Source organism: Molossus molossus, unplaced genomic scaffold, assembly GCF_014108415.1.
Source record: "Molossus molossus isolate mMolMol1 unplaced genomic scaffold, mMolMol1.p scaffold_m16_p_13, whole genome shotgun sequence".
NCBI lineage: Eukaryota > Metazoa > Chordata > Mammalia > Chiroptera > Molossidae > Molossus > Molossus molossus.
In genome coordinates this window covers 85,804,260-85,876,348 of record NW_023425348.1, presented here as the reverse complement: position 1 = coordinate 85,876,348, position 72,089 = coordinate 85,804,260, and the positions used below count along the sequence as shown (strand labels likewise).

General features: G+C 38.8%; 4 protein-coding genes across 4 annotated transcripts; 2 read left to right on the top strand and 2 right to left on the bottom strand.

Moving 5' to 3' along the window:
* Positions 1 to 32,089: 32,089 nt before the first annotated feature.
* Positions 32,090 to 33,049, top strand: LOC118628702 (olfactory receptor 10Q1-like). The gene has a single exon (XM_036259634.1). It carries the CDS (start codon positions 32,090 to 32,092, stop codon positions 33,047 to 33,049), a length of 960 nt encoding a protein of 319 aa, XP_036115527.1.
* A 7,299-nt stretch (positions 33,050 to 40,348) lies between these two features.
* Positions 40,349 to 41,331, top strand: LOC118628701 (olfactory receptor 1S1-like). The gene has a single exon (XM_036259633.1). The coding sequence runs from the start codon at positions 40,378 to 40,380 to the stop codon at positions 41,329 to 41,331; it is 954 nt and encodes a 317-aa protein (XP_036115526.1). The 5' UTR covers positions 40,349 to 40,377.
* A 17,490-nt stretch (positions 41,332 to 58,821) lies between these two features.
* On the bottom strand, positions 58,822 to 59,766 carry LOC118628835 (olfactory receptor 9Q2-like). The gene has a single exon (XM_036259812.1). The coding sequence runs from the start codon at positions 59,764 to 59,766 to the stop codon at positions 58,822 to 58,824; it is 945 nt and encodes a 314-aa protein (XP_036115705.1).
* A 9,051-nt stretch (positions 59,767 to 68,817) lies between these two features.
* Positions 68,818 to 69,753, bottom strand: LOC118628803 (olfactory receptor 9Q1-like). The gene has a single exon (XM_036259767.1). It carries the CDS (start codon positions 69,751 to 69,753, stop codon positions 68,818 to 68,820), a length of 936 nt encoding a protein of 311 aa, XP_036115660.1.
* Between the last annotated feature and the right edge of the window lie 2,336 nt (positions 69,754 to 72,089).

The window sequence follows — 72,089 nt, the reverse complement described above, 5'->3', positions numbered from 1 at the left end:
CAATGTATGTACTTCCACTTTTTTATATCTTCCTTTATTTCTTTTTTCAATGACCTGTAGTTTTCTGTAAATAGGTTCTTTATTTCTTGGTTAAGTTTATTCCAAGGTATCTTAATTTTTTTGCCACAGTGGTAAATGGAATTGTTTTCTTAGTTTCTCTTTCTGTGAGTTTATCAATGGTGTATAAGAATGCCATCAATTTCTTGATGTTAATTTTGTATCCTACTACTTTGCCAAATTCATATATTAAGTCTAGTGAATTTTTGATAAAGTCTTTGGGGTTTTCTAGATACAGTATCATGTCATCTGTGAATAATGACAATTTCACTTCCTCCTTTCCAATTTGGATCCCTTTTATTTTTTCTTCCTGTCTACTTGCTGTGGCTAAGACTTCCAGTACTATATTAAATAAGAGTGACAAAAGTGGGCATCCTTATCTTGTTCCTGTTCTTAATGAAAATGCTTTTAATTTTTGCCCATTGAGTATGATGTTGACTGTAGGTCTTTCATATATGGCCTTTATTATGTTGAGATATGATCCTTTATTCTCACATTGCTGAGCATTTTTATCAGAAATGGAGGTTGGATTTTGTCAAAGGCTTTTTCAGCATCTATTGATATAATCATGTGGTTTTTATTCTTCGTTTTGTTTATGTGGTGTATCACATTTATTGATTTGCGAATATTGTACCAGCCTTACATCCCTGGGATGAATCCCACTTGGTGATGGTGAATAATTTTTTTGGATGTGTTGCTGGATCTGATATGCTAGTATTTTGTTCAGGATTTTGACGTCTATGTTCATCACAGATATTGGCCTGTAGTTTTCGTTCTTTGTAGTGTCTTTTTCTTGTTTTGGAATTAGAAATATGCTGGCCTCATAAAACAAGTTTGGAAGTCATTTTCTTCTTGAATTTTTTGAAATAGTTTGAGGAGAATGGGTTTTAGTTCATTGTTGAATGTTCGGTAAAACTCCCTTGTGAAGCCATCCAGGCCTGGGCTTTTGTTTGCTGGAAGATTCTTGATTACATCTTCAATTTCTTTTGTTGTTATTGGTCTGGTCTTGTTTTCTTTGTCTTCCTGGTCCAGTTTTGGGAGACTATGTGTTTCTAGAAATGTGTCCATTTTCCTTAAATTGTCAAATTTGTTGCCATATAATTGTTCACAATATCTGTTAACAATCCTTTGTATTTCTGTGGTGTCAGTTGTTACTTCTCTTTCATTTCTGATTTTGTATATTTGGGTTCTCTTGGTGAGTCTTTGTATCTTGGTGAGTCTCGCTAAGGGTCCATCAATCTTGTTTATCTTTTCGAAAAACCAGCTCTTTGTTTCATTGATTCTTTGAATTGTTTTTTTTTTTTTGGTCTCTCTGTCATTTATTTCTGCTCTGATCTTTACTATTTCCTTCCTTCTACTAGCTCTGGGGTCTTCTTTTTGTTTGCTTTCTAGTTCTTTAAGTTGTGAGGTTGATAGTCTATTAGAGATTTTTCTTGCTTCTTCAGGTAGGCCTGTAGTGCTATGAACTTCCCTCTCAGAACTGCTTTCACTGTATCCCATAGATTTTGTTTTGTTGTGTGTTCATTTCATTGGATTCCAGGAAGTTTTCAATTTCTTCTTTGATCTCTTCAGTGACCAATTCATTATTTAATAACATGCTATTTAGCCTCCAAGTGTTCAAATGTCTTTGCATGTACTTGTTGCAATTGATTTCTAGTTTCATGCCATTGTGATGTGAGAAGATGCTTGATATGATTTCAATCTTCTTGAACTTGTAGAGACATAGTTTGTGTCCTAACATGTGGTCTAGCTTTGAGAATGTTCCATGTGCACTTGAGAAGAATGTGAATTCTGTAGTTTTGGGATGTAATTCTCTGTAAATATCTATTAAATCCATTTGGTCTAGTGTTTCATTTAGAGTCTCTGTTTCCTTGCTAATTTTTTGTCTAGAGGATCTATCCAATGATGTCAGCAGGATGTTGAAGTCCCCTGCTATGATTGTATTGCTATTACTTTCTCCTTTGAAGTCTTTCAGAAGATTTTTAATATATTTGGGTGCTCCTATATTGGGTGCATATATGTTTATCAAGGTTTATCAAGGATCTTCCTGTTGGATAGATCCTTTCAATATTATGTAGTGGCCTTCTTTGTCTCTAGTTATGGACTTTATTTTGAAATCTATTTTATCAGATATGAGTATTGCTACCCCAGCTTTTTTTTTCCTTTCCATTTGCTTGGAATATTTTTTCCATCCTCTTACTTCAAACTATGTAAGACTTTTGTTGTGAGGTGGGTCTCTTATAAACAATATATAGATGAGTTATGCTTTCTTAGCCAATCAGCTACTCTGTGTCTTTTTATCAGAGCATTCAATCCATTTACCTTTAAGGTGATTATTGATATGTACTTATTTATTGCCATTTTTTGTTTAGTGTGGTTCTATTTTTCTTCCTATTTCTTCTACTAATTACAGCAGTCCTTTGAACCTTTCTTGCAGTGCTGGTTTGGTGCTAATGTATTCCCTTACCCTTTTTTTTGTCTAGGAAGCTCTTTATTTGACCTTCTATTTTGAATGATAGCCTTGCTGGGTAGAGTAGTCTTGGATTCAGATCTTTGTTTTTCATGACCTTGATTACTTCATGCCACTCTCTTCTGGCCTGTAGTGTTTCTGTTGAGAAGTCAGTTGAGAGCCTTATGGGATTTCCTTTGTAGGTAACCTGTTGCTTGTCTCTTGCTGCTTTTAGGATTCTCTCTTTGTCTTTAATTCTTGGCATTTTGATTACTATGTGTCTTGATGTGGACCTGTTTGTGTCTTTCTTACTTGGGACTCTCTGTGCTTCCTGAACTTGAATGCCTTCTTCCTTCACCAAATTAGGAAAGTTTTTTGTCACCATTTCTTCAAATATATTCTCTAACCCTTACTCATTTTTTTCTTCTTTGGGGACTCCTTTATTATGCAAATATTATTACATTTCCAGTTGTCCCACAGTTCTCTTAAGCTGTCTTCCTGTTTTTTAATTGTTTTTGTTTGTTTGTTTTGGTTTTCTGATTGGTTGATTATTTTTCTACCCTGTACTCTAATTCACTGATCTGGTCCTCCACTTTCTCTACTCTGCTGTTTAGACCTTCCAATGTGTTCATATTTTCTGATATGTCATTCTTCATTTCTTCTTGGTGGTTTTTAATTTCTAACTGGTTGATTTTCAACATTTCTATGTCTTTACTCATGGTGCTCATGTCCTTACACATGCTGTTCGGCTTCCTCAAGATCATGGCTCTGAATTCTAGTTCTGTTAACTTCCTTAACTGTACCTCATTGATCTCATCTTTGGTAGAGGTCTCTTGTTCTTTCATTTGGCATTTGTTTCTCTGTTTCACCATTTTGGCTATATCAGTGGGCTTTGGAGGCTGCCAAATTTTTCCTGTGGATGTTGGTGTTCTGCTGTTTGTGGCACCCTCTACGGGGTTATAATGAGTGTGGGAGGACCCACGTTAAACACCACTGTCAAGTCTTACCTTTTTGGTTAGAGTTGCTAGCCCAGGAATAGTTCAGTTATTCTCTAGCTTTTTGCCTGGAGGCTATTAGTCACAGTTACTTGAAGAGCCTTGGCTTCTCAGTCAAATGAAAAACTCCTTCAGGTGTTCAGAGTAAGGGAATTTCCCAAGGGTGGGGCAGATGCTGGTTGTTAATGAACCTCAATTTGCATTTTGATGGCCACTGAGGCAAGGGGTTTGAATCTCCAAGTGAGGGGCCACTGCCTCTCCCTAGAGCCCTGGGAAGGAGTAAAATGACCACTCTCTTTTGTGGCCGCAACTCAGAAAGCTCTGAGCACCCTCCAAATCCCGAGTGTCCCCACACAGTTCCAGTCCAGTCTGCCCTCCTTCTGCTGGAGCCCAAGGTGAGTGGTTGTGGCTATTTTAGTGTCTGTTTGGCTCTGTGCTGTGGAGCCACTTGGGAGTTTAACCCCAAGGGCGCTGCTCAAAGCTAAGGCTGCTGCTGTCTGTGGGCTCCCAGCCCCCCTCTTGCACCTCTGCAATCCTACCAGGATTGAGTCTGTTTCCCTAGTTATATGATCCTACAAGCTGCTTTTCTGTTGCTTTTTCCTGACAATTTGTCTTTATTTTGTTGTAATTCCAGTTTTGTCCTGGGAGATGGTCTGTGTAGCTTCCATTCACTCTGCTGCCATTTTGGAATCCCCACAACATTTTTTTTTTATTGCTGGTACTATCATTGGTCTAGAAATCTGCTTTGTCTGATCTTAATTTACCCTCATTGTCTTTTGTATGATTAGCATTTGAATGATATATAGTGTTCTTTCTTTTTATTGCTACCGACATTTTCTCATATGTAAAGTGTGCCTCTTGTAAAGAGCATATAGTTCATACTTTTTCTTTTAAATTAAATCTGATTAGAATACACACACACACACACACACACACACACACACACACAATCTTCCTATGCATTTTTCATTTATCCCTTCTCTTCTCTGTTCCTTGGTTTCTTCTTCCCAGCCTCTTTTTGGATTTATAGAGATTTTTAATCTCTATTGACTTCTTAGCTATATCTTTTGTATTATATTTTGTACTTACATTCTTATCACAGCCTACCATGCATTATTATAATGTTGTTACAGTAAATCCATAAAAAAACTTTTTAAAAGTGTAATTCCAGCCCTGGATGACTTTGCTCAGTGGTTAGAGCATCAGTCTGAACACCAGAGAGTCCCAGGTTTGGTTCCTGCTAAAGGCACATACCTTGGTTGCAGTTCATCCCAGCTCTGGTTGGGGTTGTGCGGGTGGCAACCAATTGATGTGTCTCTTTCACGTCAATGTTTCTCTCTCTCTCTCTTCCTCCCTCTCTTTCTCCTGCTCTATCTAAAGATAAATGCAAAAATATCCTCAGGTGAGGATAATAAATAAACAAGTAAATAAAAATAAAAGTGTAATTCCATTTACTGTTCCCCCCATATTTGTGCTCTTGTAACATTTTACTTATAAATTTTATAGATTATTATTGTTTTAAACAGTCATTAGTTTTTAAAGAAAGTCTAAAAATAGTCTTTTTACATTTTTATCTTAATTTTAAGAATATTTTCATTTGAAATAGAATTCTAATTTTTTTTTCTTTTATCTCTTTAAAGGTACTATTCCATTGTCTTCCAGTTCTCTTTTTTTTTTTCATGAGATATCATCTGTATTCTTGTGGAGTTTTTATTCCCACATGAATATAAATTTTTTTCTTTCTTTTTGAATTTCAGTCATCTAGCTATGATGAACCTAAAAGGTGGCAAGGGAGAGGGCTGGCAGTCTATCGTCGTAAAATAAATTAAATAGCAACCAGGCTTAAAAATCCCCTAAACAGACAAAACCAGTTAGCCATGTAAGCAATACTTAATCTAGCTATTTCATGAATGTAAGTGAAACTTAACTTATGCAATTCCTTGTAAACGCTTCTGATAATTATAAATAAAATTTAAGTTATCTTCCCAAAATGATATGAATAGATCACCTTCAACTACTCTCCTACCATCCAGAGACTTCCACTGTAATAACCAATTACTGAAAAAGTTAAACAGTTTCCACATTCTCATTTTATAAGCCATCCTGTAATGAGAGGCCTCTGAGCTGCTGATCTCTTCCAGTTTGAGGTCTCCCTGCTCACATTTTGTTTCACTAAAATATTCATATCAAGTAAATCTCTCTGAATTTCCTTCTGACAATTGGATTTAATAACACATTCCAAATGCAAAATATATTTATCCTATCCCAACATCCTCAAAAGCCTCAACCCATTACAACATCAACTCAAGTTCAAAATCTCATCTAAATATCATTACCTCAAAATCCCCAAATCTCATCATCTAAATCAAGGTCTAGATGAGACTCTTGGTATAAACAATGCTCGGGCAAAATTCCTCTCCATCTACAGACCTGCAAAATTAGAAAACAAGTTGTCTGCTCCCAAAGTACCATGGTGGGACTGGCATAAGATAGCAGTTACAGACATTCCCTTTCAAAAGGGAAATGAGAGCAAGAAAGGAGTTATTGGTCCCAACAAATTTTGAAATCAAACAGCAAACTTCTGGGAATAATTCTCTATACTTCATGGCTCCACCTTCTGGGCTCAGAGTTTCACCCTCTGTGGCCCAAGGCACACTCACTAAGCTCATGGTTCTACCCCCCAAGTTATCCTTCCTTTATCATGAAGAGTAGCACCTACTTGCAGCTGAGCAGTTTTATCAGCCTGTTTCCTGCTTCTAGAATTTATAGAGTCTAACAGTCTTTTATTTTCTTTTATAGTATGTTTAATATAATTTTACTTGGCTTTTTTGTTTGTTTGTTTGTTTGTTTGTTTGTTTAATTAAAAGTGTTTATTATCATGCTTTCTGTGGTTTCCAAGAGTGTTGGAATGGTTGAAAAAGTATATTAAGTTTTCAGGAACAATTTCTAGCCATAGCATTTCACTTTCTGCTTCTGCCAGAATCAGAAAGTCACCAAACCAAGAAGTTACTTACTACAAAAATCTTAACCCCTAAACTATAATCCTTGCCAGCAAAATAGGTGCCGTGTGTCTTTCCTTGCTCCTCCCCTCTTTAAAATTTTTTATTATCCCTGGCTGGTTTGACTCAGTGGTTAGAGCATTGGCCCATGGACCAATGAGTCTCAGGTTCGATTCCAGCCAAGGGCACGAACCTAGATTGTGGTTCATCCCCGGCCTTGGTTGGGGTCGTGCAGAAGGCAACCTGTTGATGTGTCCCTCTCACATCGATGTTTGTCTCTCTCTCCCTTTCTCTCCCTCTCTCTCCCTCCCTCTCACTCTATCTGAAGATAAATAGAAAAAAGAATAACAAATTTTATTGAGGTATAATTAACATACAACATTGTTTAGTTTCAGGTGTACACATAATGATTAAATATTAGTATATATTGTAAAATGATTATGACAATAAGTCTAGTTAACATCTGTCAGCATACACAGTTATCAGATTTTTTTCTTGTGATGAGAGTTTTTAAGATTTACTCTCTTAGCAACCTTCCCATATTCAATACAGTATTATTAACTATCGTTGCCATGTTGTACATTACATCCTTATGACTTATTTATTTGATAACTGGAAGTTTGTTCCTTTGACTCCCTTTTTGTTTATTTTAATTGTGGTAAGAACACTTAACACAAAATCTACCCTCTTAAACTTTAAAGTGCAAAGTACAGTATTGTTAACTGTAGACACAATGTTATACAGCAGATCTTTAGAACTTATTCATTTCATATAACTAAAACTTTATACGCATTGAATAGCAACTTTTCATTTCTTCCTGCCCCCAAAGACTGACAACCAAAAATTTCATTCTATGAGTTGGACTATTTTATAAACCTCATATAAGTGGAATCATGCAGTATTTGCCCTTCTGCAAATGGCTTATTTCACTTAGCATAATATTTTTCAGGTTCATTTATATTATCACATATGAGATTTCCATCTTTTTAAAGGCTGTATAATATTCCATAAGATGTATCAAATACACTTCTTTTATTCATTTGTCCATCGATGGGCATCTTGATTATTTCTATACCTTGGCTATTGTGAATAATGCTGGAATGAACATGGAAGTTTAGATCTCTCTGGGCTGCTATAACAGATTTCCATAGACAGAGTGGCTCAAATAATAAAATTTATTTCTCACAGTTCTGGAGACTGGGAAGCCCAACATCAAGTTTCTAGTAGGTCCATTGTCTGGTGAGGACGCTTTTCATGGTTTTCAGACAGCCATCTTCTTACTGTATCCTCATATAGTGGAGAGGAAGAGAATTCAAGTTGCTTTCTCTTCTTATAGGTACACTAATTACATTTATGAGAGCTCCACCCTCATGACCAAAGACCCCACCTTCAAATACTACCATATTAGGAATTAGGTTTCAACATTTGAATTTGGGTGTGGGACACAAATATTCAATCCAAAGCAACATACAATAAAACACCCTATTTATAATTTTAAAATATATTTTAAAACAATGTTAAGGTCTTTGTAGACATAACACGGTGAAAACTCATAATTGTTAGTGGAGATTGAATCTATGAGCACTACTGGCAAACTGGGATTTTCATGCCAATGACCTAAAGTGCATCAGTTAATTATTGCTGAAAAACAAACTACTCCAAAATTTAGTTATTAATAAATAACAACTATTTATTAATATTAATGATTATGTGTTTTGTCTGTGCTCAACTGGATGCGTGTTTCTTTTGTTCTGTGTTTTCCAGAGTCACACACAGTTGCATTGAGCTGGAACTGAAATATCTAAATTGGCTTCATTCACATCATCGGCGTCTTGGATGCTGACTGGGCTCTTCTGTCTCTCCACGTGGTATTTCAACAGTTCAGCACAAGCTTCTTTTTATGACATATGGATCCAGAGATTGACAGTGGAAGCTATATAATTCTTATAGCATATGGTAGCAAGTCCAAGACCTTCACTCCTGCTTTATTTCATTAGTGAAAGCAAGTCACATGCCATCTCAGATTCAAGATGTGTGTTTGGGGTGGGGGGAAGCAAATAAACCCTATCTTTTGGTGGGAAGAAGAGCATGGTGATGGAATAAATAATCGGTGTCTATAATGGGGAAATAATTCTTTAAACAAGTAAAAAGATTATAATTTTATAAATAGATAAGGAGGAAATAGAATCTATATAACAATAACAGGAGTCTATGAAACAAAAACTGTAATTATGATGAGAAATAGACCAATATGGAAAAGGAGATGAAAAAAACATGACGATAATAAAAATAGTCAATTTCATTTTATAGAATTCCTAATAGATGGCATAAATATTTGACAAAACAAGTTGAAATGAGAATCAATAAATTGATACTGAGATTGAGGAATCACACAGAATACAGCCGGAGACATAGAGATATTGAAATATGAGCGGGTTTTCGAGACAAGGGGGATTCATGAATTATTCAAATAAACATTGAATGCCTTGTAGGCATTGTCTGAGACTGTGAATACAGCAGTAGAATAAACAAAGTCTCAGATACAGAAGGCAAGATAGGCAATAATGATAAAGTATATCAATCATTATTATATAATATAAAGAAAAATGAGGCTAGATCAGAGGGATGGAGAGCGGCACAGTGTTATTTTATACAACTACATGAGAAGCCTTCTTGGATAAGGGAATACTGCACCCAGACTTCAAGGTAGTGCAAATGCAAGGCATGTAGAAATGTCAGGAGAGCATCTCAGGCAGAAAATAGACAAGTACAGATTTACTAAGATGGTTGTCTTCTTTCTGTCTTCACTCACATCTTAAAGTAATTTCATTTGGTACCATGGTTTTTAGTATAATTTAAATGATTATAATTTTCTGGTTTAGATTAATCATTCAAAAATTATTAGCAGTGTTACTGTTACTGTTGCCTTGGAATCACTAACCACAGTGGGTTTCATGCTAAGCTTGGACAAGTTTGTCATTGCAACTACTGTGGAGCAATAGTTTTGAACTTGTCATGGCTAATTCTACAGAACTCAAGAAACTGAAACTTCATCAAGGAGAACACATAAAAGGAAAATAAGCCTATAAAGATTATATATATTGTATATAAGTATAATTGGGTTAATTAGATACCATAGTTAGCAAATATGTGACCTAAACTTTTCAGTTACTTTTTAAAAATTTTTTCTCTTTTTAAAAAATTTTTTATTGTTGACACTGTTGCAGATGTCCCCCATTTGCCCGCCTCCACCCAGCCCCCACCTACCCCCTCTTGGCCCTCATCTCACTACTATTTGTGTCCATGGGGTGTGCATATATGTTCTTTGGCTAATCCTTTCACCTTCTTTAGTCAGTCACCAGCACCCACCCCTCCCCCTCACATTTGTCAGTCTGATCCATAAAAATACTCTTGCTGCACTTTTTAAAAATTCAGTGTGGTAAGTAAAAACACTTAACATGAGATCTATCCTCTTCATAAATTTTAAGTATAAAATACATTCTAATTACCTTCTAAATTATACATAAAACATCCAAGTAAATTAAACATAAGGACAATAAGAAAGTATACATTTTTAAAAACACAATATAGAATTATTAACTGAATCAAGTGGTCTAAATTAGCTGTATATTTATCTAGACTCATAAAAAAATCCAAATAGTCAATGTTAGGGAACAGTTTAATAAATTGTGGAACATTAATACTATTTATATTATGAAGTCACAAGAAGTATAACTATGAACACGGCACTTAAAAAGAAACTATAGGCTCTCATTGCAAGACTGAAAATCCATTTGTAGAAATGAGGTCATCTGAACAAATAAATATATCTGGGTGGGGGAAGAAAGGAAAATACGTCTGGATGCGGCCACCATGTGCACTTAACCACCCATCAGTTATAAGCACAGACTCTCTTAATTGACCATTGCCATGAATATAAAAAGCAAGCTGTCTTCATTTACATGGATTTTAGATACTTTGGACCTTTATAGATAAATTGAATATGCTTATTTTGGCTTCAGAAAAGGTCTTTTTATGTGCTGTTACATCTGCCTTAAAATGTTTTCCCTTCCCTTCTCCAGCCGGCTTGTCAGATATTAGATCACCATCGAACCATCACCTCAGAGAGGCCTTCCCGGAACACAGAGCAGCCTCTGCACCTGCCATATCTGTCACATCACTCTTCCACACTCACTCTTCCTGTGGCCTTACCCTGTTCTGCCTTTTTTCTATAGCACTCACCCCTTTGAATACCTTATTAAATGTTCCTATTCTCATTTATTCTATTATATCTTCCCCCTCCAAGACTCTCTATGTGGACAAAATTGTTGTCTATTTTGTACATTAAAGTATCCCAAGCATTTGAAATAGAACCTGGCTAATAATAGAAGTTCAATATATATTTGTTACTTATTGAACAAAGATGTATTATTGATAATGGGCATGAGACAGGGAGACTAAACATGGCTAAAAATAAATGGCAGCAATGAGGAGGAAATATATGATTTTAAGTGTGTGAGGTCTGGGAAGAGTTGGAAATGTGGAAACAAATTAAAAAACATGGTTAGGCTAAGAGTTGGGAGATATGTATATATATACACACACACACACACGCACACACACATATATATACACACGTGTATTTGTGTGTGTGTGTGTGTGTGTGTGTGTGTATAATCAGCAGAGGGAAAACTTGATCAAGAGATCGAAATAAGTAAAATAAGGAAAAATGAAACCGAAGAGCAGAAGGAATGATTATAAACAATTTGTCATAAGTTTTCTGCTTCTCAAGAAAATAACACAATCCATAGAATTTTTGATCTTCAAGGATCCATGGAGTCCATATGAGGTAATCCAACACCTCATATCACAGATGAGGAAGCCCACACAAGAGCTTCCCTACTTGTCTGAGGTCAACAGTAACTACATGGCAGAATCATAACTAGACTCCAGATCTCCACGTGCCTAGGCTAGTGTTGTCTCATGAGCTCAAGCTGAAATGAATATTTTCCTTCAATTGTGCTCACTGGGAGATCATCTGGAACATGACACTAATAAATTCTATATGTGTATAAGAAAGAAATAAGAATACCCCCTGGAATTTCCAGACGATAATTGTAGAGTTGCCCATTAACTCTTATTAGTTGATCAACTAGGAAAATTTACTTCAAATATTTTCTTTAGTTGGCTTTAGTTTAAGGGAAACCACTAGGGATAGCTCTCCTCAGAGGTGACCCATTACTTTGAAAGAGATTTCATAAAGGACACTGAATAATCTGACTACATCAGGCGAGATTAGACTCATAGTGGACGTATCAGTACCTATTTTTTGTCATAAAGGAGAAGACAAGTCTCATTCAGGGCTTGATTTAGGATTATTCCATAGTATAATCCTTCCAGTGATGTCCCTCTCACCCTGCTCCACCTTGATCACAACTTTCTAAGAGGTATCTCTTATTCTTATTATTAGCTCCAATGGATACTTCTCCATTCTCATCTGGATATTACACAGGTTTCCTATACTGTCTACTTGTCCTCTACAAGAGCTGTTGCACAAGGTGTATGGATCCTCATTTCATTTTATCCTTTTAGAAAAGGATAGAGGGTCAGTGAGCTCTCGGGCAGAGCTCCTTTTGGTCTCTTTGCCAAGAACTCTTCTTAGTATCTCAGCAAAAAGTTAACCTGCTCTTTAGTGAATTTTCTTAGGTGGCTGATGGAATAAAGCATATTTTCAAAGTGGTAAGGAAACATCTCAAAAGACCTAATTTCTTTGATTGATTAGATTTTGGTTTTATTTCTAAAAATAATTTTTAAAAATACAAATTTCTACAGTGCTTTAGAATGAGGGGAGAGTATTCATATATAGCTATGTTAAATTGTACAAAACAAATGAGTTATCAGAGTAGGCACTATTATTCACTTTTATGGATAGAGAAAAAGAAACTTTGATAAATAGCTGAATTACCCAGTAGCATATATGTAATAAGTGTAAAGCTAAGATGAAACTTGGATCTTTTACCTTTTCTTTGAGTATTCCTTCCATAGAACTAGCTTAAAGTATGGCATGGTTCTCACTTTTTTCAAGTAGCATTATTAAAACATAAATATTTAATGGTGCTCTGTGGAGGAGAAAGAGTATAGTGTGATCAAACAGACTTGGAGAATTTTTAAGGTAAAATTAAGCTGTTTGCTTTACAACAGGACTTCACAGAACTGTATTATACTAATGTGCATTGTGAATCTCGAAGAAAAAAAAAATGTGAATGTTTCTAATTTGATCATGAAAACTTTCATTTCTGAGATGTCATGAGGAATTCTTTTCCAAGGAACACAATTTAGGAGTCAGTTTCTCAGAGGATATTTAAAATCTCTTCCTGTGCCATGTTCCCTTATGAGACTAAAGTTTTATAATTATCTTATATCCCTCCACATAGCTGAGCCTGAGACTTGAGTTCATAACAGGTAATCAATCAATGTTTGTCTTCTTGGTGAATTTTTTGAAGAGGCCCAGTGGCCTTTTGATAGAGATGAGGAGGTTTTCTGGAATTTCATAGAAAGCACACCTATCCCTAGAGTTGGGAAAAGATGGAGATCAGGAAAAGCTTTCTGTGGGAGATGACACCTGAATTTATCTCTGAAGGAGGAGTAAGATGTAGTTAAGAATTAAGAAGAGACGAGTGTCCAGGGCAGACAGAGTAAATAATACATACCCCCAGAATAAAAGAGACCATGGAAAGGAACTGATAGTTTCGTAGAGCTGGGGCAGCAAGTGCAATGAGAAGGATGGCGAAATCTGGCATTTGATTTTGTTGTAAAAAGCATAACATAGGGTTGAAACTCTTCTGGGCCAAAAGGAATCAAACAGACAAAGCTAAAGACTCTCTTAAGTTTTTTCTAGACTCTGTAGAATAATTTTCTGCAAAAATTTAATACTGACCCATGATTACTAGTGACAAGTAAAATCAAATCCCCATTGATTTTGGTGCAGTTCATGAATTTGTCAATGCTACTGGGGTCCACGGCCTGAACTGACATCATTGATTCTGTGCCAATGCCATCACAAGCCAGAGAAACAAGATTCTCAGTCAGGAAACTGAGAAACTATGTTTAGTCAATGAATCATTGCATTTTCATTATACTATAAAAGTATTTTTATTATAAAAATTTTAAATCGCCATAAGAAATAAATTACTTTCTAACAAATAATTCATTCATGAAGAAAAAGAATGGGAAAATATCTACTAAAAGTCAGAGACTTAATGCCTATTACTGTTAGTTCTCACAATACTCTGTAGGGCAACTAGAGCATACTTTTGTAGCTAAAAATGTGAGGTTCACTTATTTGTGGGATATAATGAACAAAATAAGCTTATGAACAAAATAGATCCAGAAGGGGACGCACAGACAAACCTCAGAGGGAAATGTGATTGGGAGGAAGAGATAAACCAGAGAACATATGTGCATATATGCATAACCAATGGACACAGACAACTGTGGTGAAGGTGGGGGGGGGCAGAAAGGGGGGTGTCAATGGGGGAAAAAATGAAGGACATCTGTAACACTATCAACAATAAAGAAGAAAAGGTTTAGAAAAAGATTTAAAATAAAATAAAAAATGTGAGATTCATAAAAAGTGGGCAACTGTCCATGGTTCTAAAACTAGTACTAAATGGCAGACCCAGACCCTATACTCTTGTTGAGAGATCGTCTCTAAAGGTGTAAATAACTTGGGAATGGCACCATAAGGAGAAAGAGTTTGGATCTGGAGACGTTTTTAAGAGTTCTCAAATTATTCTACAAAAGATTTTGCTTCCCTTACCTGTGTGCATAGCAGTAGACTGAGTTTGGGTAGGTTTTTCAGCAGCCTGCCCGAGTTATATGAAGTGTTCTTTCTTTGTGGATGTTTGCACTCTCTTAACTAAGTTGCATAGCATTTGATGTAAATGAAAAGTGAGATATACACTAAAGGTGTGTGTGTGGAGACTCCACATTCTTCTAAATAACCAAATAGAATGTGGGTTCTGGCCTCAGGTATGCACAAAACTAGCCATATGCTTTGGACAAGGCGTACTTTGGGTGGACCTTGGTTTTTGCATGTACTAGGATATGAGAGGATAGGAATAAATGCTTCTTGAGTTCTATTACAGTTCCAAGATATCAAGATTTAACTTTACATATGTTTTATAAATGAGCACACATTTGATCTATGACTGGACTTTGATAATTGGTTTCATGGCTCCCTGACATTTTAAAAAGTGTTTTGGTTTTATGAGCACTGTGTTTATGGATTAGCAGTATGCAAACATCACACATTGTAATACTGCTTCATCACTATTAAGGGCCAACTGCTATCTAGATGAGTATCCCAACATTATCAAACTTGTTGGTTCAACAAGCACATCAATAGTTTAATTGCTTTGCTTCCCACCATCCATTTATCAACTGAATCTATTTTACGCACACCTTCCTTTACTGCATTTAGCAGACAAATAGAAACAAGGTAACCATTGGGCTGAGAAATTCCAAGTCTATGTGGGGCTAAAGAAATTGCAGCATAATGGAAATTTAACTACAAGGTAATTCAATTCTGTTCAAAACAAATCAATTGTGGTGGGGACATAATGGTGAACAAGACAGGCTTTCTTGCCCTTGTAAAGCTTAAATAGAGCCCTGATTGAAATGTTTATGAAACTGGCATGCCAGGAATTGAATGCTTTAAGCATCAGCTCCCTTAGGAAGAAACCTGGGACCCCAGAAGTCAAGTGAGTTGTATGGGTAGTGATGATAACAGGGCTGGGAGATTATCCAAGGACAGCTTTGTGGAGAAGACTGAGAACAATGAATGTAGTTTGTGGATTTGCAGGGACTGTTAGGTGATATGGAAATGAAGTTTTGAATGCTCACATCATGCAATAGAATGATAAAGACTCAGAACAGAGAAATTTATTTTCACAGAGCTCCTTTGGACATGAAATAAAGAGCTGGCACAGAAAAGATGTCTATTAAGACCTTTTTAAAATGTAATCAACCTCTCACCCATTAGCCAGATGCAAATGTTGAAATGGTCAGATATGCCATTTGTGCCATTGGGCAGGTCATTTCAAGATCAGTAGCCAAAGAATTGAATTTCAGTGACAGAATCGATTTCTTAGGGTTGAAAACTTGAATGTGAGAGAAATTTTTAAAGACTATGTCAACATCTTGATTAATAAACCTAACAGCAATGATAATATTTATACTTATATTTCATAAAAGGTGAAAAAAATCATTTTATGCTTTTAACTGCACAACATTAGCCTCACCAACTCCTATTTTGAACAAAATTCATAGTGAAAAATGTGACTACCTAGATTATTCACTGTGTTTCATCTCACTGTACCTTAAGTGTTTTGCTACTAAGAAAAAAAAGCAAATATGTCCTCCAAGTATGAACATATGTCAGAGCTGATGATATTCGAGAAAATGTGGAGTCTTTGAAAATAACCCAAGGAGCTCCAGATAAGGTTTGAAAGAAACAACACCCAAAACAGCAGACATCAGGCTTCAATACTACATGTCTTTCTTTACTCACAGATTAAGGATACTTTGCACCAAATCTTGGCTGTTCCCATTTGGCTATAATTCTGCTCATTGTATGTTCATGCTTTAATAAGATAAAATTATTTTTAAGTGTTTTCAAGGTCTATCTCATTTGGTTTTGATGATATATAATTCAAGTTATTTTACTGAAATCTCTCTTCAATTTTGTTTTTTGTTCTTCCTTTTCTCTTTTACTCTTGGTACTATTCAAGGTTCAGCAGAGCAACTGCAAGGCCTGGGAAGATACAGCTCTAGAGGAGCCTCACTACTCACTCTGGAAGCGATAAGACCAGAAAGGTAAACACCCAAGTGAAATTCACCATCACGAGGGAAAAAGAAGAGAGGGCAGTTATGCTCACTGGATACCTGTGATGTCCCAGGCACGTTATACACTTGACACATTTTATCTTCATAAAGTCCTGATAAGGCTTCATGTTCATATCCCCAGTCATGAATTAGAGAACCAAAGCTTATTAATTAACATTATTCATAAAAAATTAAATTAGCAAATAAGGGAACTAGGTTTCAAACCAAAATCTGATTGACTACAGAAATCCATGTGATTGACATTCTACTATCCTTCTTTCCTAGTAATGGGTTTAAATGCCAAAGATAAAGAAAAATTTTAAATTTATTATATGATTGTAAAATTGTGTATATTCATTGTAAAAATTTTAAATACAGAAGAACATAAGCCATATACAAAAGGATCCACAAATATAATGAACATAACAGTCTGAGGAATAGGGTAGTCCCAGAGACGTGGAAGTGGGGTACAGACTGACAATTCCCAGAAGAGGGGGTGGTGGGGGAAAGATAAACCACAGAACTTATATGCATGTATGCATGAACAATGGACATGGACAACAAAGCTGGGGACAGGGCAGGGAGGGGCGGGGAGGGGGGAATCAGTGGGGGGAAAAGGAGAAACATCTGTAACAAAAATTAACTTAAAAAAAAAAAAGGATCCACAATCCCACCAACATAGTAATACAGTTAACATTTTGAGGTCAGATTTTTTGGGGTATTTTTTTAATGAATAGATATAATTATTTTTAAATGGAACCATGATATAATGCTTTCTTATAATCTGCTTTTTCATGAGCCTTCCAGATCTTATTAAATATTTTTTTATAACATCGTTTTTAAATGATTGCAGGGTTTCATTACATGGGTAAACCACAATTAACTTAAGCATTTTCTTATTTATATTTAAGTTGATAGAATTTTTAACCATTATATTGAAAACTGTGATGAACCTCCCTGTCAACAATTTTGTGCACATAGTCATGGTTAGTTTATGAGAATTAATTACTTAAAATAATATTGCTGAGTTAAAGTGTATGCATGTCAAGTCTTTTATTCTATATTATCAACTTGCATTCCACACAGTTTTATAGCACTTTATATTTCCAGTACCAATAGTTGGAAATATTTTCTCTCCTTGCAGCTTTAACAATACCAAGTTGTTTTTTTTTCCATTATTCCCAGTATGTAAACAGAAAAGAGTATCGATTTTGTTTAATATTATATTAATTTGAATGCTAATAAAATTGAATTTTTATATACTTCTTTGCTTTTGTATGTTTCTTTTTTGAATTGCCTATTTTCCTAATGATGGGTTTTTTGTTTTCTGGGCTAGAAAATTTCATTTTCACTTCAGTTTGCTTATTGTATTTTTGACCTACAGAACTTTACATTTTTATTCTGTTAAAATTATATTTTTATGGACTCTGCTCATTGGGTTGTAATTTGATTATACCCTGAGCTAAAAAAAAAAAATCTTCCAGTTTTCTTCCATTTTCAAAAATGATTGAATCTAAGTTCATCAGAAATAAATTTTAATGTACAATGCATTGAATTTACTAAAAATTGTATTTAATATTATGTACGTTTTCAAGAATTATTCTTGAGAAAATTTGTTTTGTTTTATATTATTTTATTAATTAACTTATTTATTTTTGTTACAGATGTTTCTCCTTTTTCCCCACAGATTCCCCCGTCCACCTCCCTCCCCACCGTGTCCCCAGCTTTGTTGTCCATGTCCATTGTTCATGTATACATGCATAAAAGTTCTGTGGTTTATCTCTCCCCAACCACCCCCTCTTGGGGGGATTGTCAGTCTCTACCCAATCTCCACATCTCTGGGACTACCCATTCCTCAGACTGTTATGTTCATTATATTCCACAAATAAGTCAGATCATATGATACTTGTCTTTCTCTGTTTGGCTTGTTTCGCTTAGGATAATACTTTCAAGGTCTCTCCATGTAGTCTCAAAGGATAACAGATCTTTCTTTCTTACAGCTGCATAGTACTCCATTGTGTATCTATCTGTACCACAGCTTTTTTATCCATTCATCTACTGATGGACATTTGGACTGTTTCCAGATCTTAGTTATTGTAAATAGGGCTGCTACGAACATGGGGGTACATATATTCTTTCTGATTGGTGATTCAGGCTTCTTAGGGTATATTCCTAGAAGTGGAATCACTGGGTCAAATGGAAGTTCAATTTCTAATTTTTTGAGGTAACATTATAGTGTTTCCCATAGTGGCTGCACCAGTCTGCATTCCCACCAGCAGTGTACTAGAGTCCTCTTTTCTCTACACCCTCGCCAACACTTGTTTGATGATTGGTTGATGGCGGCCATTCTGACAGGTGTGAGGTGATACCTCATTGTTGTTTTAATTTGCATCTCTCTGATGATTAGTGACGTGGAGCATTTCTTCATATGTCTCTTAGCCATTTGTATGTCCTGTTTGGAGAGGTGTCTCTTTAGGTCCTCTGCCCATTTTTTAATTGGGTTCTTTGTCTTCCTTTTGTGGAGTTGTATGAGCACTCTATATGTATTGGAAATTAACCCCTTATTTGATATATCATTGGAAATTATGCTCTTCCATACAGTGGGTTCCCTTTTCATTTTGATGATTGTATCTTTTGCTGTGCAGAAGCTTTTGAGTTTGATGTAGTCCCATGTGTTCATTTTCTCCTTTGTTTCTGTTGCCTTAGGTGATGTATCAGTGAAAATTCTGCTGCATATGATGTCTGAAACTTTGTTGCCTACAGTTTCTTCTAGGATTTTTATGGATTCATGAGTCACATTCAAGTCTTTTATTCATTTGAGTTTATTCTTGTGTATGGTGTAAGTTAATGGTCTAGTTTCATTTTTTTGCATGTACCAGTCCAATTTTCCCAACACCATTTATTAAAGAGGTTGTCTTGACTCCACTGTATGTTCTTCCCACCTTTGTCAAATATTAATTGAGCATATTGCCTTGGGTCCATTTCTGGGTTCTCTGTTCTGTTCCATTGGTCTATGTGCTTGTTCTTGTGCCAGTAACAGGCTGTTTGATTACAGTGGCTTTGTAGTATAACCTGAAATCTGATAATGTGATCCCTCCAACTTTGTTCTTCTTTTTCAAGATTGCTGTGGCTATTCGAGGTCTCTTTTGGTTCTATATGAACTTTTGAAGTATTTGTTCTAGTTCTGTGAAGTAGGTTGTTGGTATTTTGATGGGGATTGCATTGAATCTATAGATTGCTTTGGATAATGTGGACATTTTAATGATGTTAATTCTTCCAATTCATGAACAAGGTATGTGCTTCCACTTTTTTACATCTTCCTCTATTTCTTTTTTCAATGACCTGTAGTTTTCTGTGAATAGGTCCTTTATTTTTTTGGTTAAGTTTATTCCTAGGTTTTTTTTGTTTGTTTGTTTTTTGCCGTTATGGTAAATGGGATTCTTTTTTTAGTTTCTCTCTGTGACTTCATCATTGGTGCTTAAGAATGCCATTGATTTCTTGATGTTAATTTTGTATCCTGCTACTTTGCCAAATCCGTTTATTAAGTCCAGTAAATTTTGATGGAGTCTTTGGGGATTTCTACATATAGTATCTTGTCATCTGGAAATGACAGTTTCACTTCCTCCTTTCCCATTTGGATTCCTTTTATTTTTTTTTTCTTTTCTGATTGCTGTGGCTAAGGCTTCCAGTACTGTACTTCTAGTCAAGATGGCGGCATAGGTAAAGGTGGTATTGTGTCCTCCCACAACCACATCAAAGTTATGACTAAACTACAGAACAAACATCATTCAAAACTGCCTGAAATCAAGCTGAGTGGAAGTCTTACAACTACAGAATTAAAGAAGCAGCCACATCAAGACTGGTATGAGGGGTGGAGGCAGACAGGCTGGTTTCACACCCATGTGTGGCTGATAAAAATCAGGAGAATACCTCGGCTGGGAAGGTCCTCCCTGAGGACTGAGGGGTCCCCGTCCCACACCACATGCCCACTCAGGGTTCCAGTGCCAGGAAGAGAAGTCCCCATAACTTCTGGCCATAAACCCAGAGGGAAATGGGGCTCATGGAGGCTGAGAAGGCTGGAGCCCCAGGCAGCTCCTTTTAAAGGGCCTGCGCAGGAACTTACTCAGACTTGCTCCCTCTAAGCTCAGAGGGGAGGTAGTTCAAGAGGTGCCAGAGACATACAGGGAAGAACTGAGCTCTTTGGCACTGGAGCCAGGGCTGGAGAGGGGGCTTTCACTGGGACAAACGTGCTGTCAGAGGCCTTTGTTCCTTTGGTGAGCCCTTTGCTGGGACGGCAGACAGGCGCTATATCTGGGACTCCAGCAACCTGGCTCACACTGTTTGCCCCACCCTAATGATTACCTGAGGCCCCATCCCACCAACTTTTAGGCCCACCCACCCTGTTGCCAGTGACTTTCCCATAGGATTGGCCTGTCTTGGATCCTGCTTCAGGTTTTCCTAAATTCTTTCATACAAGCGGCGTCTGGTCTCAGCTAGCCCCATATGTCTCGTTAAGTAATACATAGAAACAAACACAGGGAAGCAGCCAAAATGAGGAGACAAAGAAACAGGTCCCAAATGAAACAACAGAACAAAACCCCAAGAAAAGAACTAAGCAAAATGGAGATAAGCAACCTAACAGATGCTATGTTCAAAATACTGCTTATAAGGATGCTGAGTGAGAACTGCAGTGAACTTAGTGAAGGCCTCAAGAGCATAAAAAAAGACCAATCAGAAATGAAGGATGCCCGGTCAGAAATGAAGGAGGCACTAACTGAAATAAAGAATAATTTACACAGATTCAATAGTAGAGTAGGTAAAGCCAAGAAGCAAACCATTGATTTGGAATATGAGGAAGCAAAAAACACCCAATCAGAACAGCAAAAAGAAAAAAGAATCCAAAAAAATGAGGAGAGTGTAAGGAGCCTCTGGGACAACTTCAAGTGTGCCAACATTTGCATCTTGGGGGTGCCAGAAGGAGAAGAAAGAGAATGAGAAATTGAAAACCTATTTGAAACAATAATGGCAGAAAATTTCCCTAACTTGGTGAAAGAATCAGACATACAAGTCCAGGAAGCACAGAGAGTCCCAAACAAGATGAACCCCAAGAGGCCCACACCAAGACACATCATCATCAAAATGCAAAAGTTTCAAGACAAAGAGAGAATCTTAAAAGCAGCAAAAGAAAAGCAGTTAGTTACCTACAACGGGGTTCCCATTAGACTGTCAGCTGATTTCTCAAAAGAAACTTTGCAGGCCAGAAGGGAGTGGCAAGAAATATTCAGAGTGATGAAAAACAAGAACCTACAACCAAGATTACTCTATCCTGCAAAGCTGTCATTTAGAATCGATGGCCATATCAAGAGTTTCCCAGACAAGAAAAACTTAAAGGAGTTCATCACCACCAAACCGTTATTATATGAAATGTTGAAGGGTCTTTTTAAAGAAAAAGATAAAATATATGAACAAACAAATTGGCAATGAATACATAGCTATCAACAATGAGATCTACAAACAAAATGAAGAGGTGGAACAGAAACATTCTCATAGATACAGAGAACATTTTGTTGGTTGCCAGATGGGAGGGGTTTTGGGGGAATGGGTGAAAAAGGTGAAGGGATTAAGAAGTACAAATTCATTGCTAGACTGACAAATCTCAAAGGTAAGGGGGTTGGGGGAGGGAAGAAATAAACCAAAGAACGTATATGTATATATGTACAACCAATGGACACAGACAACAGTGTGGGAAAAGGCAGGAGGGGGCAGTATTGGGGAGAAGGGGGTCAATGGGGAGAAAATGAGGAACATCTGTAATACATTCAACAATAAAGATAAAAATTAAAAAAAAAAAAAAAAAAGACTTCCAGTAGTATGTTAAATGAGAGTGGCAAAAGTTGGCATCCTTATCTTGTCCCTGTTTTTAAGAAAAATGCTTTTAATACTTGCCCTTTGAGTATGATATTGGCTGTATGTCTTTCTATATGACCTTCATTATGTCAAGATATTATCCCTCTATTCCCAGATTGCTGAGCATTTTTATTAGAAATGGGTGCTGCATTTTGTCGAATGCTTTTTCAGGGTCTATTGATATGATCATATGATTTTTATCTTTCATTTTGTTTATGTGGTGTATCACATTTATTGATTTGCGAATATTGTACCAACCTTACATCCCTGGGATGAATCCCACTTGGTCATGGTAAATAATTTTTTTGATGTATTGCTGGATTCGATTTGCTAGTATTTTGTTCAGGATTTTGGCATCCATGTTTATCAGGGATATCGGTCTGTAGTTTTCTTTCTCTGTAGTGTCTTTTTCTGGTTTTGGAATTAGATTTATGCTGGCCTCTTTTGGAATTAGAATTATGCTGGCCTTATAAAACGAGTTTGGAAGTCTTCCTTCTTTTTGAATTTTTTGAAATAGTTTGAGAAGAATATGTTCTTGTTTGAATGTTCGGTAAAATTCCCCAGTGAAGCCGTCCAGGCCTGGGCTTTTGTTTGCTGGGAGAGTCTTGATAACATCTTCAATTTCTTTTGTTGTTATTGGTCTGGTCATGTTTTCTATGTCTTCCCGGTCCAGTTTTGGGAGACTATGTGTTTCTAGAAATGTGTCCATTTTCCTTAGATTGTCAAATTTGTTGCCATATAATTGTTCATAATATCTGTTAACAATCCTTTGTATTTCTGTGGTGTCAGTTGTTACTTCTCCTCTTTCATTTCTGATTTTGTGTATATCGATTCTCTCTCTTTGTTTCTTGGTGAGTCTAGCTAAGGGTCCATCAATCTTGTTTATCTTTTCAAACAGCTCTTTGTTTCATTGATCCTTTGAGTTGTTTTTTTGTTTTTTGTTTTTGTTGGTTTTTTTTTGTTTTTTGTTTTTTGGTCTCTATGTCATTTATTTCTGCTCTGATCTTTACTATTTCCTTCCTTCTACTTGCTCTAGGGTTTTCTTTCTGTTTCCTTTCTAGTTCTTTACATTGTGAGGTTAGATAGTCTATTAGAAATTTTTCTTGCATCCTGAAGTAGGTCTGTAGTGCTATGAACGTCCCTCTCAGAACTGCTTTCACTGCATCCCATAGATTTTGTGTTGTGGTGTGTTCATTTTCATTGGTTTCTAAAAAGTGTTCAATTTCTTCCTTGATCTCCATAGTAACCCATTCATTGTTCAATAACATGCTATTTAGCCTCCATGTGTTCAAATGTCTTTGAATGTTCTTGTTGCAATTGATTTCTCATTGCATGCCATTGTGATCTGAGAAGATGCTTGATATGATTTCAATATTCTTGAACTTTTAGAGACTTAGTTTGTGCCCTAACATGTGGTCTATCTTTGATAATGTTGCATGTGCACTTGAGAAGAATGTGAATTCTGAGGTTTTGGGGTGTGATTCTCTATAGATATCTATTAAATTCATTTGATTTAGCGCTTCATTTAGGGTCTGTGTTTCCTTGTTAATTTTTTGTCTAGAAGATCTATCCAGTGATGTTAGCGGGGTATTGAAGTCCCCTGCTATGATTGTAGTGCTGTCAATTTTTCCTTTGAAGTCCTCCAAAAGATTTTTAATACATCATGGTGCTACTATATTGGGTGCATATATGTTTACCAAGGTTATATCTTCCTGTTGGATAGATCCTTTCAATATTATGTAGTGGCCTTCTTTGTCGCTAGTTATAGCCTTCATTTTGAAATCTATTTTATCAGATATGGGTGTTGCTACCCCAGCTTTTTTTTTTTTTTTTTTTTTTTTTTTTTTTTTTTGCTTTCTGTCTACTTGAAAGATTTTTTCCCATTTCTTCACTTTCAACCAATGTAGGTCTTTTGTTGTGAGGTTGGTCTCTTCTAAACAACATATATGTGAGTCATGCTGTCTTATCCAGTCAGCTACTCTGTATCTTTTTATCAGAACATTCAAACCATTCACATTTAAGGTGATAACTGATGTGTACTTATTTATTGCAACTTTTGTTTAGTGTGGTTCTATTTTGCTTCCTATTTCTTCTACTAATTACAGCAGTCCTTTTAACATTTCTTGCTGTGCTTGTTTAGTGCTAATGTATTCCCTTAGCCTTTTTATGTCTGTGAAGCTCTTTATTTGTCCTTCTATTTTGAATGATAGCCTTGCTGGGTAGAGTTGTCTTGGATTCAGATCCTTGTTTTTCATGACCTTGATTACTTCATGCCACTCCCTTCTGGCCTGTAGTGTTTCTGTTGAGAAGTCAGGTGAGAGCCTTATGGGGTTTTCTTTATAGGTAACCTGTTGCTTATCTCTTGCTGCTTTTAGGATTCTCTCTTTGTCTTTAATTTGTGGCATTTTAATTACTATGTGTCTTGGTGTGGGCCTGTTTGGGTTCTTCTTACTTGGGGCTCTCTGTGCTTCTTGAACTTGAATGCCTTCTTCCTTCACCAAGTTAGGGAAGTTTTCTGTCACTATTTCTTCAAATATATTCTCTAACCCTTGCCCATTTTCTTCCTCTTCGGATACTCCTATGATGCCAATGTTATTATGTTCCAGTTCTCCCACAGTTCTCTTAAACTGTCTTCTTTTTTAATTGTTTTTTTCTTTTGGTTTTCTGATTGGTTGATTTTTCTACCCTGTCTTCTAATTCACTGATCCAGTCCTCAACTTCCTCTACTCTGCTGGTTAGTCCTTCCAATGTGTTCTTAATTTCTGCTACATCATTCTTCATTTCCACTTGGTTGGTTTTCAATGTTTCCATATCTTTACTCATGGTGCTGATGTCCTTATTCATTCTGTTGAGCTTCCTCAAGATGATGGCTCTGAACTCTACCTCTGATAATTTGCTTAGCTGCATTTCATTTATCTCTTCTTTGATAGAGTTCTCTTGTTCTTTCATTTGGGATTTGTTTCTTTGTTTCACCATTTTGGCTATTTCATTGGGTTTTAGAGACTGCCAAGTTTTCCCTGGAGGTGTTGGAGTTTTGCTGTTTGTGGTTCCCTCTGCTGCATTTGGATTAGCCTGGGTTGGCCCACATTAAACACCACTGTCAAGTCTTACAAATCCAGAAAAGGTTCAGTTATCCTCTAGCTTTTTCCTGGAGGCTAGTTGTCTCAGTTACTCAGTGCCTTGGAATGTAGCCCTGGTGTTCTGCATAAGAGGATTTCCAGAGTGTGGGATAGATGCTGGTTATTAATAGCCTCAATTTTCATTTCTTTGCCTCACCTGGGAAAGGCTGAATCTCAGGGAAGGGGGGTTGCTGCTTTTCCCCACAGCTTGGGGAAGGAGCACACTGGCCACCATTCTTTGTGGCTGCAACTCAGCAAAAACTCTGAGTGCCCTCCAAATCCCAGGTGTCCCCACAGGGTTTCAACCCAGTCTTCCCTCCCTCTGCTGTAGCCTCCAGGAGAGTGTCTGTGGCTATTTTAGTGCTCTGTTCTGGCTCTCTGCACTGTCGAGTGGGCTTGGTCTTTATTCCTCAAGGGTGCTGCTCACAGCTAAGACTGCTGCTGTCCATGGGCTCCCAGCCCGCCAATCCCTAATGCCTCCGCAGATCCTATAGTGTCCCTGGTTATATGGTCCTGTCCTGCTGCTTTTCTGTTGCTTTTTTCCAAGGATTTGTCTTTATTTTAGTTGTAATTTCTGTTTGGTCCTGGGAGATCATCTGCATAGCTTCTATTCACTCCGTCTGCATTTTTCACATTCTCTATCCCTGTCTTGTGTGCAGTTGGGTTGCACAGGCCTCTCTGGTGCCCCAGTACCCTGCAGGTCCCATGTGTAACTGGATCACACAGTCCCTTTGGGGACCTGGCTCTATGCCTATGTTATGGGCTGCTGGGTCGCACAGGCCTGTCTGGTGCTTCAGCACCCCACAGGTCCTGCTGGTAACTGGGTGGCACAGTCCCTGCTGGGTCGTGCAGCCCTCTCTGGTGCCACAGCACCTTCATAGGCCCCATGGGTAACTAGATCGCATAGTCCCTACTGGGTTGCATAGGCTTCTCTGGTGTTTCAGCACCCCACAGGTCCTGGGGGTAACTAGATTACAGTCTCTGCTGGGTAGCACAGGCCTCTCTGGTGCTTCAGCACCTCACAGGTCCCATGGGTAACTGGATTGCACAGTCCATGCTGGGTCACACAGGCTTCTCTGGGCCCCTGCTCCCTGCAGATCCCTTGGGCGGGCAGCTGGATTACACCAGTCTCTCTCGGTCTCTGGCTTCCCACTGCTCTTGGGGGCTACTGGACCGCACAGGCCTCTGTGGAGCCCCAGGTCCTGCGGCTGGCGGCTGGGGAGTGCTGCTGCCCCATGGCATTCAACTCCTGCTCAGCTTTTGTTGTAGTTATGGGAGATGGGTCTCAGCTGCTGGTCAGTGCTTTTGTTGCCTGGGGATGGATGTCTGTTCCTCAGCCTCTTTGCTGGGGGTATATCTCAACTCTGATCAGGCTGCTACTATGGGGGATGCTGCTGGGCTCTGGGCTGTCTGAGGCTTCTGCAACCAGCACCTTGGGTGCTCCACTACTGTGCACAGGTCTTTGTTGAAACAGAGTGTCTACTGGTCTGATGGTGCCAGGTGCACTGGTGAGCTCAGGTTGCTGGGCCCTAGCCACTCCCACTGCCTCCTCCCAGGGAAGACCAGGGATCTTCCAAAATGGTGGGACCTCCTCAAGGCACAGGGAGTAGCGCCTTGAAAGATTGCTTACCTCAGTAGCCTGCTGCTCCTGTCCACAGCACAGAAACCTTCTGCTCTGCGGCTCTGCACTGCTCGGGTTTGGTCATCCACCTTCGAGTACACTCACACTCTCTCAGACATTTGCTCACTCTCTCACACACTCACCCTTCCTCCGTCCTGCCCACCGCCATCTTCTCGTGATGTGTGGGGAATTTTTTTGCTTTTAACAATAGTTGCATTAACCATTCAGTGCTAAATACACATTTTACTAGCTGATTTTTCAAATCTAGTTTTTACATTACAATTTCCCCAGTCTTTAATTACATATTCTGATTAATCACCCAGCAACCCAGAGTATTTTTTGTGGTGGTTGTTACAGATGTTTCTCTTTTTTTCTCTATTAACACCCTCCCTCCCCACCATCCCTCCTCACCCTGTCCCCTGCTTTGTTGTCCTTTGGTCATGCATACATGCATAAAAGTTCTGTGGATTCTCTCTCTCCCCGCCCTTGGACATTGTCAGTCATTACCCTACTTCCACATCTCTGGGACTACCCTGTTCTTCAGACTGTTATGTTCATTATATTCCACAAATAAGTCAGATCATATGATACTTGTCTTTCTCTGCTTGGCTTGTTTCACTTAGGATAATACTTTGCAGGTCCCTCCATGTCATTTCAAAGGATAAGAGATCGTTCTTTCTTACAGCTGTATAGTATTACATTGTGTATATGTATCACAACTTTTTGTCCATTTGTCTACTGATGGACACTTGAGCTGTTTCCAGATCTTAACTATTATAAATAGTGCTGCTACAAACATGGGGGTACATACATTCTTTTTTATTGGTGTTTCAGACTTCTTAGGGTATATTCCTAGAAGTGGATCACTGGGTCAAATGGCAATTCAATTTTTAATTTTTTGAAGTAACACCATATTGTTTTCCATAGTGGCTGCACCAGTCTGCATTCCCACGAGCAGTGTACTAGAGTCCCCTTTTCTCCACACCCTCGCCAACACTTGTTGTTTCATGATTTGTTGATGGCGGCCATTCTGACAGGTGTGAGGTGATACCTCATTGTTGTTTTAATTTGCATCTCTCTGATGATTAGTGATGTTGAGCATTTCTTCATATATCTCTTGGTCATTTGTATGTCCTGTTTGGAGAGGTGTCTCTTTAGGTCCTCTGCCCATTTTTTAATTGGTTTCTTTGTCTTCCTTTTGTTGAGTTGTATGAGCACTTCATATATTTTGGAAGTTAACCCCTTATCTGATGTATCATTGGCAATTATGCTTTCCATACAGTGGGTTCCCTTTTCATTTTGATGGTTGTTTCTTTTGCTGTGCAGAAGCTTTTGAGTTGGTTGTAGTCCCATGGTTCATTTTTTTCCTTTGTTTCTTCTGTTGCCTTAGGTGATGTATCAGTGGAAATTCTGCTGCATATAATGTCTGAAATTCTGTTGCCTACATTTTCTTCTAGGATTTTATGGATTCATGAGTAACATTTAAGTCTTTTATCTATTTTGAGTTTATTCTTGTGTGTGGTGTAAGTTGATGGTCTAGATTCATTTTTTTTGCATATAGCTGTCCAATTTTCCAAACACCATTTATTAAAGAGGCTGTCTTGACTCCATTGTATGCTCTTGTCACCTTTGTCAAATATTAATTGAGCTTAATGTTTTGGGTCAATTTCTGGGTTCTCTGTACTGTTCCACTGGTCTATATGCCTCTTCTTGTGACAGTATCAGGCTGTTTAGATCACAGTAGCTTTGTAGTATAATCTGATATCTGGTATTGTGATCCCCCCTACTTTGTCCTTCATTTTCAAGATTACTGTGGCTATTCAGGGTCTTTTTTGGTTCCATATGAACTTTTGGAGTGTTTGTTCTAGTTCTGTAAAGTAGGTCTTTGGTATTTTGATGGGGATTGCATTGAATCTATAGATTGCTTTGGGTAATATGGACAGTTTAATGATGTTAATTCTTCCAATCCATGAACAGGGTATGTGCTTCCACTTTTTATATATTCCTCTATTCCTTTTTTCAATGACCTGTAGTTTTCTGCAAAAAGGTCCTTTATTTTTTTGGTTAAGTTTATTCCTAGGTATCTTAATTTTTTTGCCACGATGGTAAATAAATGAGATTTTTTTTTAGTTTCTCTTTCCGTGAGTTCATAATTGATGTATAAGAATGCCATTTATTTCTTGACATTAATTTTGTATCCTGCTACTTTGCCAAATTCATTTATTAAGTCTAGTAAATTTATGATGGAGTCTTCAGGGTTTTCTGTATATAATATCATGTTATCTGTGAATAATGACAGTTTCACTTCCTTCTTTCCGATTTGGATTTCTTTCATTTTTTCTTTTTTTCTTCTTCTCTGATTGCTGTGGCTAAGACTTCCAGTACTATGTTAAATAAGAGTGGCAAAAGTGGGCATTCCTGTCTTGTTCCTGTTCTTAAGGGAAATTCTTTTAGTTTTTGTCCATTGAGTATGATGTTGGCTGTAGGTCTTTCATACATGGCCTTTATTATGTCAGGATATGATTCCTCTATTCTCACATTGCTGAGTGTTTTTATCAGAAATGGGTGCTGGATTTTGTCAAATGCTTTTCAGTGTCTGTTGATGTGATCATATGATTTTTTTATTTTTATCCTCACCCGAGGGAATTTTTTTTTCCATTTTTTTTTCAGATAGAGTGGGAGGGAGAGAGAGAGGGAGAAACATCGATGTGAAAGGGACACATCGAGTGGTTGCCACCCACACAACCCAACCAGGGCTGGGGACAAACTGCATCTGAGGTACGTGCCCTTTGCGGGAACCAAACCCAGATCTCTCTGGACCACAGGCCGACGCTCTAACCGCTGAGCCAAACTGGCCAGGGCGATCATATGATTTTTATCTTTCATTTTGTTTACGTGGTTTATCACATTTATTGATTTGAGAATATTGTACCAGCTTTGCATCCCTGGAATGAATTCCACTTGGTCATGGTGAATAATTTTTGTGATGTATTGCTAGTATTTTGTTAAGGATTTTGGCATCTATGTTCATCCGGTATATTGGCCTGGAGTTTTTTTCTTTGTAGTGTCTTTTACTGGTTTTGATATTAGAATTATCCTGGCCTCATAAAAGGAATTTGGAAGTCTTCCTTCTTCTTAAATTTTTAGGAATAATTTGAGGAGAATGAGTGTTAGTTCTTTGAATGCTCAATAAAACTTCCCCATGAAGCTGTTCGGGCCTGGGCTTCTGTTTGCTGGGAGAGTCTTGAGCAACCCAGAGGCTTTGTTGAGGAGTTGCTTTAACTGTATTTAGAATTAATTGCATTTTTTAAGTATTGAACATAAATCTCTAAAGCCTGGGTACAGAGTTCTTCCACAAGAATTTGTTTTTTAAAAATTCTGTAGATATTTTTCTAGTGCTTTTTGAGTGTTTGTATTAAAAGTAAAGTTGTGTCCACATCGAAAATGCCTCACTGACAGGTATTTCTCCTTCCCAGATACTGATAAAGCTTTTCCTACTCAATTCTGCTGTGTGTTTCTAGTTTCCTTGTGGTCTTTTCTTATCTTCACAGCCCTGCTGCCATTTTTTCCAACCCCCTTTAGCTCCCTTCCATTTGAACCTGAGTTAAAAGTTCAGGTTCCTTATTAGAAATTTAGAAAAAATATATATTTAAATGAAAGAAAATAAAAAGTATATATCAGGAAACATTAGAATAAAATGTTTTTTTTAAGTTTTATATGGAGTCAAAGCTGCCTTAGTGGGTTTGGCTCAGCCGTTAGAGTGTGGCCTGAGGACCAAATAGTCACAGGTTCGATTCCGGTCAAGGGCATGTACCTCAGATGCGGTTTGTCCCTAGCCCTGGTCGGGGTTGTGCAGGAAGCAATCAGTCGATGTGTCTCTCTCACATCTCTCTCTCTCTCTCTTTCTCTCTCTCTCTCTCTCTGTCTCCCTCCCTCACACTCTATCTGAAGATAAATGGGAAAATATCCTTGGGCAAGGATTAAAAATATATATATATATATACTGGATGAATGGTGAACTACCCATGAGTAAATTCCTGGAGAGCCATAAAATGGGATACTACAGAAACAATGAAAAGAACAAAGCCTTGTCAGACAGAACAGCTAGAATGACCTTTGCAGACATAATGTTGGAACCAGTGACAGTCCAGTGCATACTGCATCATTACACATATAAGTTGAAACATAAACAAATTTCCAGTCATAAAATTCAAAATAATAGTTAGCTTTGGGAGGTATAAATACTGAGGGAAGGCACAAAAGGTGCTTGTAGGTTATTGGAAATATTCTCTTAATCTTGGTAGTTATACTAGTGTCTTTACTGTGTGAAAAATAAATCAAACTGTACACTTAAGATCTGTGAAATTCTCTGTATGCACCCAAAAAGTGAACAACACACCCATGTATCTCATTTTTAAAATATCTACAGCTATACAATTTTTAGCTTCATTAACTACAAGCAAAGAATTGGTCCCTGTCAATTTCATTTAAAATACCAGAGAAGAAAAGGTGAGGGGTTTGAAAAGTACAGGTTGGTAGTTACAAAATGGTCACAGAGATGTCAAGTACAGCACAGGATATATAGTCAATAATATTGTACTTACTGGGTATGGTTTCAGTTGGGTACTGGATATATCAGGGGGGAACACTTTGTAAACTATCTTATTGTCTAACCACTATGCTGTACACCTGAAACTAATACAAAATAATACTGAATGTAAACTGTAACTGATAAAATATTTTAGAAGACAAAATAATAATAATAATAATAATAATAATAATAATAATACCTGAGAGAGAGAGATTTTACCAGGAATATCTACATGTCTTTGTCACCAGAAATGTCTATAGATGCGTATATATCCCATTTATGAGACTTCCACAGAAACACATACCATATTCTCTATGTGCATTCATTCCAAGCACTGAGATTGAAAACAATATTAAATAGGTAATTCTAAGTCAAAAATCACAGTTCAAGTCACTGCTTATCTTCAGGCAATAGATCCAGTCAGCAAAGGAAGATTCAGCACTTTCTCCTCCTTTTTGCAGGAGACATGTCTGCTAGGAGTCCTGTCCTCAACCAGTCCGGCCCCACGGAGTTCGTGTTCCGCGTGTTCACCGCTGTCCCTGAATTCCAGGCGCTCCTCTTCCTCCTCTTCCTCCTCCTCTACCTGATGATCCTTTGTGGCAACACGGCCATCATCTGGGTGGTGTGCACACACAGCTCCCTGCGCACCCCAATGTATTTCTTCCTGTCCACCTTGTCCTTCATCGAGATCAGCTACACCACCGTGGTGGTGCCCTTGATGCTTTCCAACATCTTTGGAGGCCGGAAGCCCATTTCATTGGCTGGCTGTGGAGCCCAAATGTTCTTTTTTCTCACACTTGGTTGCGCTGACTGCTTCCTCTTGGCAATCATGGCATATGATCGCTACGTGGCCATCTGCCACCCACTGCACTACACCCTCATTATGACCCAGAAGCTGTGCGTGCAGATGGTGGCCTGTGCCGTGGGTCTGGCGCTCTACCTGTCTCTGCAGCTCACATCCTTGATCTTCACCTTGCCCTTCTGCGGGCACCTCCGGGAAATCAACCACTTCCTCTGCGACGTGCCTCCGGTCCTGCGGCTGGCCTGTGCTGACATCCGCGTGCACCAGGCCGTCCTCTATGTCGTGAGCATCCTCGTGCTGATCGTCCCCTTCACCCTTATTTCTGTCTCCTATGTGTTCATCACCTTGGCCATCCTGCGCATCCGTTCGGCGGAGGGCCGCCGCCGGGCCTTCTCCACCTGCTCCTCCCACCTCACCGTGGTCTTGCTGCAGTATGGCTTCTGTGCCTTGGTGTACCTGCGTCCCCAGTCTAGCTCCTCCGAGGATGAGGACCGCCAATTTGCCCTCGTTTACACCTTTGTCACCCCCTTGCTCAACCCTCTGATTTACACCCTTAGGAACAAAGATGTCAAAGGTGCTCTGCGGAATGCCATCATCTGTCACGTAGCCTTGGACATCAATTGAAGGCTTAGAGAAATTGGGTGGGTGTCTCTAGGTCTCCGTGATAACAAACTCTGAATGACAAATGTCAAATTATAACACTGACTTTCTCAAACTTTGCAGTTAATATTGCTCCTTTGCCATATTTGTGCTATGTCCACAATCCACATTCATTTTCCTGAAGTGCTTTAAATAAGGCTTGAAAATGTGGACAAAACTCTCAATGGTGGAGCTCTGGTCTGCTAGTCCTAATTTAAAGATTCCCAGTTCACACATGGTGACTGCCCTATCAGGGAACCCTCGCCCCATACACGCTGTGAATAAAGGAGATACCTTTAGATGTTCCGCCTCCTGAGGAGGCAATGATATTAATTTATGCTATGAAAGATGCCTCAGGTAAGGACTATTCATTAAGACATACATTTCACTCAAAGAAATATATTTTATTATTGTTTTAAGTATAAGTGTAGCAAACTATCAATTATTTAATGCATCAAATTCCTTCTCTCCATGCATCCCAACTGGTCGCCTTCATTTCTTTCATTTTTCCATGCCAGGGAGCTGTCAGAATTAGCATTCACTGACAAGGCACTCACACTGTGCGTCAGCCATGCAAGAGTATGGGTATGGGGATGATGCCAGCACTGCCTGCGAGAGCTGGCTATGCTGATGGCGTCGCCTCTTCTTGTACCCGCATAATGGCTGCTGCTCGGAGATCCACTCAGCAGGGGACACTATATTTCTCCCATCTCAGCAAGGTCATGCTGCAGGATGGTTGCTACATCTTCCTGTCCCTGTGCCCCAACCACAGATAAACCCTCAAGTAAATGGGCTTCCTCTCTGGTGTTCATGGCTGACGCCATGCTGCTCACCTTCTTATTTACACCCTGAGAAACAATGAGGTGAAGAGGGCTCCAGGGACAGTTCTTAACAGGGATGTCCTGGCCCAGAACAACCATCAGGCAGGGGTCTGGATCCAGCCGGTGAAGCTGATGTTACTTAGCGGCAACTCCAGGAGGAAGAGAGTGAGAGTACCCACCAGTGGATATTAAAAGTGATTGAAGAAATTGGTGGAATTTTTCTGAATGTAATACAGCTAGGTGTACCAAAGCCTAGAAAAGTTCTATTCTTTGATTCAATAATTCCTATTCTAAAATCATAACCTGAAAAATTAAGAATCAAAACAAAATATAAGGTGGTTTCGTACTTTTATAAACTGAGAAGCTATTAAAGTCTAACTTCCAGCCCTGACTTATGGCTCAGTTGGTTGAGTGTCATCCCATGCACCAAAAAGTTACAGGTAGGATTTCGAGCTCTATACCCAGTAGGGGGCATGCAGGAGAGAGCCGATAGATGTTTCTCCTTCATACATTGATGTTTCTTTCTCTCGCTCCCTCTCCCTTCCTCTGTCTCTAAAATCAATTTTAAAAAATACTTTTTTTAGCAGTCTGACTTTCGGTTTTGAATAACTAAACACGGCATACTTAAACTCATATGTAAATTTAATATTTAATAATAAGGCATAACCTGTATCATTATAACTAAGTGATAAAAGCAAGGTACAAATCTGAATTTATAATAAGATCCCAATTCTGTAAAAATATACATGCATAAAATGAATGCAAAAACACCAAAAAGTTAATGGTTGTTATCTGTGGTATGTAGAATTGTGGATATTTTTCTTCTTTATTAATTTATTCACTTTTCATATGTTTAATAGTAAGACTGTGTTCCTCTTAGAATCAGAAAAATAATGATTTCTAAAAAGAATCTGAGCCTCATATAGACTTATTTGGCACATAAACTTTCCATTATCACAGTATGATCCTTCTCCACTTTTCACTTTTTTTCTAGATTGGCATTTTTTTGTTGTTACTTCTTTTTTTCTTCAAAACTATTGTTGATGCTTTAAATTTTTTTAAGCTGTTTTCACATGGGATAAGGAAACTAAACAACAAAGCGTTACTTATTCTGGGACGAGTTATGGATTTAACAATATATTAGAAATGTGTTTGTTTCCAACTAAATGTAGAAGAAGAACAAAACCTTTGGTTAGCAGTTTGCTTATTAACATATCCCAGCCAAGTCACTTCAGAACATAATGAATCAATTAAATGTACACAGTGTGCTAGGCATTGTCTGGACTGCCAACAAAATGAAAGTTTGCATGCATTTCCACACCTCATTTCATTTCTATGTAATGCCACAAATCACTCAGAAGATTAACTTGGAATTCAAAAAGAAGAGGGTGAAATGTAACTAAGAAGGCCCTGAAAGGTTTATCAATTTTTTTCAACTGAATTACTAGGCTCCCTCAGTTACCTTCCTGTGCCTATTTTTGATGAATAGAATGAGTTTCTCTTTCTTAATGAAAAATTTTCCCTTACTATAAGTCTTTCCATCAAATTGTTAGATTTGGAATTAGAACATTGAGTGGAGTATATCATGAGTTAAATGATGGGACTGACGTGTCAATCAATGATGTTTCCCTTGAGAAAATGATGACCCCCTAGCCCCTAAAAGGTAGTTTTCTTGTAGCATAAGTGGAAGTCAGAACTTGCAAAACTGTTATAGGTTTCCTCCACTCTTCCTCTCCTGCATCTTCAACATGCCTTTTAAAATTCTACTCCTTCTTTCAAAGCCCTGCTCATCCCCTTCATGGAGCCTTTTGGGTTTGTGAGTCTGTTTCTAGTATCAACCAACTTACAGAAAGTATTTGCCCAGGAAGTAATCTCTCCATCCATTGACATTCTCTATGTATGCCCATCTTGTTGGAATTTTATTAAAATACATTTTATCGTGTAGAGTAATTAACTGAGTATATATCTCCCTATGAATCAATAAGTACCTTGAGAAGACTACATGGCAAAATCATCACCGGTATATTGTCACAGTGGATTTCTCCAACTTTTTTCTTATGGTTTAACCAGTGGATGAAGGAGGGGTTAGTCACAGTGGTAGGAGGAGTGTTGCTATGTAGGAATTTCTTCCCAGCATTTCTAAAAAAAAACCCAAAACTTTTTAAATCCAAATTCTGAGAAAAAGTAGTTGAGAAATCAAGAAAATTGAGGAAAGTATTACAGTTCTCCTGCAAGAATCACAGCATAATGATCAACAGAGAGGCAACGGATTCAGAGGAATCATGTCAAGAGGAAATCAGAAAACATGGCACATAGACTCAAAGGTCTACATTTCTGGAACCAGGACAAGAAGCACTGAAAGATCTAATCAGTCAGTCTTACTAGTAGCTGCTTCCGAGTGTGTATGCATGGTCCTATCTGCTGCCAACAGTGAGTCATTCTTACAAATAAAATTAATATTCATAAGTTTATATGCCTAGGATATTATAAAAATTTTATGAGTGATGTTCCAAGAAATAAATTTAGGAAACAAATGTAACTCCTTCAATTGGCAATTTTAACATGCGTTTCTATGTAGTGCTATTAATCTTACTGGGAGATCTGAGTACTTAGTTATTAAAATACCACCCAGTATTATTGATTTGGTTATTTACTGTGGTCTATAGTCCTTGGTATATACTAATATACCTAGTATTTATAGTTATTAAACAAATTTAAATACCTATAATAATGAGTAAAGAGTATAAAGAATGTTGAAATATTTTAAGTATGACATAAGTTTATGCCTTCTTAAAAATTCCCAGGAATTTCAGTTTCTATTCTCACATGTTAAAGACCAAGGAAATCATATAGGAAGTGTGTGTTTGTTCATTTCTGTGTTGTCTAATTAAACACAAATTAAGTGTAAATAGAGATTGCTAAATAAGAAAATGATTGAATGAGAAAGATTATACAACAACACATCCTGGGCAGATAGTTTGTTGTATGGATATGGGATGGGTCAAAATAACCCACAGTACCACACCATCAAGAATCTCAAATGGTAAGGGGTGGGGCAGAGATTTAGGATAACAAGAAGAATATTGAAAGACAATGACTTGGAGATGAAGAAGGGACTATTTTATGTGTCAGACTCTGGGTTATATGCTTGAATTTATAGACAGAAACACAAGATATTTGCTTTCAAGGAGTTTACAGACTATTGTGAAAATAAGCATATGGTTGTAAGTCAATCTTTTATATCATAAGTGGAAGAGAACATATGCAAGAATACCATGGTATCCCATGTGTCAGTGTCTTCTTCAATGTAAGTTATGGTAAGTTCTTTTGTGTGTTCTCCAAGAACGGTTTACTTATTTTTTTCCATGACTAAGGAGTTCTTAAGAGCCCTAGCTCCAAAAAGTCTAAGTTGAGATCTCCCTCCCACACGCCCATACACAGCCAGAAGCCTCCAGCAAATCCATGTGTTTATACATAAGAGCCTCCCACTGGCTTGTTCTATCCTGGGTCTTATTTCTGCATAACTGCCACATATCTGATTTCTCCCCTCTTGCCCAATGTGGATTAACTTCCTATGTGACTTGGAGCATGACTCTTCGCTCTGGGTGTTATCATACATAGGAGCATTCTTGGCTCCACTCTGTCTCCCAACATCTGCTTCCAGAATCCCAGCAAAGATTTAACATCTAAACCTCTGCTTATCTGGGAGAAAAGATAAGGCAAGAAAAGGTTTTCCACGGATTCTGAAGAGATAATAGATTCAAATTCCAATGGAAGCAAAAAGGGAAAAGTGGTGAGCGTGTTTTGTTTCTATTATATTGTAATCAAAGTGTAAATAACGTACAATAAAATACATAGATGTCAATTGGTTCTGTTTGCTGTGTTTGGACAATTGTAGCCAATAATAAAATGTTTTTTATCACCCCAGAAAATTCTCTGTGCCCCTTTCCAGTCAAGTCATCTCTTGGCCCAATCAACCATTGTTCTGGTTTCTATCACTCATGTTTTCTTCCTAGCTGTGACTAGATATATAAATAATAGATAGGTAAGTAGGTTGATAGATAGCCAGATAGATAGATGATGATGATAGATGATAGATAGATAATAGATAGATAGATAGATAGATAGATAGATAGATAGATAGATAGATGACAGATAGATATAGATAGATAGATAGATAGATAGATAGATAGATAGATGATAGATAGATAGATAGATAGATAGATAGATAGATAGATAGATAGATGATAGATAGTAAAGCTTGCTTTTTCTTTTTTCTCCATTGCCCAGTTATTTTAAATACTAGTCATGAGTAGCTACACAGTTAGTCCATTGGTGAAGTTGTTTTCTGTTGAGGAGGGGCTTGAGTGCTCTTGGTTTGGGTGAGAAATAACTGCACTATATTATAAGGCACATTTAAACATTAGAAGAAGGGATATACTGATTTGGGCTGTGTCTCCAGCTATATAGCCTTCCTTGTTTCTGTCCATTTTGGGGTCTGTTTTTCCAACCTTCCTAATGTGTCTGTGAACCACTCAATGTTATTTCAATATGTTTCTTTTCAATATTTAAAAGCCAGAGTTGATTTGTTTGGTTTGCAACTGAGAGTACTGAGTGCTGAATCAAAGGGTCCCTAAATTTCCTTCTCAGAGGCCATAGCCTAACCTTTCCACTAGAGATGGCATCTTTTGGGACTCATTACCCCTCTTGCAAGAAATAAGTGAATTCTTGAGGTATTTATTAAGTGCTCCTCCTCTACTAGGCACTAGAGGGGAAACAGAGAAGGAGTTCTCTAAATGCTTACTATCTCACGGGGAACATAAGACACAACAAACAATTCACTTGCTACAAAGAGCTGTAACCAACTAAGTTACAAACAGGAAGGCATAGGTAGGAAGAGGCATCAGAAGATGAACAAACAAAAGCAGAGTTGCTTGTCTATTCTCCATTTACCTCACTGAGATGGGGATGTGAAAACAACTGTTTGTCTTGAGGAAAATGCCTCAGGGATACAATCCCAAAGGATTTAGAAGGAGTCTCATGTGAGCTCAGCATGAGGACTATTAACTCTGGTTCTTGGGGAAAGAGTCTGGTTCTGACAAACATATAAGAATTGCTCTTAGTCTCCCTGCTGCTACCTTGTCAGCAGCAAGTTAAGGTACTGGGTCTAGATTCCAATAATTTTCTGAGATCCCACCACCTTTCAAAGGTAAGTGGGGTTTTTTTTGTTTGGTTTTGTTGTTTTTACTTTAGTGCTGCTCTTAACCATCGAGGCAGGTGCCTCAAGAACTCAGCACAATTTGTACAGCACTGCTGGTGGGTGAGAAAGGCAGGACAGGAAGGTGAGATTAGAGATTACCCTTCAAAAATACAGTTTCATGTTCTGGTTAAGCCCAAACCAGTTGGGCTCAGTGAATTTTCTCCCTCGTCTCTTTATGATTCTTCTTTCATAAGAGAGCCACTCTATGACCTCATACTGCTACAGCCTCCTTTAGCCCAGCAGGCTGCTTCTTGGTTGGAGTCCCATTGAGCTGATTTGAATCCAATGACCTCCTGCAGCACCTACGTGACCTGGGAAACTTGTATGTTCATGCTATGCTATGAATGAAGAAAGACTGCCCTCCCATGCTGCTTCATACCCCTGCCATCCTGGGCTGATCCAGTGAGCCTTCTCATTTATAAATGAGAGGCAAACACAAGTTTTTAGGTTTTATGTGTGTCCTCAAAATTGTTTTTTGTTCTCTTAACATCTAACTATGAGTAAAGTAAAATTCTAGTTCCCCCCTTTTTTGTACACATTCTCAAAGAGCAGTTTTCTTGGAATCTCCCCTAAGTTGAGTGGTATTTGGCACCCACACAATGTATACTCATAAACATTCTTAACCATTCATTTTTTCTTCTTTCCCAAACTCTTCACATTAATGACTCTTCAAAATCCTATCTTCTTAGATTTAAAGGATAAAGATGGATGGTGGGAAAGATCTTAGGATCAGATTGTTCATTTTTGAGTAATTCCTTCAGGAGCATCTTTAGAATATGGAGTACACCTCATATGGTGTCCTTAATTTGGATCGTTTAACTACATTTGGAGCCAATTGTAAAAATCACACTTAGAATTATATTAGAGTTTAAAGCATGTTCATTGAGAAGTATCTGTCACGTCTCTGACTTTCCTTTCTAATGCATTTCCTGGAGCTCTGACCTGCTGACGTAGTTCCATTTTTCTGTCCATTTTGGGGTCTGTTTTTCCAACCTTCCTAATGTGTCTGTGAACCACTCAATGTTATTTCAATATGTTTCTTTTCAATATTTAAAAGCCAGAGTTGATTTGTTTGGTAGTTCCATATTCAGTAATTTTTCTCCACCCTTGACTGCCTTTCAGCCTAGAGAAGGTGTTCACCTCCCTGCAGTGGTTGCACTTAAATGGTATTATATTGGGGTACCTTGTAAGGATAAGAAGACCTTGTGTTCCTTCTTCAGATCAGCAGAAATATGCATCAAGGAAACCAAACCATGATCTCTGAATTCCTCCTCCTGGGACTCTCCAACAAGGCTGAGCAGCAGAACCTCCTCTTTGTGCTTTTCCTGGGTATGTACCTCATCACTGTGATAGGGAATGGCCTCATAATTCTGGCCATCAGCTTGGATTCTTACCTTCACACTCCAATGTATCTCTTCCTTGTCAATCTATCCTTTGCTGATATTTCCTCCATTTCCACTTCAGTCCCCAAAATGCTGATGAACATTTATACCAAGAGTCAATCCATCTCCTATGAAAGCTGCATCATGCAGATGTACTTTTCTATTGTGTTTGTTGTTATTGACAATTTCATCTTGGGAATCATGGCCTATGACCGTTTTGTGGCTATCTGCCACCCTCTAAACTATACGACCATCATGCAACCCAGGCTCTGCATTTTGCTGACAGTCATTCCATGGGTCCTCAGTAATGCTGTTGCCCTGACTCATACTCTTCTGCTCCTTCGATTGCGCTTCTGTGACAGCAACACTATTTCACACTTCTTCTGTGACTTGGCCTCTCTGCTCAAACTATCCTGCGCAGACACAATGATCAACGAGCTTGTGTTGTTTATTGTGGGTTTGTCAGTCATCACTTTCCCTTTTGCCCTCATCCTCTTCTCCTACATATGCATTGTCAGGGCTGTCCTGATAATCTCATCCACAAAGGGGAAGTGGAAAGCCTTCTCCACCTGTGCCTCTCACCTGATAGTTGTATTGCTCTTCTATGGGACCATTGTAGGGGTTTACTTCTTCCCCTCATCCATTCACCCTGATGACAGAGATAAAATTGGTGCAGTACTATTCACTGTGGTGACACCCATGATGAACCCCTTCATCTATAGCCTGAGGAACAAGGACATAAAAGGTGCCCTGAGAAAGTTCAGCAAGAGGAAATTTCCTGCCTTTGATGCCCTGGGCATCTGAATTCCTTTTGTTCTCATAACCAGATGGATGAATGTGTCCAAAGTTTGTGGCATAGTTGTGGTTCAGCTTCTAATGAGCTTTAGATACTGCCTCCTATTCTAACCTCTGAAGAGTTGGGGCTTTTTTGTGTAGCTCTGATCTTGGAAACAAACCCCTAAATTCCCATAAGTCACAACCATAAAACATGTCTTGATTATAATGTGTGTTAATACAAACTTTGGTGCAAATTGTTTACAACTTAGTTGATAACAAGTGCATGTAGTACATACAGTTTAGCTTTCCCAGCTTTGAAGACAGTTATTCATCATTTATTTATTCAATCTAGATTTCTCTAGGTCAGCTTTCCTCAACGTTTGTTTAGCTGAGGTACTATTCAGTGAGGTGTTTAATAGTTGTAAAAATGAAGGATCCCACATTCAAACAATTTTGGGCAACTCTGAGTTAAGTAAGCAAAATATTTTAATTAGACAAATTCTCAGAGCCTTTAGTATAGAATAAATCTCCAGGAGGGTCATATGGCGTGCAACATTTCTCAAAACTAAACGTGTTCAATCATTCAGGAACTGATTCATCACAGACTAGTTCATAGGTCTAGTGTTGCGCGAAATACATTTTGGAAAAAGCATTTTGATGGAAAACCAGAGAGTATGTATATAGAAGCGATCAATTCTTGTCCTGACTTTGTGCCCAAGTAGCTGTGAGATTGTAGGCACATCAGTTCACTTTATTAAGCCTATTTTCTCAGCTGTAAAATGAGACCATTGGTCCCAGTTATTTCCAGCTGTGGGTATACATCAGAATTACCTGGGGTACCTTTTTCAAAATTCACAACCTCAAAAATGCGATACTTTCTCTGCTCGACCAACTACAGTGGCCTTGAGTTCAGCTTGGCAATTAAACTCATACAGTACACCAAGAATCAAGTGTTAAGAAAGCTTTAACAGAGGATACAGAACAGTCACACAACACACATAGGGACAGCATGGTAGAGGTCTCATGACTCCCAGGCATGCCTTCTAAATATCTCCCTCATCCTCATGTGGGATGCACATAGTCATAGAGAGAGTGCTGAGTGGGAGTGGACCACCTCAGTTCAAGAAAATTCCCACTCTGAGGTTCCTTGGGCATTACGCCTTGCTTACCACAGCTGCTTCTGGGTTATGTGACTAGCACTCATTTTCTGGTGCAACTGCATCTCAGCAAATAGGTTTCTCATCAATTACAGATTCCTCCATCACCAACTTTAAAGAACAGGTACAAGTCCCATCAAAGCCATTTCAACAGGTCTATTTTAAGGATCAAGCCCACACCTACACAATTCTTGAATTATATGCAAGAAAGATGTTCTTGAGAGTCAACCCTGAGACTGTCCTGAGACTGAGAGAAGGCTACAAACTAGCTTTGACTGCTTTCCTTCCAAAGTGCACCCTGCACCTACTAACCCATATTCTAATGAAGGAATTAGGCATTTGTATTCTGGGAACACCCCTCAGGTGTGACTGATGTGCTAAGAAGCATGGAATTCTATGAGCTGTGTGTTCCACTCTGGCTCTCAGAGTCTGTGCATCTAGATGCTCACTGGTTGATGACGATGTCTTTCAGAATCCACCTTAAAAATATTCTGCAGCTACTCAGAAGAGTGTGTTCCTTCTCCCCATCCTGAACTTCTTTTTAAATATTTTCACCTCTGGAGCAAACTATTACTAGGTCTTAAATCTAATTTTTCTAACTATTGCTCTGTAATGTAGAGAAAAGACCTGGTTCTAAATCCTGGCTTTTTGGCAAGTTGTGATCTAAGAAAAATTATTTAAGCAGTGAAACTCATCTTCTTCATCTGTAAAATGAAAATAATGATCCCAACATCTTAGAGCTGTTTGTTGCTAAACAGACAGGTATATGAGACAACTACCATACTTCCTAGTATATTGTAGACACTAAAAAAAAAAAAAAAGTGTTCCTTTTTTGTGACTGTCACATGGCTTCCAGCACTAATCTGCCTGCCCTGGGTTTATCTGTCTCTAGTCTAAGCTGACTTCTATATTTCTTTAAATTTATAAAAATTCAATGTCTTTCGGAGAAAATATGTAATCAGCCACCTGCCTTTCTCTATGGTATCTCTTAAACTTTTATGTTTCACATGAGTTTTCATTACAAATGTAAAACCACCTGTTTTTATATGGATTACCAACAATCTTCTTAACTGTCCTGCCTTCCTCAAGTGCCTCAAAATCTACCCTATTCTATCCATAGCTTCAAAATGAAACATCACAGAGCTCTGCTTTCATTATTCCATGAGGAGGAGTAGAGAGTCCTAGATTCATAACCAAGAGCCATGGAGTCTGGCCCAACTCTGCATCTAATTCACTTTATGATAAACCATGTTACTGAATCTCTGTCTCTTTTTCTGTAACATGACAATTGGTCTAATATAAACAAAGAAGGCTCTGTAATAGCATGTATCATGAAAACCAATTTATGTAAAACAGAATATGCAGAAAGAGATGCCTAGGAGGAGAGTCAACAAAATAGGAACAGTGGTTGTGGCAGACTGTATTGTCCAAAAGTCGTCACAACAATATTTTCCATTCCACATTCTCTTGAAGAACTTGGCCATTTTCCTATCATGAGATGGAGTCTCTGTCCCTCCCCTTGAACCCAGAAGGTTTGGGGGACTCCTTTAACAAATAAAGTACCCCAGAAGTGGTGCTGCATGACTTCCAAGAACTATCTAAGAAAAGTTAATACAGCTTCCACCTGGCACTCTCTCAGGACACGTGCCTCTGGAGCCCCCTCCTGTGAAGCCACCATGCTGGAGAGCACATGTGGGGAGACCACACAGAGTTGGAGAGAGATGCCCAAGCCACAGCAGTTTCAGACTGCAAGTCTGAATCTCCCGCAGTCAGTCATCCAACCTGAAACTTCAGCGGATCTGTCTCCACTCCTACTGCAAGCACATGAGACCCACGTGAAAACTGCCTGGCAAAATCCAGTCAACGTCTGGAACTGTGAGAGATAACAACAAAATGATTGTTACTGTTCTAAGCCACTCCATTTGAGGTTCATTTGTTATATAGCAATATGTTACCAAAAATGGTGGTTTTATTTACAAGGATCAAGCAGTTTGTCTTATGCACTGTTATGGCTTTAACATTTTAGAATGACTGGCATGTTAGGAAGAAAAAACTTGTATTTTGAGGAAAATAAACTCTCTTGCTTATTAAACGTATTAAAGCAATATGTGCCAGAATCTTCTGTTACATAAACATCGGTTGGGCAGATCTGAAATTTTTTCTCTTTATTCTGGTTTCATCTAGCCCATATTTGATATAAGAAGAGTCAGGATTAGACCCAGGTCATTTAGTTTAAATTGGTTGCCACCCCTGTGGGTCTGTCCTGGTCCTCTATTACTTCCAACTTGTAGGTTCCACAGGAGGCTGTAACCATACTAAGGTAATAGGAACTTGCTTTGGCTACAAATAGACTTGTATGCAAGTTGGGAGTTTGCCTCACAAAGTGAATTGGGGTTATGTTTGGGACACGAAAGACAACTGACTAAGGAAATACAGACTCACAACGTTTGTGAAAACCTTGACACGTTTTCACAGAGGAGAAGCCCAAATCTGTACCTAGATGCCTGTATTTCCTTGAATCTATCTCCTAGCTCTCATTTTCAACAAATGTCTATAGTAAACCTTCATTTTACCAGGCTCTGAGCCTGTCCTGAGGTTGAAAGGGTGAATAATTCAGGCCATGCCCTCAATGCACTCACAAACTAAAGAGAGAAACTGACGTAAAAATGATTTTAAGTAATTTTTAAGACATGATAATCAAAGGCAACATTTAACATCATTAGATTTAGAAAGCATAAAGATTTTGTACAAAGCACAGTCAACCGCATTTTATGCTACCCTTGTTCTTTTGTGTTAACCATACCTGAGAAAAGCCAACTTATGGTTTTACAGATAAATGAACAGAAACCCCTGTCATCTTAGTGTAGGTAACACAAATGCAAAAGAAATGCCTAGAAAAACAAATCAAAAAAAGTATGCATTGGGTGGAATTTATTTGTTAAACCCAACGTATAAAGTGTCAGTAAAATACTCGTGTATTTATTCACAAAACAAATATGTCTTGAGTACCCAGAGACAGTCAAAATGAAATAATATATCCCATGGCTTTCCTTACTCTTTTATCACAGAGCATGGCATACACAATGAACATATAAATAAATAAATAAACAATGGCCATAAATAGGAGGCAGCAAGAAGACTGTGATAAAAAGTCAAGCAGGTTGCTTTGGCCGGTGTGGCTCAATGGTTGAGCGTTGATCCATGTACCAAGAGGTCGCTGGTTTGATTCCTGGTCAGGACACATGCCCAGGTTGTGGGCCTAATCCCCATGGGAGGCATGCAGGAGGCGGCCAATAGATGTCCTCTCTCATCGATGTTTCTATCTCTCTCTCCCTCTCACTTTCTCTCTCTCTCTCTCTAAAATCAATAAAGGAAAAAAAATTTTTTAAATAGTCAAGCAAGTCAGTGGACAGACAATAGCATAGGGTAGAATCGCTATTTTAGGTAGAGAGGATTCGGGACTGGGGAAGGGCTCACAGGTATTTGACTGAGGACTGAATAAAACAAGGAAGTGAGCCATGAAAAGATTTGAAGAGACACATTTTAAAAAAGGAAAGAGCAGGGATAAAAATCCTGATGAGGGAACAGGTTAAATTGAACCAGAGGGAAAGAGAAGAAAAGATAATCATGACGGTAGTTAGGGACCCAACCCAGCTAAATATCATAGGCCATTGCAAAGACTTTGAACTTTATTTAAATGCTTTAAGTAAATATTTAAATCCATGGGACTGGATGAAATTAACCTAAGGATTGACTACGTAGAGAAAGACCTATGACTAAGCCCCTGGGTAACTCTAACATTTAGAAATAAGGACCTAGCAAAGAAGTCTAAAATGCTGCAATGAGGCAGGTAGGAAACCAAAATAAATTCATGTCAGGAAGTTGGAGAAGAAAGTGAAAAAAGTCTTCTAACAAAAAGGAGGGGTCGACTGTTTCAAATACTGCAGGAGCCAAACCATCACTCCTGAAATCACACTTTCTAATCTGCCCTCTTCACCCTGCAGGTATCACTCCTAGTGATCTCTCAACTGCTCCTGCGTCCTCAGGGTTGAATTCTTGGTGAAACTGCTTAATTCAGAACATATTTCTTAGAAGATTAAAATATTTTGAATTTCTGTTTTGCCTCCATCTTCCTTTTACTGCCTCTCTCTATATAGTCTCCTTTTAATAGAAAAATTTAGAGGGTTCAAAACTACAAATCCCTTTTAAAATTGGCATATGGGCCCAGCTGGTGTTTCTCAATAGACTGAGAGGTGCCGGTTCAACTCCCAGTCAGGGCACATGCCCAGGTTGCCGGGTTAATCCCCAGTAGGGGCTTGCAGGAGGCAGCCAACTGATGTTTCTCTCTCTCATTGATGTTTCTATCTCTCTCTCCTTTCCTTTCTCTAAAAAATAAATAAAAAACATATTTAAAAAAATAAAACTGGCATACAGTGTTAGGCAATACCATCTGTGACCTTCTCTTTTGTGTGTGTGTGTGTGTGTGTGACCTCCTTAACCAACCAAGAATTCTCAGGAACATTTTCTACTTTCTTTGATAATAAAAAGAATATTACACTGTAACCAAGTGTGGTTTACCCTGGAAATACAAAAACTGTTTCACATTCCCAAATCAATCAATATAATGCACCATATTAATAAGAGAAAGAATAAAACTATATGATCATCCTAGTAGATGCAGAAAAGCATTTTGACAAAATCTAAAATTCATTCCTGATTAATAAAAAAAAAAAAAAAAAAAACTCTCAACAAACTAGAAGTCAACAAGAACTCTCTTAACCGGATAAAGGGTGTCTATGAAAAATCTGCATAACAAATGGCAAAAGACTGAGAATTTTCCCCTAAGGTCAAGAACAAGATAGGAATTTACATTCTCAGAGCTTCTGTTCATCAATATATTGAAGGTTCTAGCCAGTGCAATAAGGAAAGAAAAAATAATAAAGTCACCCAAATTAGAAAGGAAGAAAACTATTTTTATTCATAGATAACAAGACTGTCTAAATCTACAAATAGTTACTAGAATTAATAAGTGAGTTTATCAATATCAAAATTAAAAAGTAATTGCATTTCTATACACAAGCAAGAAACAATTGGAAATAAAAATTTAAAAATCGATGCCATTACAATGGCATAAAAAATAATGGAGTACTTAGGAATAAATCTAACAAAAGTTTCAAAAAGGTTATACACTGAAAAATACAATGATGAGAGAAATTAAAGAAGACCTAAATAAAAAAAGAAATACATCAAGTTCATGGATCAGAAGAGACAATATGTCAGTTCTCCCCAAACTGATGCATAAGAATCTATGTAATCCCAATCAAAATTACAATAAACATTTTATTTTAGGAATTGACGAACTTGTTTTTAAAATCATATAAAAATTCAAAGGACCTACAATAATTAAAATGACTATGAAAATGAAAATCGACGGGAAAAACCAACAGAAAAGCAGCTTGCGAGGACCATACAACGAGGGACACCGACTCGACCCCGGTAGGCTTGCCAAGGCACGAGACGGGGCTGGGAGCCCACGGTCGGCAGCTGGGTCGGCAGCTCGGCAGCAGCCTCAGCTGTAAGCGGCGCCCTCGGGGCACACTCCCAGGCGGCCCCACAGCGCAGCCGGGACAGAGGCTGAAACAGCCACAGCCACTCACCTTGGGCTCCGGCGGAGGGAGGGCGGACTGGACTGGAACTGAGTCGGGACACTCGGGGTTTGGAGGGCGCTCAGAGCTTTGGCTGAGTGCAGCCACACAGGAAAGTGGCCACATTGCTCCTTCCCAGGGCTCTGAGGAGAGGCAGCAGCCCCTCCCTCGAAGATCCAACCCCACCCTGTGGGCCATTGAAGTGCTAATTGAGGCTCACTAACAACCAGCATCTGCCCCACCCTCGTGAAAGCCCCTTGGCTGAGCAGCAGAGGGAGTTTTTCAATCAACTGACAACCCAAAACTCATCAATTAACCTAGACTGCTAGCCTCCACGCAAAAAGCTAGAGGATAACAGTACCTTTCCTGGGCTGGCAACTTTAACCAGGAAAGTAAGACTTGACAGTGGTGTTCAACGTGGGTCCTCCCTTGCTCATCTAAACACAGGAGAGGGAGCCACAAACAGCAGAACACCAACACCCACAGGGAGAAAATGACAGGCCCCAAAGTCCACAGTGATAGCCAAAATGGTGAAACACAGAAACAGAAGCCAAATGAAAGAGCAAGACACCTCCACCGAAGATGAGATCAATGTGGAGCAATTAGGCATGTTAACAGAGCTAGAATTCAGAGCCATGATCTTGAGGAAGCTGAACAGCATGAGTAAGGACATAGAGACACTGAAAATAAGCCAATTGGAAATTAAAAACCAACAAGAAGAGATAAAAAATGACATATCCGAAATGAAAAACACATTGGAAGGTTTAAAAAGCAGAGTAGGGGAAGCTGAGGACCGGATCAGTGAATTAGAAGACAGGGTAGAAAAAATCAACCAATCAGAAAAACAAAAGGAAAAAACTATTAAAAAACAGGAAGACAGCTTAAGAGAACTATGGGACAACTGGAAACGTAATAATATTCGCATCATAGGAGTCCCCAAAGAAGAAGAAAAGGAGCAAGGGATAGAGAATATATTCAAAAAAATAGTGAGAGAAAACTTCCCTAATTTGGTGAAGGAAGAAGGCATTCAAGTTCAAGAAGCACAGAGAGTCCCAAGTAAGAAGAACCCAAACAGGCCCACACCAAGACACATAGTAATTAAAATGCCACAAATTAAAGATAAAGAGAGAATCCTAAAAGCAGCAAGAGATAAGCAACAGGTTACCTACAAAGGGAACCCCATAAGGCTCTCAGCTGACTTCTCACAAGAAACACTACAGGCCAGAAGAGAATGGCATGAAGTAATCAAAGTCATGAAAAACAAGAATCTGAATCCAAGACTACTCTACCCAGCAAGGCTATCATTCAAAATAGAAGATCAAATAAAGAGCTTCCCAGACAAAAAAAAGGCTAAGGGAATACATTAGCACCAAACCAGCACTGCAAGAAATGTTAAAAGGACTGCTGTAACTAGCAGTAGAAATGGAAAGAAAAATAGAACCACACTAAACAAAAATGGCAATAAATAAGTACATATCAATAATCACCTTAAACGTTAATGGATTGAATGCTCCCATAAAGAGACACAGAGTAGCTGATTGGATAAGAAAGCATGACTCATCTATATGTTATTTACAAGAGACCCACCTCTCAACAAAAGACTCACATAGGTTGAAAGTGAAGGGATGGAAAAAAATTTTCCAAGCAAATGGAAAGCAAAAAAAGCTGGGGTAGCAATTCTCATATCTGATAAAATAGATTTCAAAATGAAGACCATAACTAGAGACAAAGACGGCCACTACATAATATTGAAAGGATCTATCCAACAGGAAGATATAACCTTGATAAACATATATGCACCCAATATAGGAGCACCAAAATATATTAAAAATCTTCTGGAGGACTTCCAAGGAAAAATCGACAACAATACAATCATAGCAGGGGACTTCAACACCCCGTTGACAGCACTGGATAGATCCTCTAGGCAAAAAATTAGCAAGGAAACAGAGACTCTAAATGAACCACTAGACCAAATGGATTTAATAGATATCTACAGAGAATTACACCCCAAAACTACAGAATACACATTCTTCTCAAGTGCACATGGGACATTCTCAAAGATAGACCACATGATAGGACACAAACTAAATCTCTACAAGTTCAAGAAGATTGAAATCATATCAAGCATCTTCTCAGATCACAATGGCATGAAACTAGAAATCAATTGCAACAAGAACATGCAAAGACATTTCAACACATGGAGGCTAAATAGCATGCTATTAAACAATGAATGGGTCACCGACGAGATCAAGGAAGAAATTAAAAACTTCCTGGAAACCAATGAAAATGAAGACACAACAACACAAAATCTATGGGATGCAGCGAAAGCAGTTCTGAGAGGGAAGTTCATAGCACTACAGGCCTACCTCAAAAAACAAGAAAAATTTCTAATTGACTGTCTAACCTCACAACTTAAAGAATTAGAAAGCAAACAAAAAGAAAACCCCAGAGCAAGTAGAAGGAAGGAAATAGTAAAGATCAGAGCAGAAATAAATGACATAGAGACCAAAAAAACAATTCAAAGGATCAATGAAACAAAGAGCTGGTTTTTCGAAAAGATAAACAAGATTGATGGACCCTTAGCTAGACTCACCAAGAAACAAAGAGAGAGAACCCAAATACACAAAATCAGAAATGAAAGAGGAGAAGTAACAACCAACACCACGGAAATACAAAAGATCGTTAACAACTACTATGAACAACTATATGGCAACAAATTCGACAACCTAAGCGAAATGGACAAATTTCTAGAAACACACAGTCTCCCAAAACTATTCCCGGAAGAGATAGAAAACTTGAACAGACCAATAACAACTAAGGAAATTGAAGAAGTAATCAAGACTCTCCCAGCAAACAAAAGCCCAGGCCCAGATGGTTTCACGGGGGAGTTTTACCGAACATTCAAAAAAGAACTAACACCCATTCTCCTCAAACTATTTCAAAAAATTCAAGAAGAAATAAGACTTCCAAACACGTTCTATGAGGCCAGCATAATTCTAATTCCAAAACCAGAAAAAGACACTACAAAGAAAGAAAACTACAGGCCAATATCCCTGATGAACATAGACGCCAAAATCCTGAACAAAATATTAGCAAATCGGATCCAGAAATACATCAAAAAAATTATTCACCATGACCAAGTGGGATTCATTCCAGGGATGCAAGGCTGGTACAATATTCGCAAATCAATAAACGTGATACACCATATAAACAAAATGAAGAATAAAAACCACATGATCATATCAATAGATGCTGAAAAAGCATTCGACAAAATCCAACATCCATTTCTGATAAAAACGCTCAGCAATGTAGGAATAGAGGGATCATATCTCAACATAATAAAGCCCATATATGAAAGACCTACAGCCAACATCATACTCAATGGACAGAAACTAAAAACATTTCCATTAAGAACAGGAACAAGACAGGGATGTCCACTTTCGCCACTCTTATTTAACATTGTACTGGAAGTCTTAGCCACAGCAATCAGACATGAAGAAAAAATAAAAGGGATCCAAATTGGAAAGGAGGAAGTGAAACTGTCATTATTTGCAGATGACATGATATTGTACATAGAAAACCCTAAAGACTCCATCAAAAATCTATTAGACTTAATAAATGAATTTGGCAAAGTAGCAGGATACAAAATTAACGTCAAGAAATCGACGGCATTCTTGTACATCAATGATGAACTCACAGAAAGAGAAACTGAAAAAACAATCCCATTTACCATTGCTCCAAAAAAATTACGATACCTAGGAATAAACTTAACCAAAGAAGTAAAGGACCTATTTGCAGAAAACTACAGGTCATTGAAAAAAGAAATAGAGGAAGATATAAAAAAGTGGAAGCACATACCCTGTTCATGGATTGGAAGAATTAACATCATTAAAATGTCCATACTACCCAAAGCAATCTATAGATTCAATGCAATCCCCATCAAAATACCAACGACATATTTCATAGAACTAGAACAAATACTTCAAAAGTTCATATGGAACCAAAAAAGACCCCGAATAGCCACAGCAATCTTGAGAAAGAAGAACAAAGTAGGTGGGATCACAATACCAGATATCAGGTTATACTACAAAGCGACTGTAACCAAAACAGCCTGGTACTGGCACAAGAACAGGCATATAGACCAGTGGAACAGAACTGAAAACCCAGAAATGGACCCAAGGCAATACTCTCAATTAATATTTGACAAAGGCGGCAAGAGCATACAGTGGGGTAAAGACAGCCTCTTTAATAAATGGTGTTGGGAAAATTGGACAGCTACGTGCAAAAAAATGAAACTAGACCATCAACTTACACCATACACAAAAATAAACTCAAAATGGATAAAAGACTTAAATGTGACCCGTGAATCCATAAAAATTCTAGAAGAAAATGTAGGCAGCAAAATGTCGGACATCATACGGAGCAGAATTTTCACTGATACATCACCTAAGGCAACAGAAATAAAGGAGAAAATGAACACATGGGACTACATCAAACTAAAAAGCTTCTGCACAGCAAAAGAAACAATCATCAAAATGGAAAGGCAACCCACTGTATGGGAGAACATCATTGCCAATGATATATCAGATAAGGGGTTAAATTCCAATATATAGAGAGTGCTCATACAACTCCACAAAAGGAAGACAAAGAACCCAATTAAAAAATGGGCAGAGGAGCTGAATAGACACCTCTCCAAACAGGACATACAAATGGCCAAGAGACATATGAAGAAATGCTCAACATCGCTAATCATCAGAGAGATGCAAATTAAAACAACAATGAGGTATCACCTCACACCTGTCAGAATGGCCACCATCAACAAATCATCAAACAACAAGTGTTGGCGAGGGTGTGGAGAAAAGGGGACTCTAATACACTGCTGGTGGGAATGCAGACTGGTGCAGCCGCTATGGAAAACAATATGGTGCTACCTCAAAAAATTAAAAATTGAACTTCCATTTGACCCAGTGATCCCACTGCTGGGAATATACCCTAAGAAGCCTGAAACACCAATCAGAAAGAATATATGTACCCCCATGTTCATAGCAGCACTATTTACAATAGCTAAGATCTGGAAACAGCCCAAGTGTCCACCAGTAGACGAATGGATCAAAAAGCTGTGGTACATATACACAATGGAGTACTACATAGCTGTAAGAAAGAAAGATCTCTTATCCTTTGAGACGACATGGAGGGACCTGGAAAGTATTATCCTAAGTGAAACAAGCCAAGCAGAAAAAGACAAATACCACATGATCTCACTTATATACGGAATATAATGAACATAACAGTCTGAGGAATACAGTAGACCCAGACACATGGAAGTAGGGCACAGACTGACATCCCTCAGAAGAGGGGATGGGGGGTGGGGGGGTGGGAAGAGATAAACCACAGAACTTATATGCATGTATGCATGACCAATGGACATGGACAACTAAGCCGGGGACAGGGTGGAGGGGGGGTAGGGTGGGGGGTGCCAATGGGGTAAAAAGGTAAAATATCTGTAACAAAAAAATAAATAAAAATTCATATTAAAAAAAAAAAATGACTATGAAAATGAATGAAGTTCAAGTACTAGCAATACCTGATCTCCAGTCTTCGTATTCGAGACAGTGTGGTATTGGTATAACGAAAGACAAATAGAGACAGAATTAAGTTCAGAAATAGACTCACACATATATGGACAATTGATTTTCAACAAAGGTGCAAAGGCAATTCAGTGGAAAGAAAGATAGTCTTTTCAACAAATGATACTGGAGTAATTGGATATCCACTGCAAAAATATATACTTTGACCCATACTTTGTCCCATGTATAAATCTCAGCTCAAAATGAATCCTAAACTTAAATATAAAACCTAAAGCTATAAACTTCTAGATGAAAACAGAGAAAATTTTGTGAACACGAGGACAAGGAAAGATTTTTTTAAATATGATACCAAAAGCACAAGCCATAAATGGCAAATTTGATAAATGAGACTTCATCAAAATTAAAATATTTGTTTTGTTCTTTGAAGGACACTGCTAAGAGTAACAGAAAACAAGGCAAAAACTGAGAGAAAATATTTGCAAATTACATATCTGACAAAGGACTTGTATTCAGAATTATAAAGAGCTCTCAAATATCAATCATAAGAAAAAAAAGTCCGTGGGCAAAGATTTGAACAGACACTTCACCAAAGATGTACTAGTGGCAGTTGAGCACATTATAAGATTAAAAATCAACATTATTACTCCTTAGAGAAATGCAAACTAAAGCCACAATGAGCCACCACTACATGCCTATTAGAATGCTAACATTAAAAAGGTTGGACACAGACTGACAAACTTCAGGGGTAGGGGGAGATAAACTTATATGCATATATGCATAACCAATAGACACAGACAAAGTGAAGGCGGCGGTGGGAGGGGGACAGGAGTAGGGAGGAGAAGGGTCAATGGAAGAAAAAAGGAAGGACATCTGTAATATTATCAACAACAAAAATAAATTTAAAATAAAATAAATACATAAATAAAGATTGGGCATAACAAGTGTTGATAGGGATGTGGAAGATCTGGGATGTTTATGCATTGGTGGTGGAAATGTTAAATAACACAACCACTTTGCAAAACAGTTTGGTAGTTTCTTAAAAAGTTAATCATATATTCACCATATGACCAAACTATTCTACTCCTAGATAGTTACCTAAGAGAAATGAAGGTACATATTTATATAAAGATTTTTCATGAATGTTCATAGCAGCTTTATTTAAAATAGCCAAAACTAGAAACAACCCAAATTTCCATTAACAGGTGAATGAATAAACAAATTATGGTATATCCATACCATGGAAGAGTACCCAACAATAAGGAATGAACTATTGATACTTGCAACAACATTAATGAATCTCAAAATAAAATGCTAAGTGAAAGAAGTCAGACATGATTCTATTTATATAAAATTTATATAAAACTCTAACTAATGTATAGTGAAAAAGCAGATTAGTGGTTGCCTGGAGGTATGAAGGAGAGGGTGGTGGGAGGGGCACATGGGAGAAAGTACAGTGGGATAAAGGAAACTTTTGGAAGTGATGTACATGTTCATTATCTTGATTGTGGCAGTGATTTCATGGGCATGTGAATATGTTAAAACTTAACAAATTGTACAATTTAAATGTATACAGTTTATTGCATTCCATTATACCTCAATAAAGCTGTTTTTAGAAAGGTACAACATATCGGAAGGAATTTCAGACACATCCTTTCAGTAATCTTATGATAGATTATAGATGATAGAACAAAATAATGTTATGTATTTTTTTTAATGGTGACAAATAACATTTTGAAAGGAATCTTAATTCTTAGACAATCACTGAACATTAAAAAAAAAGAAGACATGAAGGCAAGATTGGTGACTTGTTGGAGGCACTGTATGTATGAAGTATTTATTGGAGGGAGCTTTGGCTCAAGAGATAGATGTTGTTGAAGGGCTTCAGAAGGCAATAATTCATCTGAGCAATCTTGCTCTTTCTGAGGGAGATGCAAATTCCCTCATGTCCTCCTCATTGACCAACAGGGGGGCAACGGTAAGTTCCATGAATTTCACATTTATGTCAGGCCATAAGATGCACCCACCTTACCCCAGACCTACCAAATATTGAGACCAAGAATGCAATTGAAATCCAGATACTTTCAAAGCAAATTGCAACTGAGAATTTGGGCCTGGGAGAGGGAGGGGGAAATGAAGAAGGGTGGATATCATGCAAGAGTACATACTTTTCTAGACTTATTGGGTGATAAGTTCCTAAGGCATACAAATGTCTAATCATTATGTTGTGCACCTGAAACTAACATAATATGGTATACCAAATACAATTGAAAATATGTTTTAATGTTTTCATTTTAAAAAGAGTACCTACTTTAGAGTAAGAAAGACTTGAGATCAGATCCTCCCTGCCATTTTCTTGATGAATAGCTTGGGCAAGTTACATAACCTCTTTGGGTCTTATTTCTTCCTTTTGTTAAATGAAGTCAATAATAATTATTTTCCATTAAAGTTGTTAGGAGAACTAAAATAAATGATTCATGTAAAGCTTTTAGCATACTGCTTAGAATTCATTTAAGTGCTTATTTACATGTGCATTAGTTTAAGAGTTAGGTTAAAAAATTATTATTGAACCCTCCACTTCTGGAGATGTCTGGATCTAAGGCGAATCTTGTCCCTGGTGAGATAGTTCCAGACAGTTCTGAAATAAAGAAGTCCACTGATAAGCTATGGGTCCCTCTGCCCATCAATACTCATTAGGTTGTGGATCCTGGGACAATCGCCATAATAACACTAATTAATCATTGTAGAATTTCACCCAGCACCTTCCCATTCTCCGTGAACACCACGTTGTTGTAAGAATAAATGAGATACATTTAAAACTTGGTTCAGCATAAATGCTCTATAAATTTTATTTCACAGTTGAGAAGACAGGCTGAAAGGCTCTAAACTAATTTGAAGCCACACAGGTAAGCTACAGACTGCACACTTTGGTGCCAATTTCTACAACACAAATGCCTCTATCACCTGCTACAGAAGTTGAGGTTGTATTAAGGGAACATTTGCATGGCAGTTAATATTTGCAAAATTTTCCCCAAGATGTACTCTTTAGAGTTAGTTGTTCCATCCTCATACTTCCCTTTTTAAGTGATTTGTACAAAAACAAGAACAAAAGCTGATGTGTGAACCCAAATCTCTGACCACCAGTGCAGTTTTTCCCTGTATCTTTTCCTAGATATTCCCACCCAACTCTTCCCTAAATTTTTGTCATATGGCCTTTAAAAAAAAGTTTCTAGAGTCCAGAAACAGAAACTGCCATTTATTTAATCTACACACATCATCTTCTCACATGCAACTACATATGCACATATATGCACGTACACATGTGTACTTGTGCTGTCACATTACACAGTACTAGCACATAGGAGCTATAAAGTGACTATTTTTTATTGTCACGTTGAACAGATTGGAGTTTTACCAGGAGAGCATAGGGAATATGGTCAATAATATTGTAATAACTATGTATGGTATCAGATAGGTACTAGACTTATTGGGGTGATCATTTCATAAGGTGTGTAAATGTCTAGTCACTATGTTGTACACCTAACACTGATTTAATAAGTATGTCAACTTTAATTGAAAAATAAATTAAGTTTTTTATGTTTGAACTTTTACTTTTTCATCAGATAAAAGAAATAAAAGAAATGCAATGACAATGAATTCTAGATGGAGTGACTGTATAGAGTGGGCAATAGATCATAGTGGGGGTTGTGAGTATGGCAACTAAGTGCTCTGTTCTGGCTGGGTGGAAGCCCCACTCTACCTTGCTTGTTCACTGATCTTGGAAAAATTGCTCAACCTTCTAAGTCCCAGGTGCCTCATCTACCCATGAAGCAGGAATAGTAGAACAGATCTCATAAGGTTGTGGTAAGAATTAAATCAGATAATTTCTGTAGCAAACATCACAATTCCTGAAAGGTGATATCCGTCTAGTAAATATTGGTTTGTGTGTGTGTGTGTGTGTGTGTGCAATCATCATCATGATCATCATTCAAAAGCCACTGAAACAATAAGAAAGAAAACAATAAATGATGGGATTTGGAAAATTCCTTGAGATAAAAAATGTAATTGCATTCATAGATAGCTTTTTGATTTGCCAAATACTTTTGCTCCACTCATGGAGTATTTGTTGTGCTGGGCAATATACTTCATTCAACAGATAGTGATGAATAAAACAGACATGGCCCCTGCCCATTCATGCATCGGATCCCCAAAACATAGTCCTTTAAAGTAGGTAAACCCACTTGACAGATTTAAAAAATGAAGACTGAAGAAGTTGGAACTTAAAGGTAGACACTGGAGCCCTGGCCAGTTTGGCTTCATGGTTAGAGCATCAGTCTGTGGTTCGGTTCCCGCTAAGGGTGCGCACCTCGTTTGCAGTTTGTCCTCCGCCCTGTTTGGGTTTGTGTGGGTGGCAACCAGTCAATGTGTGTCTCTCACATCGATGTTTCTCTCTCTCTTCCTCCCTCTTTCCCTCCCACTCTATCTGAGGATATATGCAGAAATGTCCTCCAGTGAAGATAAAAAAAAAAAAGGTTGACACTGGAACCTGAGATGTATTTATTCAGTCAACAAATATTGAGAGCCTTTATGTGCTGGGTGCTTTGCTAGACATACAAAAATAAATCTCATGGGTAAAAATGCTTCCTCTCATGTAGATTACTTTCTAGAATTAGACTATCAAATATGTAAAATGTAGTAGCTCTGATGGTGACAAGTATTACATAGAATAATAAATCAAAAAGTGGAGGTGGGGCCCTGGCTGGTTTGGCTCAGCGGTTAGAGCCTCAGCCCGCAGACCAGAGAGACCCCAGTTCCTTCCCACTAAGGGCACATAACCCGGTTGCAGTTTGTCCCCGGCCCCAGTTAGGGTCTTGTGGGTGGCAACCACTTGATGTGTCTCTCTCACATGGATGTTTCTCTCTCTCTTCCTCCCTCTCTCCCTCCTGCTCTATCTGAAGATAAATGCAAAAATGTCCTCAGGTGAGAATTAAAAAAAAGAAAAAAAATGGAGGCGGGAAGTTCGGGTACAATTTTAAGTAGGGCTGTCTAGGAAAGTCTTCCCAAGTAGATGATATTTGAAGAAAAAGAGCATGGAGAAACTAAGGAGTGACATATTTGACAAGGGTCTATCTAGGGCCTTCTGGAAGCCTTTGATCTGCTCAGGGCTTTCCTAACAGCCGCCTTTACCTCCTTATTCCTCAGGCTGTAAATGAGGGGATTCAGCATCGGGGTCACCACTGTGTAGAGCACAGACACCACTCGGTCCCCTTCAGAGGACCGGCTCGAGTTATCCCGCAGGTACATGAAGATGAGGGTGCCGAAGAACAGTGACACAGCGGTGAGGTGGGAGGCACAGGTGGAGAAGGTCTTGGCCCGACCCCCAGCAGAGCGGATCTGCATGATGGCCACGATGATAAACAGGTAGGACACCAAGATCACCAGTGTACAAGCAGGCATGACAAAAATGGCAAACACAATAATCACCACCTCTTGAGTGAAGCTTTCCCCACAAACGAGTTTTAATAAGGGAGGGAGGTCACAGAAAATAAAGTTGATCTCATTGTTTCCGCAAAAGGAGAGCGTGAAGGCTGTGACCGTTCGCACCAAGGCACTGGCAAAGCCGGCAACATAAGCCCCAGCTGCTAAGCCCCAGCGGGCCCTCTCGGTCATGATGGTGACATAAAGCAGGGGTTGGCACACGGCCACACAGCGGTCATAGGCCATGATTGCCAGGAGGTAACAGTCAATAGACGCAAAGAAGGTGAAGAGGAAGAACTGAACTGCACAGCGAGCTTGAGAGATGGCTGTGCCATGGTCCAGCAACACCACCAGCAACTGAGGGACGATGACAGAGGAGTAGCACATGTCCACGAAGGAAAGGTGACCAAGGAAGAAGTACATGGGGGTATGGAGCTGGTGATCTTTGTGGATCAGGATGATCATCCCTGCATTCCCCAGCAGAGTGAGAAAATAGAAACTCAAAAATAACAGGAAGAGAGGCAGCCTCCACTCAGGATATTCGGTGAATGCAACAAGGAGGAACTCGGTCAGGAGGGTGTGATTCTTCCCAGCCATCCATTCAGCGGTGTACTTGGGGTGTACCTGGGAGGGCTAAGACAAGAGCCTGACGAGGGGAAAGTTCAAGTCATTTCAAGTAATAAAGCTTTAAACTGGGTGTCTGACATGTAGGCACTTGATTTCGACACACTGCAGTCTGAAGTGAAAGTAGACGAACATAGAGCTCACTATGATACAAGATAAAAAGTGATGAAAGCTTCTATTATACTAAGAACGGAGAACCAGTGATTCTCTGTCTTATAAGTTAGCCCTTGTTTTTGCAACTCTGTTCCCAATTAGCTGTTTGATCTTACACAAGGCACTTAACCTCTCTGAACCTCAATTTCCTCTTCTGCCAAAAGGGAATCAAAACATCTGCTCTGCTCTATGAGATAAGGTTAATGCATAGATTAGAACAGATGAGAAAATGCTTTGGAAAGCTGAAGGCACTCCACATAGATACGGTGGCTATTTAAATTTTTAAATGAACATTTTAAGGAATGAAAATGTATATTCTATGAACAAAAGAGCATGAACCCTCCCCCCCCCACCCCCACCCCCAAAAAATCCATTAGCAATCAGCAATGGGCTCTGCTTTTAGGAATATTTCTATTTTCAGTCTAATGACATGAATGTTTAAACAGCTGTTATCCTAATTAGAGCTGGCTGGCTTGTTAAGGATTTCTTGTTTGTTTTTTATTTTCTAAAAGTACTAGCATTAACCTTGGAATCAAAAGAGAAAACATTAGCTCGTTTTAGCACCTAACAAAGTTCCATAACCATTGTCTGGTTGTTCTCACAGACTTATTAAAAGCAGTAGTTTGAGAATCTGAGTTAATGAATCTGTGGATCCTAAATAGAGTTCTAGAATAGGCTATAAAAAAATGCTTGGATTATGTTTGATTACCTGATATAACAGCAGTCAGGTCAATATGGGGCTAACTCATTAGAGATAACAAAGAAAAGAAATTAGATCTGGAAGCTCTCACCTGAATTCCACTTCAACAGTGGCTTCCTCCTTTGCTTAGTGTTTCCTCTGCTGGTGACCTGCTGATCCAGAGGAGACCTGGGTTCTAGTTCACCCAAACTAAATGTGGCAGCCTGGGCAAGTCAATTTTCCTCTCTGGACTTCAATGACCTTATCTTTATTGCCTTTCAATAAAGAGCAATGCAGCATAAGACCTTCATCATAGCAATCTGGTTGAGATGGGGTCACTTCCAGAACCTCTATGTTCTATTCCCACTTCATGGAGTCTCTCTCTTTCCTCTCACCCTTGACAAAAAGATACATCTCTGACACGAGAGTTCCCTGGAGTTTTTACAAACTCGGCTCAGGACAATAGGGATAAGGGCCCAGCCTCTTTCACTGAGCTTCTGATCCAGCACTAGATCTTGCTGGTGGTGCTTCTTGTATTAACTGCACCAGGATTGTGCACTAATTGGTTCCTAAGGTAGGTCTCCAAGGACAGGCCATTTATCTTCACGTGACTTCCAAACAAGGCATCTAATATCTTGGAAGTTTTCTCTTTCATTTCAAACTCCCAAAGCCCCATCTCATGTCCTGCCATCACTCAGCAGGGTCTGATGGGGCTGGTTCCTAATCTTTCCTCATTCCTTCCTTGTACCAAAAGAAATGAATTTCTCTGAAGGTTTCCAATGTCTCACTTTAAAATTTTGTCAAGCATTTTGCACAATGGCACCCTTGCTGGCACCATCTGATCCCAAAAGGAGGCTGTTTTATTAGCATAAGTTTTTGCTCCTCATCACTGATACAAGCTGTAATGGGTAACTCTGAACAGTCATCATTTTGCAGAAACATTATGGTGCAAGTGCAGGAGCTGTGCAATGAAATGATGGGAAGGCAGGCATGAGCAAGTCATGAACAGACTTCTACCAGGAAAACTGACAAAAATTCTCTCTAAAAATTTTTTTTTCTTTACTGATTTGAGAGAGAGAGGAAGGGAGAGAGATAGAAACATCAATAAGAGAGGACATCAATTGGCTGCCTCCTGCATGGTCCCAACTAGGGATTTGGCCCACAACCTGGGTATGTGCCCTGACCAAGAATCAAACCAGTGACCTCTTGATGCATGGGTTAGTTCTCAACCACTGAGCCACACTGGCCAGGCTACCAAATTCTTAATGGTGACCAACCTCTCCTTCAGGACAATGGCTTTCAAACTTTAGTGTGCCTAAGAATCACCCAGGGAATTTATTGAAAATGTGAATACTATCATCCTACCCCCATAAATTCTAATGTAGTGTGTCTGCGATGGTACAAGGCATCTAGATTAATGGCCATCCCAGGTGGTTCTGACACAGCTAATCTCCAAAAATTATACCTTGAGACAATGCCTTGGGAAACATTCTCCGGAGCTCTAACCCTGCTTGACCTTATATACATGTGTGCATGAACAATGGTCATGGACCACAAAGCTGGGGACAGGGCGCAGCGGGAGGGGGAAGGGGGAATCGGGGGGGTGGGGGAGGAGAATCATCTGTAACAAAAATAAATTAATTAATTTTAAAAAATACAGAGAGGGCTATGCAGCTACTGTTTGGCAAAACAATGACTTGAACTGGGTCAGTGTTCTGCTGACTAAGCCTATTCAGGGGATGACACAAGACAAGAGGACTCAAGGGCAGCAGTTCTCGACTTTGGTGCAGAACAGAATGACCAGGATTGAGAAGCTTTGAAAATCCTGAGGCTCAGAGTGTACCCTTTAACAATTAAATCAGAAAGTGTGATTGTAGCCAGACATAAATATAATTTTTAATCCACAGATAATTGCAATGTGCAATAAAGTTTGAGAACTACCTCCAAAGGGCTCCTACCTTGCAAAGTCTTATTTCTCCCAGGTGTCTTAAGTAGATATTAAGTTTATTGTTCTCATAAGTTTGGGAATCACTGCATACTATATTCCCACATGGAAAATCACATTGTGTATCATCGTTTTAAAGGATCTATGAAGTCCTATAATTAAGAAACCTTGTTAACTTTCTTTAACCACCATTTCTCAAAAATATTTGACCACAGGTCCTTTTTTCACTGAATGCACATTAGCATGCTGCAGAACCAGAGTTCCTAAAGAAGGATGCTGCTTGGGCAGTGCAGCTTTTAAAAAGCTCAGCAATTGACCAAATGCCAAACAGCAAAGCAGTAACCATTCCAAAAAAAAGTCATCTTCCTGATGACTCATCTCAGGATCTGGCTCCTTTAAGTCTCTGTCAGACTGGCTGCCCCAAGAGCAATCACTCCTACTGGGAAAGGAGTCGAGAGGGGGCCAGGTGGGGAGCACCATCCATGCTGATGGATCCCCTGGGAGCTATGGTAGAGGAATCCATCTTTCCTTATAAAAAAGACTCTTCCTTCAGTTGTGAAGTGAGTCCAATGGCTGAGCTCCTGCAGTTCTGCTATATAAACAATAGTGACCTTACCTGACCCCACCCATAGGTGAAATAAGCTGCTGAGGCCATCAGAGCCCCACTTTCAGGGAACTATGATACAATTCAGATAATTATTAAGATGATTCTGTCACCAGAGGACCAGCCCTAGAAAAGAATCAGAATGAACCTTATAAAATATAGATCAAGATTTTACATCTTGTGAGTGTTGAGACCTACAAAACTAAAGTTTAAAAAAAAATTAAAGATTTGTTCCTAAGAACCATAGATCTGACTAACTTTGGTTTCCTGACTTACAGATGTGGGGCATGGTAGTAGCTGAGCCAAATGTGAAAGGGAAATCTAATAGGATAATAACAGCAAAGGCTACATAAACTCCTTACTATAGGCCATTTCCCTAAAATGATAATGATAGATAGATAGATAGATAGATAGATGATAGATAGATAGATAATAGATAGATAGATAGATAGATAGATAGATAGATAGATATACATGTGTTAGCTCATTTAATCCATGAAACAATCTTATGAGTTAGATACTATTATTATCCCCATTTTAAGAAGATAAGAAGATTTAGGCACAGAGAGTTGAAGTGGATCACCAATAGTCCCACAGTAAAGGGCAGATCTAGGGTTTGAACCCAATCAGTCTGAATCCAGAATGCACACTCTGAACTCCTATACTGTACTGCAAGCTCTCATGAGGATGTCTCTGAACTCTATGTTTGGAAACAGTTGGAGAGTTCTTATTCCTACATCTGTACTTTCTTTCTAACCTTTTAGAAAGAAGGGGACTGTGCTAAGAGATGGGACCTAAGTTGAAAAGTGAGCAGACTGTCGTAGAAAGTTCTTGGGGTACATGGCCAGACCCTTGCTCCTTCTAAGAAGTATTACAGCCACCATGAAAGGATGGACTCGGTGCCCACCTTGGCCCCAAATGGCCTCACCTTTCTCAGCACAGATGATTGGATGAGGAGAAAACTCAGTCTACGTTGATTGCCAGTGTTAATACTCTCTTCTTCCAAAAACTCTTTTCTTGAACACTTTACGTGGATATCTGTTCTGTGTATCCAACAAGTCGTGACTTTCATTTTGAAGGAGGCGCTGTGAAGGAGTACAGATTTGGTGTAAGGAAGACATAGCCTTAACTGTCACCCTGGAATCTCTCTCTACCATCTTCCCCCATCCATACTTGAGTGGATCTCATGCCAAATCAAGGCTGAACTTCATAAATTTGCTTTGGAAGGACTTGTCACTGGTGAACGGCCCTTGACTTACATACTCTGGAAATCCAGAATTTTTGTAGACTCCTATTAAGATGCTAGAAATATAGGAGATATTGGAAGTCAAGTGACTCTGGCTTTCCAAGTCACAGGTAAATAGACTGAGGTTCCCAAGTAGAAAGAGGGTTACTGGTTAGATCATTTCATATGACTCCATGGCTTTTTAAAGCCAAGCCAGTTAACTGGCAGTTTACTCAGCAGTTCCTTATTTCTCCAAAATACAGAAGAGGCCCCAAATAAAAGATGAACAGATAATCAAGTGAATTCATCTTGATTCAGTTCTAATTCTTTAAAATGCATATCTGTCTTCCCTATTCCCCAAATTCTCTCAGTGATATGTAGGCCTGAGACAAGCTTATTCCATTACTTCCTTTATACATGTTCTCAGAGCATCTAGATTTGAACTTCCCCGAATGAAGGAGCCAGAAGAAACTTAAGAATCCAGTCCACCCTTTTATAAGTGTAGAGGGGAAGGATTTACAGTCCCTAGGTTTCTTAATGAGGACTTCTTAGTTGCAAGTGACTGAAGCTTAGTACACAACATGGCGTACAGATGAATACACAAGATTCTCAAAGCGATGGGGAGGGCAGGAAAGGGTACAGTTAGATCTCAGGGACAACAAGGACCATGACAGAAATTTTTGTATTGTTTTTTGGGTTTTGGTTTTTTTTTATTTTTATTTTTTTTAGAGAGAGAGAGAGAGAAACATCGATGTGAAGGGACACATCGAGTGGCTGCCACCAACCAGGGCCGGGGACAAACTGCAACGGAGGTACATGCCCTTAGCGGGAACCGAACCAGGGTCTTTCTGTACCGCAGGCCGACGCTCTAACCGCTGAGCCAAACCGGCCAGGGCGAAATTTTTGTATTGTTAACTGTCTCTGAATATCAGTTTTATTTTCTTCTTATGCCTACTTTTTTCACAAAGTAGAAAAAAATGACCACAATCATGTTCACATTTCACATGTTCCAGCTTTTTCACCACAAAAAAGATGAAAATCACTACTTCTGGTGCCAAGTTAAAAAAAAAAATGCCAAGGACGTCCTCATGGCTGAGGATGGGGTTCCAGGATTAGTCTAACGTTAGTCAGGTGCCTACTTACCTCAGGGCCCATCAATGAAGACCAGAAGGATGAGATCAACAAGGAGATGGACATACCCATGTGAACATGTGGTTAAAGAAAGGAGCATTTCCCAAATGAGAGGAGATCCTGTTCTGGAAACACAAAAGAACAGATTTCCACCACACTAAGGTAGGGAGAATCAGATAAATCCCCATTGCACTTGTGCGTCAGGAAATCCCACAGAGGAGGTGGCTGAGCAGTAACTTGGGGAGACAACAGGTGGCAGAGCTGGAAGCAGATTTGTCACTGGCACTTAAACAGTTCATGTTTACATCCTGCCTTCAAATCTAGTGGCCATCAACAAGGCATTGGAAAGACAACTGCTGTTTGTGATTTCTTTAAGCTTTATGCCTGACCTCCTGAATGGAAGTTTGGAAGTTTCCTCCAAGTATGGAAAGTTTGTGTCTGGCCATTCCATCTTCCTGAGCCTCAGCACCCATCCACATACTTCTCAGTTACCCAGTTCTCAGGTGCTCACTCCCCATCCTGACCCATGCTCAGAGAGGACTCTGAGGCCGTTCCCTTCTGAAGGAAGTGGATGGCAATGCATAGTGTGGGGTCTCTTCTTAAATAATTTACACCTTAACAGAGTTGAAGCCCAGATACACAGAATGTCAGACCACCAAGGGACTCTTAGAATTCCCTTATTCCACCCTCTCCCCAGTTTTGCAAATGGGGTAATTGAGAGACAGAATGGGAAACTCCCTTACGAAGCACATACAGCGGGAAAGTGGCAGTCACCACCCAGCATTCTTTCTGTCATATCTCACAATCTCCATAAAAGAAGGTCAAGCAGGCAAATTTCAAGCAAAGTCATTAAAAATTTAAAAAAAGATAATTTAAAAGGGAACCAGGACCCTTCTTGGCACCTTGAGAATCATGCCATATTGCTCATGTTTGCTGCAACCAATGTAGGGCAATATCTGCTAGCTTGCACTCCCCTGGAAGGGCTGTGGCTTTTCTTCTCCTACTCTGCATCAAGCAGTGTGGTCCCCTCTTTCAAGTCTTGGGCAAAGGAGGATGAGAGGGTCTCGTGAAGTCACCAGAAAGGTCCTGATACAAACAAGTCCCTTCTTTAACAGTTCCTGGAGGACCTGACTTATGGTAACGGAGTTCTTCATAGAGGAAGCCATGTATGCACTGGCAGGCACTTGGCTGATGGGAGGAGTCCAGCTGAGTGCCAGGCATGAGACCAGGCAGGCTATGGGTAGAGTATTACACTTACTACCCCCCTACTGAGCTAGATATCCAAGGTTATCTCTTCAGAAGACCATTTCTTCTTCTTTCAGGTACTATAACCACATCCAATACCTTCCAGTAGATGGTGTTTTCAGGTCTGAATAGACTAGGATTTCTAAAGCATGTATATCCAAAGCAGATTTTGAATGATTTATGATGAGCTATATATTTTCTATTTAAACAAGACTTTTAGAATTAAAATAACCCAACAAAAACAATCACAGTTTGCTTTATTTGAATGACTTCAACACAAGGTATAGCAAGATGTAAGGAAATACTAACACCTATTTACAACCAGGTAACCTCCTTATTATCAACTGTTCTTTACCTGACTTTTTTATCTTTATTATTGAGGGTATTATAGATGACACACACACACACACACACACACACACACACACACTGAAAGTTACCTAATTTAGCCCTGTCTCCCCTTCATGCATAAGTGGAAAGCACTCTTGAAAGTTCCCCTGAGCTCCCTCTACATTACAGAGTAAAGGTATATGGAGTCCCATATACAATGTTGGGGCCTCATTGCCACTATATCTTACAGCCTTTCAGTTAGCTCTTTCTTCTTAAATAGAATTCTTTGATTGTCTGCTTAGAATTTTATTAAAAGGAGGCATTACATTGTCTTCTTAGACCTGGCAACCCATTCTCTTAGTAGTCGCTTTCAATTCATTGTGTTTTCCCTGCCTTTTGAAAGATTCCAAGAGAGCAAATAACTCTTCAGTATACCGTTTTTATTCACACAGACTCAATATTGTCAGCCCCCCATTCCCCTCCCATGAGGGTTTATATCATTCACATACCTAAGATTATGTTTTTTGCTAATGCAAGGGACAGGGAGAAAAGGCATTTGAGTTCCAGGAATAAGGATCAAAGAAAGAACAGAAAATGATGAGTATGTGGGACCTGTTCCCTTTCAGTGCCTTGGATTGAGGCACCTACAGTTAGAGAAGTGAAGATAATGAACCATCAGACTCTGGGAGGCTTTGGACATAGTCTGAGCCCTTGTAGAGCACAGGGACCCTGTGCAACCAAGGATTCCCTCCTGTCCACCCCTGCATGGAATGCAGCAATGTTCTGCTTCCACAAGGTCAAAAGCTTTAAGAATATAGAGTGTTCACATCAATGATATAGACACTGCAGACACTATTATAAGCATGACGGGAATGGGATATATTTACCAAGTGGACTCTCTGGCAAACCATGTGACAAGTGGGAGCTGGAACAGGTGGGGAAGAGGGAATAACAGAGATATTTGCATGCTCATAGCAATTGACAAACACATTGTGGTGGGTATTTTTTAACGATTCATGTGAGGTATCCCTGTGAACTAGTACAAGCGTCTGAAGAATACTTTGAGCAGGGTCAGCTTTATTAACTGAACCATCAGATTACTACCTCAATTTAATCATTAAAAATAAATGTAACCTAAATATTGGATTCTAATTGATGATATCATTCTGAAGTATATAGGGGTGAAGAGTACTAATACCAATGTTTGCAACTCACTTTCAAATGCATCAAAAAGTAAAGTGTATTGAAGGATGAATTGTTGGATGGATAAATGAATACATAGATTATATATATCATGAGGCCAATATGATGAAATATTAGCAGTTGCAGAATCCAAGAATTGAGTATGGGGGTTCACTATACATTACTTTCAATATTTCTATATGATGAAAATACTTCAGAGAAAATTTTGCAAAAAAATGTAATTGTATTTTGTAGTCACAGACCTGTGAAGTGCACCACCTCTGAATTACACAGGATTTAATTTCAGGTCCTTTCATTATTTGTCCTGGGAGTTAGAGCTCTCACCCCAATCTCTCTTCTCAGGCTGCCTCTTCCTTTTCTCCCTTTCTCTCTTTGAAACTAAAATTTCTTCTTTTTTATACTTTGTACCATGACATATTCCTTTAAACATTGAGCGTGCTATAAATAATGTGTCCAGAATGTTGGCACTTACAGAGGTGATTCTCAGGATTGTCCAAGGTTGGAGATAGTTAGGACAACTTGGCTCTGCTGAGAATTTTCCTCAGGGCCTCCTTCACTTCCTTGTTTCTCAGGCTGTAAATGAGGGGGTTCAACATGGGGATGACTGTGGTGTAGAACACAGAAACCACACGATCCTCCTTTGCGGACTGACCCGAGTTATCCCGCAGGTACATGAAGATGAGGGTGCCAAAGAAGAGTGACACAGCGGTGAGGTGGGAGGCACAGGTAGAGAAGGTCTTGGTCCTGCCTCCAGCTGAAGGGATCCTCATAATGGCCACAATGATAAACAGGTAGGACACTAAGATCACCAGCATGCAAGCAGGGATAACAAAAATGGCAAACACAATAATGACCACTTCTTGGGTGTAGCTGTCCCCACAGGTCAGCTTTAAAAGAGGAGGGAGGTCACAGAAAATAAAGTCGATCTTGTTGTTTCCACAGAAGGAGAGAGTAAAAGCTGAGACTGTCCGCACCAAGGCACTGAAGAAACCAGCAATGTAAGCCCCAGCTACAAAACCCAAACGGGCCTTCTGCGTCATGATGGTAACATAAAGCAGGGGTTGGCACACAGCCACATAGCGGTCATAAGCCATGAATGCCAGGAGGTAGCAGTCAATGGAGCCAAAGAAGGTGAAGAGGAAGAACTGAGAAGCACAGCGTGTGTAGGATAAAGCTGCCCCGAGCTCCAGCAACACGGCCATCATCTGAGGCACAGTGACAGACGAGTAGCAGATGTCCATGAAAGAGAGGTGACTCAGAAGGAAGTACATTGGAGTGTGGAGCTGTCGATCTACATGGATCAGGATAATCATGCCCAAGTTCCCCAACAAGGTGATGAGGTAGATAAACAGAAACAGGAGGAAGAGAGGGAACGCCCATTCAGGGCAGTCAGTGAATGCTATAAGGAGGAATTCGGTCACTAAGGTGCGGTTCTTCTTTGCCATGAAGCCAGAGGTACCTGAGAAGGCTAGGAGGAAAAGCAAGAAGGTATAAATAGGACTTAACTGCATTTCTCATTTACATTCTATTCAACATGTACTATGGATAAAATATGCCAGGTGCTATATGGGGCTTCAGAAATGACTGATCTTAGCTCCTACCTTCAAAAAAATTCTATGACATGAAGTCATCTTAGTATGTCAAGAAAACCAGTACAGGTAGACATTTTCAGAGTAAGAATACATATTCTCCCACCTTTATTACTAACTGCATGAGCCTCTACAATTCAGATAACCACTCCATTTTTAATGTAGTGGGGTAACATTGGTTAATAATATTATATAAATTTCAAGTGTACATTTCTATGATACATCATCTGTATATTGTATTGTGTGTGTACCACCCAAAGTCAATCATCTTCCTTCACCATACACTTGACCCCCTTTACCCTTTACTACTCCCCAGGCCTCTGTCCTCTGATAACCACCATATTGTTTTCTGTGCCTATGAGTTTTTGTTTGTTTTTCTTGTTTGTTCACTTGTTGCTTTCAGTTTTAGATTACACATATGAGTGAAATCATATGGTTCTTTTTCTATCTGGCTTATTTCACTTAGCATGATATTCTTAGGTCCATCCATGTTGTCTCAAATGGCAGTATTTTGTCTCTTAACCAAAATTTTCCTATTGCTCCATTAGGGGGTGATACATGGGATTCTGCCTATCCTGGGCAGAATCTCAGGACTCTGTCCCCTTTTCTCCATGACCACAGCTTCTTCCTCATTCTAAACCCTCTTCATCTCTTGCCTAGATCTAAATAACAGCCATGTAACTAACTGTCTTTCTGCCTTCAGACTTGCTTCTTGCCAATCCTTGCTCCTCGTTGGCACTAGAGTGATATTTCCAAGACTTTAATTTGATCACATCTCACTCTCCTGTTAAAACTTCAGCCATAGTAGGGGGTCAGTGGTGGGGGGGGGGGAAGGGGAGAACATCTGTAATACTTTCAACAATAAAGATTAAAAAATTCAGCCATAGCCCCCCAAAAAGGATAGAATATTATTTAGAATCTTCAATGTGCCAGGGCAGGCCTTCCATGAGCTCCCGTACTTACTTCCTCATGTCTCCTTCTCCCTTCTCACTTTTTATGCCCACAGCCACACCCACCCTCTCCAGCCACACTAAATTATTTGCAGCTTCTCTAATCCCCCACATTCTCTCACATCTCTGTTTTCTACAAACTACCCCTTCTGCTAAAACATCTTCTCTTATCTATTCCCAGGGTCCTGCCCAGCTCCTACATGACCATTAATCCTCAGCTCAGGTTGTGCTGTCCACAAGAAGTCTCTCTTGAGTCTGTCTTCCCTTGTCAGGGTATGTGCCCCTGGAGCTCAGCACATAGTAAAGGCTCAATATGTTCTTTGTGGAATAAAGTTATCAAATAAGATATGAAGCACATTGCAAAAGAAAAGGCACTATATGAATTTTTCAAGTGATTATTTTTATGAAAGTGTTCAAAAACAAAAATATCTGAAGCCTAAGAACTCATGAAAATCAATCAACATTATTGAGCTCATAGCCATCCTTGGTTTGACCTTTCCATTCTCAACCTACCAATGTCCTTACTTAACAGAAAGCACTGTCTTAATTAGAGCCTCTTCATTTACCAAAAATAAATTGTATAAGAACTGATATTGTCCTTAATATTAGAAACACATAGAAATAAACTGTTTTAAATGATTTACATATTAATGTATTTAACTTGCCACAACCAGTTTTTAGGTAAGAACTTTTATTATCCTCATTTTATAGATGAGGAAACAGACAATAAGAGTTTAAGTAACAGGCCCAACATTGTACTAGTAAATGGTGCAACTGTCACTAGGAACAAAATTACCCTCAGAAGCACTATTTACCGTATAACAGAATTTTATGTTCATCGCATATCTACTCCAAGAGCCCAGCAGGACTTGAGAAGTGTGTACCTTTAAGGAAACAAGCATGAATCCCAGCACTCCAGACTCTTCCTATCCGAGGGCTGATGGAGACTTTTATTCTAATGGACAGAAGTCCTTTGTCAGAGTTGCAGTGTAGCAGGATGAAGAAGATATTTGATCACTTTTAAAGCATTCGATTTTGGCAGCTACTCCAGTGTTGGACTGACATGTTGGGGGAAATGATAAATAAAAGAAATTGGATCTGGTGATCTGAATTGAGCATAAATCAAGAGAACTGGATGAGTGTTCTCACCTGAATTCCACTTCACCTTCACCTGGAAAGTCCTCTTCTCTCTTTGCCCACTAATTTTCCTTTGTCTCTAAGAGGTGGTTTCTCTTTCACTGC

What these genes read in the sequence shown, in the direction of transcription:
- LOC118628701 (XM_036259633.1), top strand. Translation starts at nt 40,378, where the DNA reads ATGCATCAAGGAAACCAAACCATGATCTCTGAATTCCTCCTCCTGGGA.
- LOC118628702 (XM_036259634.1), top strand. Translation starts at nt 32,090, where the DNA reads ATGTCTGCTAGGAGTCCTGTCCTCAACCAGTCCGGCCCCACGGAGTTC.
- LOC118628803 (XM_036259767.1), bottom strand. Translation starts at nt 69,753, where the DNA reads ATGGCAAAGAAGAACCGCACCTTAGTGACCGAATTCCTCCTTATAGCA.
- LOC118628835 (XM_036259812.1), bottom strand. Translation starts at nt 59,766, where the DNA reads ATGGCTGGGAAGAATCACACCCTCCTGACCGAGTTCCTCCTTGTTGCA.